Source organism: Heterocephalus glaber, unplaced genomic scaffold, assembly GCF_053883595.1.
Source record: "Heterocephalus glaber isolate CG9 unplaced genomic scaffold, H.glaber_assembly_v1.0 deba00001538, whole genome shotgun sequence".
NCBI classification, from domain to species: Eukaryota; Metazoa; Chordata; class Mammalia; order Rodentia; family Bathyergidae; genus Heterocephalus; species Heterocephalus glaber.
The window spans coordinates 3,054,809-3,126,897 of record NW_028258333.1 but is presented as its reverse complement, the minus strand read 5'-3'; the positions used below and the strand labels follow the sequence as shown (position 1 = coordinate 3,126,897).

Below are 72,089 nucleotides of genomic sequence, written 5' to 3'. Positions count from 1 at the left end.
ATCTTCTGAACTGCATAATGACAGTGCTTGGATGTGTATTCACAAAGCTCATCATTCAACCTGGACATCTTGTGACTCTAATTTGTCTGCAAAATACAAACATTTCACTTGACTTGAATGTTTTTAAATTTTAGTTAATCAGGGTACTACCATTATTAATTGGTTCAATTATGAACAATTTGAGCACAATAGAAGATATTTGTATAACAAATTAGTGGAGTGAATGTCTTATTTTATAATTGTTAATTCAACTTGTTTCATTGTCTGGAAGAGTTAATATTTGGTATGTTGGCTTATTGGCATCTTCTTCTAAAGAGATTCCCTTCAGGACATACTATTCTCCTTTATTATGTTAAATTAATTTTGCTACACTTGAATTCCCTTAATTACCTTGGTCAAAGTATTTTTTAACTTTGTGGATAAAAATGTTATAAAAGTTTCTCTTAGAAAAGTTGTTATATAATTTTTTTCTCTCACTAAAATTGATTAAATAAAGAATGCTAGAATAAATGCTGAATAAAGGCAGAGTGGTGAAAGTTAAGGAAGCAGAGAAGTAAGAATATTTTCATTGAATTGCCAAACTCTAAATTTGTAGCATGGGAGCATGTTGTTATTGGATTTCAATGGAATTTCCTTTTTGCTTTTTCTGAGCTACTCTAAAGAGAACCATTCTTCCATGTTATCACTTATTTCTGTATGTTAAATAGATATCTTGATTTTTCTCAGTATTTTAGAGGAAAGAAATTCTGGATAGGGAAGTCAGGATAGCCATTGGACCACTAGGTTTGCTGGTGCATAAAAGAGAAGATCCTGTCTTTTGAATGCTGTATTTAAGAACATCCCATACTTTTACAATCAAGTAGCTAGACATTGACTCCCTCAAGTGTCTGAAATTGAGGCCTTTTCATGAAATAAGCTTGTTATGACTGAAAGTAAGTAGTCTAAATAAAATGTAGAAATTCGTTCTTTCTTCATAGCATTTGAACTCCTACTGTGAAGGCTAAAACGATATACCCAATTAATACAAAAAACTTTAAATTACAGTGCTATATAACTAATGTTTCCATTCCATGCCCTGTGTGATGTAATAATGTGTAAAATAAGTACAACTAATTTGCTTCCAGAGGAGCATTCTACAAACCTTTGAAGACAGGTGTCCCATCTGCACTTCATAGATATGCAGTAATTTATTCCAGGATTGTGTTCATGAAAACAAATATAAATATCTATTTCACAGTGCATTTTATTTTATTTTTTTTATTTTTAATTTTTTTTTCAAATTATTCAACTGTTTATAATACATAAGACTGCATGACTATAATACAAAGGGGGATTTCTTTTTTCATTTAATGTTACAATATACACAGCAAGTCCGGACTAGATCTTAAAATCTGAACACAGGTATTTAACCTTTTCCATGCTGTTTATGTTTACAATGCACAGAAGCCCTGTAACCAAACTGTGTAGTAAAGCACACAAAACTGGACTGTAACATAACATAGTATGCAGAAGCATTGGATTTTATGGTTTTCTTTATGTAAATATCAGTTTAAAAACTGCTTTCATTTTTTGGTGCTTGCTAAGATGTGGCAACCAGCACAGAAAAAATGACCTGACCCATATAGTGTCTTAATCTTATGTTCATGTTCCATATTTCTAAACAGCAGTAACTACTAAATCCCTTTTGATATTACTATACTCAAGATGATAGCCTTTTATTCACTATAAACCTTTTATGAACTACCAAGTTCAAAAAATCATCCACAGGCTTGACATTTAATTACAAAATAAATATGGATCTCCTGATTAACAACAAAAAATTTTTGTGGTTTATAAAAACGGTTATTTCCAAGTTTCCATTCACATTTACACAGTCTTAAGCCTTCCTTTTATCACTGTTTACATATAAAAACCTGCTTTTGTTCACAAAAAATTGACCTAGTCAACCACATGGAGTTGACCAATGAAAAGTAACATGGTGTCCTGCTGTTGTTTCTAACAGGGTTTTATCGGCAGAGGTAGATCACTACTTCTTTTCTAGGCTTCTTTTGATCCTGGACAGGTAAATTATGCTGTTTACATTCTCCCAATTCAACCTCTCGAAAGTATAACACCCTAAAATTGGTCAGTTTAAAAGGGGAACACAAATTTAGCAACTGCCAGGCTGTGTTACATTAAGACAGCATAATCTTAAAACGAGGCACCCGCTAAACACACCAGCCTGTTCACTTCAGGCCATGCTGAGAGCTCTGCTTACTCCTGCTCCTAGTTTGGTCCTGGTGGTGCAATCAAGGTATCAAGGTCTTGTGTTCAAGTTTACAAGTATGCTAAATGGGAGTACAAGAATCAACTGCTGGCTCCATAGCTTCTGGATCCAGTGCCCCTTTCCCTTCAGAAGCCTGAACACACCGAAACTGTGACAGATGTTGTAATCTGGAGTTAGGTGTTAGTCTATTATGTTCAGTACACAGACTGCTGTAAATGTATTGGTTATGGATTCAACAACAGTTCCAGTTTTGTTTAAGTAATAGTACAGCCATAATTTTCAAGTGACATTTAAAAATGGTCTAGTTACACCTTGTGTCAAAGCGCAGAACTGCTACAATATTGGTTACAGACATCTATGTGCTATAAAAACAGCTTTGGTACAATAAATTATCAAAAAAGAAAATAAATTTTTGTAAAATTTACAGCATAATTGTGAGGCAAAAAAGCAGTCACATAAAATTCTGCATTTTTAAAAAATGTTCGGGATGAACAGAAGACATCTTTGTGCAGAAGAAATGGTGGAGATACCATGTGCCGAGAAGAAAAGCAAAAGAAAAAGTAAAAAGCAGGAAGGGACACAGTTGTAGCTATTTCCATCAAAGCAAACCACTACTTCTGTGACCTTCAACCAATAAAAAGTCAACTTTATGACACACGCAAAGTGACCTTGCAATACCTTACAATTAGTGGGTCACGAAAGTCTACTGTAAAAGAAAGGCCTCTTGAATTACCCATTCTCTGTTTTCAGCATTAAGGACCATCTGCAAAAGCATGTCCACAAGTGATTGCAACTGAAATGGTAGGCTCTTCTAATTTCGAGTCCAAATCCATAAGGCCAAAGGTTATCCCAAGACCACCACTCAGCCCTCCCCAGGACTGGGCTCAACTGACCTGTTGATTGCGTCTCAGTGCCAACTCAGTTAGAAGACCAGTCGCGTTCTATTCTCTCCTCCTGCGGCCTCTCCAACAGGAACCCGCAGGATCCCATGCAATCACTGCTGTGCTCCTCAGTAGGTTCAAACAGGAGAGTCCTGATCCCTGCCACTCAGCATGCTGTGTGCCTTACAACGCCGACACAACTGTCCCTCTCCCACAGCTGAAGATGGTGTCTGTACGCTGGTGGTCCCTCTTCCTTACGGTACTCACAGTGCATTTTAACCTTGCAACAAAAGAAATAAAATACTTTGGCTCATCAAGAGCCATAGAATTTGCTAGCTTTAGCAAAGTACATTATGTCAAATAACGAGGCTGACTTTTAAATACTTTAAAAAGTTTTTGAGCACAGAAATCAGGAAGCAATAGTGGATTTGTAGAATTGCTGCAAAATGTGAGGAATCCTGAAGGAATAATTATGTAGCTCTTAAATCAGGACTGTCTTCTTTTCCAACGAATTACATTTCTGAAGCCAAGGCTAGCTAGTGTCAATTGTATTATTTCCAGAACAATTCTAAACCCTCCAAATATAACAAACAATAGTCAGAATGAAGATTCCAAGGGGAGAGACACTCCGCTAGTATAAGTGAGGTCTTGGAGACAATAATATCTCGCCAGTGCATTTGGCCTGGTTTCCTGACTGTTGTGCATGACGACCCAGCTCTTTCCATCTGCCAAAGCTCTCTGTATCATACCTTATCTCGCAGAAGTTGAACACTCACTTCAAAGAGCCAAATAAGCAATGAACTAAGAATTTTACCAAAACTATCAGGTGTATAAGTACACGACTTGAATTTGACTACTCAAGTAGCTCAAGGCTACTGCTCTTGTTAAAAGAGTAAGAAATTATAAAGGGGGTTTATATACTATGTAGTGAGTGATATGGGTGTTGATAGTCAGTGAATTGCAAGATAAATAAATAAAAGAACCTCCTTATTTTGCATAGCCGGTTTTGCAGAGCCTTGAACAAATGCAATTACTCAGCTTCATTAAAAGTCACAGATTATTAATGACCCAATCTCTGCATGTCCCAAGTTTTACCTGCAGCATTTACAGGGAAAAATTTAATTGAAGAACAGAACAATAGACTAAGGACAAAACCATATTGAAGAAGAGTTTTCTTATCTTGTATTGAGGAAACTGAATCCTCTCCAGGGTGACTCTGGAAAGACTGGATCCTTCCAGCATCTGTCAGAAGTAAGACGGCTTCACCCCTTTAGAGAAAATGGCTGGTTTGCCATGCCTATCTTGTCTGCTGGTCCAACAACAGAAGAATCATTTCTTTAGTTAAAATTTTGCAGAAAAGCAAGACCATTCACTAAATATTTACATTTTAAGGCATGAATGCAAAAAAAACACACAAAAAAACGCTTTAGTGGGATAGAGTGAAGTTGAGGTTACCCAGTGGGATCTCAGTACTATGAGTAGTACTTTCGGTGAGTTTGTCCCTGTAGCTTGAAAGTATATGAAGAACATATTCTATTTTTATCAGAAGATAATTTAAATTGAGCTTGAAATGTTATGGAATAAATTCTTGAAACTGGTTGCTCTTGTTGGAGTAAAAATGAATTTATGACATACACAGACACACAGTTTATTTTGGAGGTAAGTTAAATATGAATAATTTGAGCTCACTGAAATTAATTTAAAATTTTTTCCTACTTTTCTCTTTAATATATTTCCATGTGACTCAATTATCTAGGGTCATTTTTTAACAGAAACCAAAGAAAACAAGCAAAAACACCATTAAATTTATTCCTTCACTCATATCTTCTGGTAAATTATGTTTACATAATGACAAAGTGTTATGTGTAACAGCAATTCTATTAGCTGTGTATATATACACTTTAAATTAGTACAGTTTATATTATGTAAATTATTTCTCTTTATGTGCTGTATATTTATCTTGTATTTATTTATATCTACTAAAACTAATCTTAAAATATTTAGAACTATTATGTGTATGTTTTCTTTTTCTTTTAAATAATAATTTATATGTACTGTATTCTGTATTTTACAAAAATATTGGTTCACAATAAATTTCTTTTTATAAAAGCATGTTAGATACTTCTACAAACACTCTGATAGTTGAATATGCAGAATGACCTTATTTTTGGCAATTGACTGGATAGCCACCAACAAAAATTTCACATCTCTAATTCCATGGCTTATTTGTGTGGCCTCAATTATTACAAATTTTATTGAACCAAAACATTTCCAGTGATCTCATCTTCTACTATATCTGCTTAGCCAAATCATACCTTGAGGGGATTAATTATCTTGTTTCACTGACATTCTGATATATTGAAAAAAATTTAACATTTGTGAGTCATCAGCCTAGTGGGATTTCAAAAGCTTTTATACGCCATAGAGATTAAGTACTTTTTGTAATGGGATTTTGCTTGTAGGAAACTAAATTATTCAGAGATGGGTTAAACCTTTTGTTTATTTAATGCTCCACTCAGTGCATAAGAACCAACATATTTTTCTGTGCACAGGCAAAGATTGGCTGCAGGAGTCCAGTGAATTAACTATTACTCCAAGCCTCTATTCACCACCAGCTCAACTTTTCAACTACACATATCATTCTTCCGAGTCATAGCGTTTCCTCCACATGGTCATCTTTTCTGTGTGTACTGTTTGAAAGTAGTAAATACTCAAAAATTTCAGTGAATCAAAGCTGAATTGTTATTCTAAAAAAGAAGAAACAAATGTTGAGGCAATGCCATTAAAAAGGAGTTTTTAAATTGAGAATTATGTTATAAAACCTGGAGCATGGGTTATGTCTTGAGAACAATAAATTATATCTTTTGTAAATTATGAAAGAAGCAGAAGAGGGTGCACATAATAGAGAAGTTGAAAATGGGACTGTAGTGTTTACAGTCTACCATCTTCCTATTGCTGCCGCCTAGTCTCACTAAGGCCATATTGCCTCAATTGGAAAAAACAGGCAAATTGTATGTGCCCAAGGGTTACAAGGAAATGATAGAATTCATATTGCCTTAGTTACTTTTATTATTATTAAGAGAAAATATATGACACCCAAAGTTAAAGGAGGAAAGACTTATTTTAGCTTATGGTTTGTAGACATTTCTGTCCATAATTGGCTGGCTCCAAGACTGGGTGGCATGGCCAAGGGGTATCACAGCGGGGAAAAAACAGTTCATGGCTAGGAAAGTAGAGGGCAGGAGGCAGCAAAAGCAGCAAGCAGAAAGTGAGAGCAGCATCCTTCTTTCTTATATTCTATCTAGGCTATATGTTCTTAGGGGGAGTAGCTCTCACACCCAGTGTGGACCTTCCCACTGTCCCCACCCAAAACTATGCCAAACCAATCAGTGGACTCATTTCACAATCACACACCCTTAATCCCAGCATCACACACTCTAGACTCAACCTGCTCTGAAAAGCCCCGCCTATGACCATATCAGGCTCTGGGGGGACATCTAGACATCAGCCATAACACATATGCATGATACGATAAGTGTTCCATGAACATGCTTACTATTATCACACACCTTATTGCCGATTTGCTCGGGACAGATGTGGTGCTTGTTTATCTATGTATCACTTCCTCATGCCTGGCCATGACTCAGGCGTGCTTCTAGTTGCAAGTAACAGCAAACCCCTAAGAATAAGGGTCTGTTTTATATAACATTAAATCTAGAGATAGTTTCTCATATTAATTCAGATGTTTACTGATTCAGTGAGATAGTAAAATTCTTTTTATTTTTTCTTTCTTCTATCTACCTTAGTATATCAACTTTTATCAACATACTCCTTGTTTCTTCATCAGCAAATATATTTGCACCCCAAGGATAGAAATACAAGAATGAAAGAAAAGGAAAGATAAAAAAGGCCTTCATCTTGGAACCCTATATCTTTTTATGTAGGTTGGAAAGCTGTTAAGTGAATTCTCCATAAATACTTCTCTTTTGCAATGTTAGTTTTCCTGAGTAAAGGATGTGTTTGAAGAGGAAAGATCTTGATTGAGACTCCTTCTTTCTTTCATCTGGATACATTTGTCAAAGGGGAGATTGCCAACTGTCCTATATAAGTTCCAACTCCGAAGTTTCCTCTCTTGTGGTGCAAACAAATTAACATACATGCAAACATCTGGCCCCTACTGTATTGCACTGTTAGAAATGAAATCTGGAGAACTAGTGCAAAGTATTTCTCTGGTTGCTGAATTTTGACATGAGTAATAAATAATATATTTCCTTGACCTAGAGGTCTTGTATTTTTCTGTCAGAAAAAAAATATCAAATGTGGGAGGATAATTTGTTAACTTGAATGTAGACAGAATCTCAGACTCTTCATAGTTTCTGACTTAAGGGAAACAAGTTTCTTCAGTAGAGTTTCCTCTTCTATTTTATTAGGAAGCACAGAAACACATGTCTAATCTTACACGAGACAATGGCAATGAAATATTAGAATACAACTAATTTGGACTAACTAAAGTACATACTAATCTTTGAATATCACTTTCTCTTCTCATCAAGGTAACTCTACCTATTTTAATTATATTTTTAAAGAAGTACTTGTGTCTAGAATTATGTGCTTAAGGAGATATTTGTGTGTGGCTAACCAGTGAGAGCAATGGATAGTGTATCTGCCAACTTGTGTGAATTCAAAAGTCCATCCAGAGTGCCTGTGTTAGCCAATATTGGGTACTGACCTCCTTCAGGTCAAGGAACTGTGTCTAATTTATGACTGAATATATTGAAGAGCAATGCTATGGAGCATATTGCTATGGAGCCTTACATGTAGTTGTTCAATACAGGTTAATTTAATGAATGGATTTATATTAGTCAATGGTATAGCCTACTTCCTAAAAAGTACTGTTAATTGAAATGTCAACAGCATGTAACAAGAAATGTACAAACTCACTGAATGAGAACAAGTTCTGCTTCCTGACTGATCGATTCTTATAGTTTTCTATACAAAATTTTCCACTAAATTACAACAGAATTTTATATATTATCATTCTATAGGTCCAAGGCTGGCTTAGATGTTCCATTTCTATATCGTCAACTATATGGTAACTCTGTCAAATTTCTACTTGATTTACAAATTGGAAGCTAAATCATCAAGGATGGTGTCAAGGAAAATGTTCTATTCTTTTAAAATGTATTTATAGTCAGAGTAGAATAAACATGTATTTATTCTTAGTGACTTTCTTGTCAAAATATAATGGGCTTACCTGTCAAGTAAGTGATAATTGTATTGTCGGTGCTATAAAATCATCCTGCATTGGAACACCAAGTTCTGAGATTTATGTTATTATTGATAATATTGAACTTTAAAATAGAAAAGTATGGACAAAATTATTAATGAAGTAAATTATATAACATAAGAACTCAACTATAATCTGTCTGCAAGTCTAAACTAATGCTTAGATTATTAAGTGTTGTTAACAACAGACATATAATAGAACATGAAGCAGAATTATAATGATCTCTTTCTCACTAATAATAGCAAATATTCAGATAGCTTTGTAGGTAATTGGCATTCTGCACATTACCTTTAATCAAGTATGTCAGTAACAACACATTAAGTGTCTCATGGAGGCTGTGCATTAGGATATCACTATCTCTGAGATACCAACAAAGTATCTACCAGATACCTGCTGCCCTTGAGTACTTGTTCTTTTTCTGTCTAGACACTTAATCAATTATTACTAAAATTTTTTCCCTTTATGCAGATGGTTATTGACAAAATGAATAACTTGGCATGAGTGTATAATATAAAGCTTAAGGTTTTATTACAAGCTTGTCAATCAGTAGTCTCAGCTACTTTTCCAAGATTTCTACCTGTGTTCCATTCAGCCTTTCTATTTGTGACCTCAGAGAGAAGATGTTTTCCTCCCCTTGACAAAATCTGCCCTTTCTGGAAAAGTGTGCATTACTGTGAGAAAGGTCTCAGGCTCATGAGCGCATTGACCTACACAATTAACTGGATAAATAGGTGATCAAGATACAAAAAGTTAATTATTTCTACATTTATTAATGGAAGAAAAATTGGTATTTATTGTCTTATGATTTATGAGTTTTTAAAATGCAAACTTTATTGCATACCTTTGGAATTTGCTACAAGTTATGGGATACCTTTAGATAGTAAAATGGTTACCGTGATGAAAAAAATTAACTTAGCCATAATCTCACAATGTAACTTACAGTTTTGTGACAAAAGCAGCTCAAATTGATCTTTTCAGATCAGATTTTTGTAAATACTTTTTTATTAAATTTTATTAAATTTTATTAAATTTTTACAATAGCTTTTTAAGGTGGAAATTTTCGTAACCAGGTGTTAAATAAAGAGAACTGAGATTTGGAAAAGTCAGATCATTTTTATGTTTCTACACAAAACAAATAGTAGACATTAAATGAGTAGACATTAAAATTTTTGGCTATCTTCAATGTACATTTTATGAAATAATGTCCATCTCTTACCATCAAAATATGATGTACATTTTCCTGAAGTGTGCTGTTCCTTTAATCAGTAATTACAGGAGTGCCAAGATTATATAAATCTTCCATATGTATGAGCAGTATTATGGTTTAGATTTAGAATGTCCTCCCGAAGTCTCCTGTGCTCAGAGGTGGTTTTTGGAAAGTGACTGGTTGAAGGGGGCACTGTCGTTTTCAGTGCCCCCACCACCAAAGGTTCAGTGGCTGACTGTGCCATCAGGAGGTGGGGGATCCTTAAAAAAGGACGTGGGTATAACCCAAAAGGGTGCATCTCCCTACCTCCCTGGTTCCTCCTTTGCTTCCTGCTTCCTGACCACTATGATATGATCAACATTCCTCTGCCAGGCTCTTCCACTGTACTGCTTCTTCCGTGGAGCCAGCTGATCATGCACACCTGGCCTTTGAAACTGTGAGACAAAATAAAGTTTTCCTCCTTTGAATTGTGGGTGTCTGCTATTGTGTCTCAGGGACAAGAAAGTGACTGAGGCAGGGAGACTGTTGTAAAAGAGTCAGCCTCCTTTCCTTAGGACATGAGTTTGGGAGGGCTGGAATGATTCCTGATAGGATCGTATGGAGGGATGAAGATATTGTATCTCAGTAGCTCCAAAACATGGACACATATCAACACATGTTTGGGCAATTATTATACTGTATTAATTCTCAAATATTTACAAGATATGATGAAAAGTTTGGCAGCAATGTCTCTACTAAGTGGACACATTTGACTGTTCCCTGCTGGACTATACCCATTTGAGTCTCTTTATCCAGTGACACCCTGGTCACTTGTGGCAGGTGCCCCTCTCAGGTAGGCATTTGTTTTTCGTTTTTTAAATTGATTTTATCGGTACATTTTAGGTATACAATAAAATGACATTCATCATTGGAAATTTGCACCTTTACATAATCTGTCTTGGCTCTTATTTTTTGCCCATTCCCCTGGCCTCCCCTCAACCCCTCCATCCCTCCCTATCTACAAAGACTTTGTTTCCATTTTTTCTTTTTCTCATATTAATTCCATTCCCTTCTTTCCTTTCCCCTACCCCACCCACTTCCCATTCCCCTTTGCCCCTTTCTTTCTATTTCACATTATCTATTATAGCTTTTAGTCTTTATTTACACTTTAAGTTTCTCACACTAGAGAAACTATTCAGTATTTACACATGTTTCCTATTTATTTCACTTAAGAGTATTGCCTCAATGTTCATCTGTGTAGCTATAGATGTCTCTAGTTTCTCTTTCTTTACGGCTAAGTAATACTCAATTAAACAAAAACACATTTTCTCCAGTTGATGGGCAATTGGGATGCTTCCAAGTTTTAGCTATTACAAATTGTGCTGCTATGAACATGGGTATACATATATCACTGTGGTTTGGTGCTTTTAATTCTTTGGGGAAGATACCCAGCAGGGGAATAGCTGGGTCAAATAGGACTTCCAGTCCTAGTTCTTTGAGGTATCTCCATTCTGATTTCCACAGTGCTTGCACCAGTCTACACTCCCACCAGCAGTGGAGCAGGGTTCCTCTTTCCCCACAGCCCCGCCAGGATTTGTTATTGCTTGATTTCATGATAACAGCCATTCTTTTTGGGGTGAGGTGGAATCTCAGCATTGTTTTCATTTGCATCTCTCCAATGATCAGTGATGTTGAACATTTTTTCATATGTTTATTTGCTATTTCTATTTCTTTGTCTGAGAAATGTCTGTTCATTTCGGATCTGCATTATTGGATTGGGTCTTTAAATTTGGGAGGTCTGATTTTTTAAAAGTTCTTTATAGATTCGAGATAGTAGACCTTTGTCTGAGGAAGAGCAGATGAAAATTTTTTCTCACATTGTGGGTTGTCTCTTCACACTGCTGGTGGTTTCTCTTGCTGTGCAGAAGCTTTTTAATAGGAAGAAGTCTCACTTGTTGATTGTTTATGCTAGTTCATTGGCAGCTGAGGTTTTGTTCATAAAATCTTTCCCTACACCAAGGTCTTCAAGAGTTCTACCTAACTTCTGTTCCAGTTGGTTCAGTGTTTCTGTTTTAATATTTAGATCTTTAATCCATTTTGATTTTAGTTTAGTGCATGGTGAGAGATATAGGTCTAGTTTTAGTCTTTGGCAAGTTGAAACCCAATTTTTCCAGGACCATTTATTAAAGAGGCTATCTTTACTCAGGTGAGGGTGTTTGGCTCCTTTGTCAAAGATGAGATGGCTCAGTGTGTCTGGTGTTCTTTCTGCACCTTCTAATCTGTTCCACTGTTTCTCAGGCCTGTTCTTTTGGCAGTACCATGCTGTTTTAACCACAGTAGCTTTGTGGTATCTTTTCAATTTGGGGGTTGTGATAGCCCCTGCCATAACTCTGTGGCCCAGAATTGCTTTTGCTATTCTAGGTCTCTTCTTGTTCCAACTGGATTTTTGGATTATTTCCTCAAGGTCCATGAAGTATGCTGCTGGGATTTCAATTGGGATTGCATTGAATCTATATAGCAGTTTTGGAAGTATGGTCATTTTCATTAGGTTGATTCTTCCTAACAAGGAGCAAGGAATTTCTTTGCATTTTCTAATATCATCTTCAATCTCTCTTTTCAGAGTGCTATAGTTTTCAGAGAAGAGGTCTTTGATTTCTTTTGTTAGGTTGATTTCTAGGTATTTCAGTTTTTTGGATGCTATTGTGAAAGGAATTGTTTGCCCTATTTCTCTCTCAGTGAGGCTATTGTTTGAGTAGACTAAAGCTATTGATTTTTGTGTGTTGACCTTGTATCCATCTACTTTACTGAAATTGCTTATTAATTCTAGAAGACTTTTGGTGGAGTTCTTGGGGTCTTCTATATAGAGTATCATGTCATCTGCAAATAATGACAATTTGACTTCTGCATTTCCTATCTTTATTCCTTTTATTTCTTTCTCTTGTCTAATTGCCATAGCTAATGTTTCCAGAACTATATTGAACAAGAGTGGTGATAGTGGACATCCCTTTCTTGTTCCTGATTTTAGTGTGAAGGATTTCAGTTTTTGACCATTTAGTATGACATTGGCTGTTGGTTTTTTTATAGATGGATTTTATCAGATTGAGGTAGAGACCATCTATTCCAATTTTTTTGTAGGGTTTTTATCATAAATGTGCATTGGATTTTGTCACATGTTTTTTCTGCATCTATTGAGATGATCATATGGTTTTTGTCCTTGGTTCTATTGATATAATGTATTACATTTATTGATTTGCATATGTTGAACCATCCCTTCTTTCCTGGGATGAATCCCACTTGGTCAGGGTGTATGATCCTCTCGATGATGTTCTGTGTTCTATTTGAGAGTATCTTATTAAGGATTTTTGCATCTACATTCATTAGTGAGATTGACTTATAGTTCTCTTTTTTGGTTGGTCCTTTCTCTGCTTCGGGGATCAAGGTGATGTTTGCTTCCAGGAATGAATTCAGGAGTATTAATTCCCTTTCAATTTCACTGAAGCGTTTAAACAGTAGTGGCAGTAGTTCCTCTTTAAATGTCCTATAGAATTCAGCAGTGAAGCCATTAGGGCCCAGGATTTTCTTAGTTGGTAAGATTTTAATTACATTTTCAATTTTATTAATTGATTGATATTGGGTTGTTTAGGGTTAGGGTTTAGGTCTTCTTTGTTCAACTTTGGTAATTCATATGTATCTAGGAATCTGTCTGTTTCTTGTGTTTTCCATCTCATTGGTGTATATGTTCTCAAAGTAGGTATTGATGATCCTCTGAATTTCTTCTGGGTCCATTGTAATCTCATCCTTTTCATACCTAATTGCATGGATTTTGGCCTTTTCTTGCCTTTTCTTGATAAGGTTGGCTAAAGGTTTGTCAATTTTGTTTATTCTTTCAAAGAACCAACTCTTGGTTTCATTGATTTCTTTGTATCGCCCTCTTTGTCCCCTTGCATTGATTTCTGCTCTGATCTTTATAATTCCCTCCCTTGTATGAGCTTTGGGTTTGTCCTGCTCTTCTTTTTCTAAAAGTTTGAGGTTCAGCATCAGGTTGTTTAATTGGGCTCACTCTGTTTTCCTCATGTGAGTATTCACTGCTATTAATTTCCCTCATAAGACTGCTTTCATTGTGTCCCATAGATTAAGAAATGTTGTATTGTAATTGTCATTTAATTGTAAGAATTGTCTGATTTCTTCTTTAATTTCCTCTGTGACCCATTGGTTATTCAGAAGTGTGTTTTTCAATTTCCATGTGTTTATGAAACTCTTGCAGTTTCTTTTGTATTTGATCTCCAATTTCATTGCACTGTGGTCTGATAATATTCATGGTATAAGTTCAACTCCTTTGCACTTATTTAAACATGTTCTGTGAGCGAGTATGTGGTCTGTTTTGGAGAATGACCCATGTGCACCTGAGAAGAATGTGGATTCTGATTTTGTGGGGAAGAATACTCTGTAAACATCTGTTAAGTTCATTTGTTCATGAGTTTGATTGAGTTCTAGTATTTTGTTGCTTATTTTTTGTCTAGTTGATCTATTTGTGACAGTGGAGTATTGAGATCCCCCTCTATTATTGTACTAGTGCTTATTTGATTTTTCATGTCCCTTAGTGTTTGTTTTATACAGTTGGTTGCACTAGTGTTTTGTGCATATATATTTATGATTGTCATCACTTCCTCTTGGATTGTTCCCTTTACACAGATGTAGTGTTCTTCTTTGCCTCTCTTAATCAGTCTAGGTTTGAAATCCACTTGATCTGCAAAGAGAATAGCTACTCCTGCATTTTTTCAGGTTCCTGTCATATGAATTATTGTTTTCCACCCTTTAACTTTCAGTCTATTATTTTCTTTTTGAATTAAGTATATTTCTTATATGCAGCATATTGTTGCATCTTGCTTCTTGACCCATTCTGCCAGTCTATATTTTGTGATTGGTAAATTGAGGGGATTAACATTGATGGTTATAACTGATACATATTGACTTATCATTGTCATGACTTTTTCTTTTTGTTGGATTCTCCCCCTTTGTGTTTAATTTCTCGTCATGCCACATGGATTCATTCTTCTGGGCTTCTGGGGTTGTGGTCCTCCTTGTCTTTTCCTAGGATATTGTCTAAAATTTTTTGGAGTACTGGTTTGGTGTTCATGAAATTCCTCAGGTGCTCTTTATCATGAAAGTATCTTATTTCTCCATCAATTTTGAAAGATAGTTTTTCAGGGTACATCAATCTGGGTTGGAGGCTGTTTTCCTTTTGGGCTTGGAATATAGCACTCCAAGCTCTTCTTGCCTTGAGGGTTTGCATTGAGAAGTCTGCTGTGATTTTGATGGGCTTTCCTTTGTATGTGATTTGTTTCTTTTCTCTAACTGCTTGTAGAACTTTATTCTTCTGTTGGGTTTCTGGAATCTTAACAATTATATGCCTATGTGTAGATTTTTTTTGATCAAGGCTAGTTGGAGTCCTATATGCCTCACTTATCTGTATGTCAAGTTCTTTCCCCCTGCTTGGGAAGTTGTCTGCTATCTCTTCTGTAAACAGTTTTTTCATGTCATCTGCACTCTCTCCTGTTTCTTCATTGACTCCGATCAGTCTTATGTTATTCTTCTTTGCATCATCTAGCAACTACTGGATTGATTTCTCATAGTCTCTTACTATTTTAAAGCAATTTTTCTTTTCCTGGTCACTAATTGCAATCTTATCTTTTCTAACTGAAATTCTCTCCTCACATTGACTCATTCTGCTGTTTAAACTTTCAATGAAGTTTTTAATCTCCTGGAAATCTATTTGCATCTGTTTTATGGATTCCATTTTTTTCCTATGTTGGGATGCCATCATGTTCCTTAGCTCCTCTATTTTTTTGTCTGTGTCCACTCTAGATTTATTAATCATGACTTGCACTATAGGCACAATCTCTTCTGTTATCTGAGAAATTATTTCTAATTTCATTTTTTCCAGATCTACTTTTTGGCCAGTTCAGGGAGTCCAGGTGGTTAAGTATCAGATTGTTCCATCTTGTTTCACTTTGGGGTTGCTTTAGGTGATCTGGATGTCTGGTTTTGAGACTTGTCTACAGGTCTTCTCATTTCCAGGAGGGTTGTGTGTGTGTGCTGCTGATGCCCATAAAGCTCACCTCCTTGGCACTGGGAAGTTCTGCTCCTTGGCCTGGGGGAAGTGGTATGGTGCCCCAGAAAGCTCATCTTGTTGGCCCTGGGAGCACTCTGCTTCAGGCAGGTATTTGTGTGGACTGTCTTCACCTGATGGTAGCTGGCAGCTGCCAATGTTGAAAAGATGTCTGTTCTTCCATGTCCATTGATTTGTGGCTTCCATTCTGAGATTGTCCTTTTTGGAGAACTTTTTCACACATAAACTCTCTAGTCTCCAGAAACCAGAAAAAAGATCGTAAGTACCTCACACCTTTGCTCAGTGTTGGCTTCACATATATTGGAATTAGTGACCTAAAGCTAAAAGGCTTGGGCTTCCCTCACCAATTATCCCCCTGAGCCAACCACTTTCCCAAATGCCTATGATTGCTGGTGTTCTTTCACTCACTAGGGTTCTGACTCCGAAAGAAGGTTAAAGAGTTTGTTTTCCAACTATGGAATATTATGCTATAAAACATTTCATCCATGAAGGGCAATCACAGTTGCACTCATTGGAGAAAAACCAGAGCACTGGTGCCACTTCACATAAAGAATGCTTGTTGCATTTTTGACGAAGAGTTATATTCACCCTCTGGGTTTAGAGACACCAACACATAACTGCAAGTCACATTTAGACACTATTGAGTCTGGCTGTTAATTGACTGGACAGTCAAAATTGCGTGCAGCCAGGGAAAATGTCAACTTTAATCTTCCCAGAACTACTTCCGAAGAGAATTAAGTGGAAAGCAATTTTTATCAGAATTAAGCCAATAGTGTAGGTTTAAAATGGAAAAAGTTAAGGAGACAGGAGAAATGATGAGGTATGTAAATGAACTTTAAAATGTGTATCACATGCAAGGCACTCATATAGTTCTTTGTATTTTAACTTTTGCAACAAATGAATTAATTTTTCTAACTTACAGCTTTGTTTGGTCTTGACTTATTTTTTTTATTTTATGGATTATGAAATTAAGTATCAGAAGGTGCAATAAATTGTCTCAGTGCTAATAATTAGAATACGGCTCTTGAGGGTTAAGCCCAGATCTCTTTGCCACTAAATTTTATAATGTTTCAGTTTTCTATCTTGTTTCATCTATTATAGAACCTTTGTGATGTTAAAATTGTATCAGAGAGACTGTAGTGGTCAGAGTGGAGGGTTAGCTGTGGGATTTACTTGGAGCACTGGCAGCATGTGCTTCTGGGTGTGTCTGGGTAGGTCACTGAGATGTGGCTTTGAGGTCTATGTCTGGTCCCTTGATTCTTCCTGTCTGGCAATGTTCCTCTCCTCTGCCTCTGGCTGCCATGAACTAAGCATAGTTGTTTTGCCTCACTTTTTCACCATAAGATTTCTGTCTTAGAGCTATTTTATCATGGATGGAAACCCCTGGAACTGTGAGCCAAATTAAACCTCTCCTCCTTTAAATTGGAAGGTGTTGGGTATTTTGTCCTAGTACTGGGAAAGTGACTGTTACAGTGACTTCACACAATTCTTCACCCAGTTTCAACTCTTATTCAAAGACAGGAGAACTACCATTCTCAAGTAGCTTTCTTCAGAGACTTGCATGGCCACAGCACTAGAAGCATGTAGCATTTGCATCAGAAACTTCCTGGAAGTAATTAAGGATGTGTATTCTTCAGCTGCATACCAGACTTCTAAATCAAATTCTCTGGAAATGAAGTCCTGACTCTGCTTGTTTAGTAAGACTCCCAGGTAATGCCTAGGAAAATAAGCTTGAGGAGAACCTTCCTATGGCAAGAATGTATCTATGAATATTACGCAAAATGTTACAAAATTTCTTTAAAATATGCTTATCTGAAAATGTTGAAACATCTTATTCTCTAACAATAAAATTCTCACATTAGAGAGTTATTGTTACTGCTTTTGCAGTTAATCTTGAAGGTTTTATTTCAAACCTGCTTTCTGTTCCAATAGATTTGTTTGTGGAGCACTTTAAAGCAGAGAACTCTTTGGTTATGTGTTTAAAACAAATATGTCCCCTCTTACAACATGATGCATAATCAGCCAATTTGTGGAAATCACACAAGCTATGTCACAAAATACATGGTCTAATTGTCCAAAACATAGGTGGATCACAAGAAATCTAAAAATAAAAGGGAAGGGAAAAAGAAATATTTCACAGGGGTAGGGAATGAAAATTGGCAATAAGCATACATCAAAGCCAAGTTTTGCTTTCTGCATGGTTTTTCCTGGAGAGGCTCCTGCTTGCAACTTGTTACCCACAAGAGTCCTGCTCTCTGACATAGAATGTATCTGAGAACATATCTGAGAATATTTTCTGCTCACAAAAATCGATGCACATGCCAAAGACTGATCTTGTTTAAAAAGTTCTACAAGAAAGTCATGTTTCCTTCACACAAAGAAAAAGGAAATTACATGCAGCATAATAACTGGACTCTTGTTTTAACACCAGCTAAAATGGAACCTAAATGGAACCTAAAAGGAACCTAAATGATTTCAGCAAAGAATCAAGGCTTTTAATTTTTTAGCAATAGCAACAATAACAATACTGTATATTCTATGTATAAGTGATGGATTGGTATCAGTATATGCATCTTTATAGATTTTATTTCAGTTTATATAAATAGATGTTTTTGCACTAATGCAACGAAAGTATTTGCACAATTATTGCTTAAGTATGTTATCTAAATAATGTAGGCATTTTCAGTGTTTCTCATTGATATTCATACCACCAAGATTAAATATTACTGTCCTAAAACAATCTTATTTATTCTAAGTAAAATATAGAAAATAATGAAGTATTTAACTAAGAAATTACTTTAAAGTTTTAGGATATGGTAAATTATTGTGGGATTTCGCTTCTTTTTTTTCTGAATGACTTTATGTCACTAAACAAAATTATGCTAAAATGAGCACCATTTTCTTGTGAACTGCATTCACTGTTCATTGGGTCTGACAGACATTTTCAAAGTTAGTTTGCACTATGTAAATTTTATATGAACATTAAATATAGGTTGAAATGCACTTCCATATGAAATATGTTTGATGGATAAACTGAGAGTGTTTTAGATCGGAGGATATAGGGAAAGAATTTGGATCATTAAGAAGCTATCCTGGATATTAATACAGAGAGTAACAGACAGTAAAGACAAGCATACAGTTCTTTCAAATCTTTTTGATAAGAGTATTCTTGCATTGATTAAAAAATGAGTGTGTTTCTTATTTTTCTTTAACAGGTGCCCAAGGGTCAAGAAAACCAGTATTTTTCATCCTAAGACATTGACCGCATCACGTGGCTGGGCTAAACTCTTGTGAAGTAGTGTAGAGCCCCCAACCCTCCATGGGCTACAAGACCCATCTTATTTCTCATTCACTCCTTCTGAGTAGGTCCTGCTGGTGTATGCCCCTTGCATGCACATTTAGGGACCCTTTATGATCTGGCCCTTTGCCAGGTTCTCCAGCACAGGGAACTTGAGAGTCGAGCTACAACCTGCTTTGCCCAAAAGTTATGCAAGATTTTTCCCTCACAAATCTTTGGCCAGAAGTTGTACTGTAGCCTTGCCCCCCAATACATGAGCCAGGAATAGAAATGCTGCTGTGTGCTTGAAAGAGAGAAATGAAATATTTTGCAATGCCTGTGTTTGCTACAAGATCTAACCCATTGTTACTGCTTTCTAAGAACAGAGAACCATTAAATCACAATGAGATTATTAGGGGAAGCAAATATTCTTTGGTCGATTAAACATTTTTACAAAATTGAATTCCTGGATGCCAGTTTTAGAATTAGTTTTCTATACTGAAAACTAAAAGAAAGAAAGAATAACAGAAAAAAAAGAAGAAAGGAAAGCTTAGTTTGAACAAATAGCAAGGTAACACATAGTTAAAGCAAATGGGGGAATTTGAGAATACCTGAATCAAGTTGAAACACAGAAGTCTATGGAAATTAGATGCCCTTGGGTATGTACCTGTGTCCATGCAGAAGATGGGACAGCTTTTCACGAGAGACCCAAGCCCACATGACTTGGGCTTCATTGCTAAGAACTTATTCTAAAAGAATTTTAAGGAGGAAGTATGGTTTTTCTACAATAGTGGATTAAGGGATTTTGTTAAAGTTATTTATCCTCCACAAATATCACTGTACAATTTATGCAATAAGAATCATGTTTACTTGTCTAAATCAGAGACTCAGTGTAACAATGAGACTTTCAATGTTATGGCACTGTGAAAAGTTCCTGTCTTGGAAAATATGTAATTGGAAACAAAGATTATTATATAATTTTCATCTTCAGGAATTTTCCTGATTTTATTTGTGCATTTTAACTGAAAAATGCACTCACATAGAACACAAACGTATATCTGTATCTTTAATATTGTTGCAATGTCACTATCTGTATATTTGTATACTGTAAAAAAGAATGAGATTAGAAAAAGGAAAAGAAGATGAGAAGGAAACATCGAATAATAGACTGAGATAGTAATGTAGCACAGATGGCAGTTCACAATTCCTCACTAGTATACACAACACATTTTCTAAACCTCTGTGTTGTCCTCTGTAGAATGGATGATTGTGGGACAAAAGCAAGACACAATGCACGGAGGGGTTGCTAATGCCAAAGCTAATACATAAGTCAGCTTAGCAACTGTCAGAAAATACAGGAATTAAAGAAAAACCTCAGACTGGATGATTAGACAAAGATCAATCAGCTGTATTTACCTTTGACATGAAACAGAAATGTCAAATGAGAGTGTAAGATGTCAGAAATTATATCCCATCGACAAAATACTTATTTTCTGAGTGAGAAGAAAACAGACGGTTGTAGCATCAGATTTGTTAACTATTAGTCTTCATTTTCATATGTTAGTGTTTATGACAAGTAAATCAACTAGGAATATTGGTCTTTTAAAAAAAAATCACACACAGCTTTCTGTTGTAAAAATAGACAAGTGTTTCAGTTGTTTTTTTACCTTCCCAATCTGATTTTTAAAATCACTTACACTTAGAATTATATTCTGAAGTTTCATCATCAATTTAAAATCAACATGCAGCTAGTACTAAAATATCACATAGTCACATCATGAATTAATACCTCCATCTATACCAGTTTACTTTTAAATAAGACAATCTTTCCTAGAAATGGTGATATTTGATAAGAGCTTTGAACACAGAATATGAACACAATTTCTATATACAAAGTGTCCCAATGTTGATAGAGCTGGGAACATTTCACAAATTACTTATAAATTACTGATTGCAACATTGAGATAGGAAAATAGAAAAGAACTACAATAAAGACATTGTTGAATATTCTGGGGATATGGTTGCTGTGAGAGGGGTAATAGGGAGCCACAGATTTCAGAGAGAGATTAAACTTAATGAAACTTAGTGCTTTTTGTCTTCCTAAACCATCAAATTTTTAGCCTAAAGACATAAATGATTATGTGATTTTTGTTTATAGGTTTATACCTGTGGCATCCCATGAGACTTGTCATATATTAGGCCCTCAATTAACACTTGTTGAATCCTGAATAAAGAAGAATACTCTAATGATTATTTGGAAGATGAATTAACACAAGAAATACAGAAATTGAGGAAAAATTTTATAATACATTAGATAGAGATGTTTTGGATAGAAAAGATATAGTGAAATAGAGAAAACTCTTTGTCTAAAACTGTGTTAACTGCAGTAGGTACTCAGCATAAGGTTAAGTTTAAATTAAATAAAATTAAACAATATTGGAAATTCTACTCAGTCACACAAAACATTTTTAAGTACTCAATGGGCATATGTGGTTGGTAGTTATCATAGTGGATAGCACAGGGGGAATATTTATATCAACCCAGTTATCTCTTTTGGCCAATGCTGCTCTAGAAACATTGGAATGAATCAGCTCTTTTCTAAGATAGGACATTACTTTTAATAGCTTTTTGCTGAATATGTCATGCTTTTAGAAACATAATTTCTAAGTTTCTAGACAAAGCTATCTTAGACAAAATGAAGCCCTGTTATATATCCATAAAAGACAGAGAATAATAAAAATAGGGAAGGGTAGCAGGGGTGAAGGGAGGGCAGGGGAATGAGGAAAAAATAAGAACCAAGATACATCATGGAAAGGTACAAGATCTCAGTGATGAATGTAACTGTATTGTACACCTAAAATGTACCAATAAACTTATTGGAAAAAAATTCTCAGTTTTGAAATGATGTTTAGAAAATATGGCAACCAAATGATGGTGATTGAATTTGGATTGAGGATGAAGTTTTAAGTAGACATACTATATGTGAATACATCATCTTAAATTCCTATTGTGGTACATGAGATTGCACCTATTCAGATGTTGACTATTAAGAAGATACATTATTTTTTATTTTTTGGAGAAACTGGAAACATAGCTTTTATTCTTTATGTATTTAACATAAATATTTTGCTAAAAATTTTACATGTTCTAGGATAATAATATGATGATTTGATATTCATACACATTATATACTGATTAACAGTCAAATGAATTAACTCATTAATCATCACCATCATTATGATTTTTCTTTTTTCCTTATTTTGTGAGCATATGTGTTTGTGTATATAATGAATATATTCATCACAAAGAGCTGGTAAACATACATATCACATCTTGAGCCTTTTCAGTTCCCTTGTCTTCCTCCTTTCTTTCTTCATTGCTATGTCCCCATTGTCTTGTTACTTTTCTCATTGCTGAGACAAAATACCCAACATCCAAAATTAAAGGAGAAAAGGTTATTTGGGTCATAGTTTGTAGAGGTTTTGATCCATAGTTGGCTGACTCCAAGGCAGGGCAGCATGGCAGAGGGACACTGCAGAGGAGAAACAGTCCATGGTGGGCAGAAGCCAGGCACCTCTGAAAAAGCCCCACCTATGACCACATGAGGCATTGGGAGGACATCTAGACATGAGCAATCAGACCCATTTTTAGATGACATCAGAAAGTTGTGGAAAAAGAAGAAATGGTATACTGATAGGTATTGATAGAAATAAACTAGACAATAGCAAATATTGAGTGATAACCCAATGCTATGGTTAAGTTTTTGACTTTAAGTGTTCTCCTTCAATTTTTAGAAAAGCAGTTCCCTAGAAAAGAAGAACAATAGACACACATTTATGTGTGTAATCTTTGTTTTGTCAATAATTTGACCTGAGGTAGAGTGAGAGTAGAAATCTCATTCTCCTCAGGGATTTGGATACTGAAATAAAGTCACTCCCTGCCTGTGTCCACATTTCACCAACATTACATTTTGTCCACTATCAGGTGGAAGGTGGGAACTCAATACTCTATTTATAAGGTTTGATGAGGGAATGAAAATGTGTAAGGCAAGGTGAAGTCAGGTGTGTTAATTCTAAACAAGTGTCATCCCATTTTTATGGTCATTTCTAGTGCATGTGAAGAGATTCAAAGTTAGAATGCTATTTCCAAATTATTTTTTCCACACTATTTGCTTCCAGACCAAATCTTCCACCTGCCATAATCACCCTCCAATTAATTTGCTAACAAATATCTTTTACTTATGTTTAATGAGGAAATAAAAGGAAGACCAAGTTGTTTTGCCAAGAGATGTAATTGAAGAAGCTATTTTGAAATAAAAAATTCTAAGCAGGTTAAAAGTGATATATTTTGGCTAAAGGATAACCAGAGGAATTTCCTAGCTTTCTGGATTGTCAAGATTGCATTTCTCTCATTAACTTTTGAAGACAAATGTGTTCACTGCTATTTGGGACTTTGGAAGCTACAATCGAATTCTGATGCACAACAGATCATAATATAGTACCTGTATATATTTCTTTATTAAATGAACATTTATGTGGCTCCTGTGTGTGATGTAGTGGGATGATCCAAAATTCCCACTGGTGGTAATTGGTAGAGCTGACATATGAATCCTGAGCCTGAGCTTACAGTCCCCAAGCTATGCCTCATGGTGTTTTCATCAAGATGCTGAAGTGTCAGAGAAATTTCATTATCATGGAAAAAATTTGCTGTTCCCTGGCTTTGGAGTCTTAGATAATTTACATTACTGTGGTAAGATGCAGATAATTGAGCAGTTAATATACCTTTTGTAAAAAAATAATAAAGGAGTAGTCTATCTCTCTCTTGCTTAGAGCTGCTAAGGGTGAGGTTCTATGAATGAGCACTGTATCAGTAATTTGTATTACTCCCTGAAGATGGTGAGGATTCAGAATTAATTCGAAAAGCACTATGAAACAGAAAAAAAGAAAAGAGAAGATCCTAATGGTATTGGATTCTACTTTCAGTTTTTAAAGCCATGTGTAGTGTAGTTTTCATCACAAGTATATGAACTAATAAATTTTCTTTTAAGCTTAAGATATTGTAAGTTCCTATACTTGCAAATGAAATAGCTCAATCAATAAGAATACTGATGTGAATAATGATCTTTACAAGTGGGATAATCCTAACGAGCGGAGCTCTTTTAATAGTAGTGTCAGGTAGAATCTTTTGCTGTTGGGACTTTCTGCAATCTTTGTTAAATAAGAGCAGAGGTAAAATGTCACATCCTTGAGCTTGAAAAAAATAATATCCAAAGTTGAAACTTGAGTGTATTTGGCTAAAAATCAGTCAGGATAATTGTATTTTCCTAACAGTTATCAGTGTTAGCAAGAACTTGGATAAGGGACCATGATTTTGTACCTTCCCAGCTATTTGATAACATACAAGAAATGGTATGGAGCCCTGATACAGAGACTCTTCACAAAACCATCCCAAATGGCTGGAGGCCAGACTATTCATGCAACTGTCATGATTATAAGGTTTGAATATCATGTCCAAGAGAAAACTAGTGGAATCAGAGGCACAGAAATGAGAAAACGAAAAATAGGGAGACAGAGAAGATGTGTGAAATGTGATTCTACAGACCCTTCACGAACACTGTCTACTTAACATGACATACCATTCTCAAGATGAATGCGGCCACTGTGAGGCACCTGGAAGAGCTGATTTAGCCTTGCTACTTTACCCTTTTCTTTGCTTTACTTAGATTGAGATGGGAGCATTTGTGAAGTTTACAATTACAGGTTCTACAGGATGGAACAATTATGGAATAATCAGAATATTATGTAGCACAATGAACTCAGGAAATATTAGATATCATAATTATTTGTATTACCACATTGTCATGGTCTCTTGTTAAGGAACAAAATGTAAAATGTGTGTGTATTTTCCTCCTGGTAACCTTTTCCTTGGGAAATTTATGAGTCTGATGAAACTCATTCCTGAAACTGAACTCACTTGTGTAATAAACAGGCAACATCCCCTGTCCCCAGTGATGGCTATGGTCCCAGGCATATCCTGAAATCAAAAGATTATTTCCTTAGCTGTTGGAAAATCTGTCATATGAATGATTGTTTCTCTTTCTGCTAGATGGAGAAAGCTCCTCTGTAAAATTAATTCAAGTGGTGGAAGCCATGCTCTGGGTTCAAGACAGATAGCACATTTGGGGACAATGAGTCCCCACTTTGTTCCTTATAATGTGATTCTTGCAAGTCACCCTTTAATCATATGACTTATATGATGTTTTTCCAGAAAGAATTCCCCACTTTTGTTATTAATGCAAATATTTATGTAAATGTAAATAACATTTGCTGAGTTACTATTACTTGCTACCTTAATATGCCAATAAATATGAATATAAAATATTCTCATGTAAAAACTACCATACAATATAAAGAAGAACATAAATAGAAGTAATATGTAGCATTGTCTTACAGGATTTCAGAAGTAGGAGGGAGCCCTATGGATGAAATAATGCACGAAGGTCGAGGAGGATGAGAAATGAAAGCTTGCCTCGGGGAGTTTAAATAAGGAGAGAGGACCAAACAGCATCTTGATTTATATATGCAAAGTAAGAATAAACTATGAGGTTATTTTTGTTCAAAGAGCTGCCTCTGATAAGGTCTTATCTTCTGCTTATCCTTACCAATGTTAAGAATTATTTTCTGGTGTCAAGTCTCTGAGAAAAATAAAGAGAGAAGCCATCCAACATTTTAACCATCAAACTCCGAATGCTGCTACTCTTTGTATTCACACGTGGTAGAACTGGTCTCAGTAGACAGTGCTCTGATTACTGTACCTTCATCATCCTTGTTTAGGAGATGAGCATTTGAGAGAAGTTCATGACACTTTAATTCTTCATCTGAGTTAAGTGACTTGACAAAATGTCATATTTCTTTTAATGCATGAAAGAGCTACAAGGGCATTTAGCCAACAAAAGTGACATCAAAGATTGTAGGCAGTACCTTCTCTAAAATAAGTCAATTCATGTACCAAAATGAAATAGAATGACCTCACTGATGATAGATATTTCATGAGGATTTGGGATGTATAAATAATTTCACACAAAATTTCTATTTACATTTCTATCACACAACACCACAATTACAAATAGAGGTCTTTGAGTTTGTGTTATTAACATCTTACAGCATATTATTAATTAAAATTCCTACCCACAAATTTGTCAATGAGATCATAACTTTGGAAAAATTGGCGGAAGGAAGAAAAAAAGAGAAGAATGATAATCACAAATGGTAGCCATTTTTAGGAGCCTTTCTAGATTATTTGCCTTCTTTTACAAGCTGAATATCTCCAAGTAATCTGTATAAAAGGAGGTTCCCAAAGAAGGCAGCAGAGCAAAATAGATTGGATGTGGTGAAGATTATATTTCCTGAATGTTCAATTTGGCAGCAGACAAGTTCCAGAGTCATGGGCATGATTCAAGTCTACTGCTGTATATACATTTAAGTCTGGCTGTTGCCGTGTCTGAGTTAAAATGAGCCATGCATCAACTTCAGGAAGACAGGGTTGAGAGTGTGCATTGTACAATAAACACAATTTATGTTCAACTATTTCAGGTTTAACTGCTGATCAAAGTTTCTTGTAGAAAATACAAAGGAAAAGGAAAAAGCTAAATCTACTACACTCTTGATGAACTTGATACCATTTCTCAACTGGGAGGAATATTTAAAGTAGGGATTATAATTATGCTTGCCATTTATTAAGTGACTGCTACATGTCATGCACGGTGTGTGCCATAAATCCTCTGTGAAGTAGATACATTTAATATTTATTTCTGATAAAGGCAAATATAATATTTAAGACAATTATGAAAGTCCACACCATTATAAACACAGAATAGGAATGTGTAGTTTTCTGTCACTGTGACAAAATAGCTGAGGTGATCATTTTAAAAGGAGGAAGGTTTATTTTGGTTCACAATTTCAGTCCATGGTCACTTGGCCTTGTTGCTTTGGGCTTGTGAAAGCTCTGTAAATCTTGGTGGGACTGTGTAGCCTGGGAAGCCTGTTCACCTATGGTAGCTGAGCATCAAAGAAAGGAAGAGAGGACGGGGTGAGGTTCTGATGTCATCTTTCAGGATGCACTCAGTTATCTGACTTGCTCACAGTAAGTCTCACTTCTTAAATGTGTCATCACTTCTCAATAGTGCCACAGGCTGGCCGCCATGCTTTTAACACAGTATTTTGGAGACTATTTCAGCTTCAAAATATAGCAGAGTCCAACCCTTTTCCCTTTGGCTTCAGGTAAGATTTAAGATACATTTTGAATTGGAAAAGGTTGTCTGAGGAGCTGGATTTGAGATATGAAAAGATAAGTATGAAAATGAGAAGGAAATCCTTCGGGTGAGAGCTGCATGCTTTAGTTACTACTTCCTGAGTTGTGAAAAGTGGGAAGGTGCACCTTAAAGGAAATGAAGAATTCATATTGTTTATTACATTTCTGATGCCTACCTAGTATTGAATTGGGCTGGTATAGACAGTAGGAATTTAGCTACAGGACTTGTGAATTTGAGGAAAGTTTCAAAGTCTGGAGTATAAATTTGAGTGTTTTCAATTTAAACAATAATCACTTGTATCCAGAAGACTGCATGCAGTGATGGAGGCAATAAATGCTGATAGAGAAGGGACAAAGGACTATTTTTTTGAGGTCAAGATGTGTAATTACCTGAGGTTTGCTGTCCCCCCCAAATTCTTACTTTGGAAGCCCTATGACCCGACATGATTGCATTTGGAGATTCATTTTTTTTTCCTATTTCCAATATATTTTTTGAAAGGTGATAACTTCTATAATTGGAAGCAAGCAAGCAAACAGAGTCTAGGAGATACAGGGGGAAATACAAGACGTGAACCATGCATCTTAGGATCCTTTCCAAAAGAGCTAAGTCACCCATTATCACGGTCTGCCAGGTCCCATGCAGGGCAGGATCTACCCACCATCCCAGCCTCATCCCACATGCTGCCCATGGATCCTTGACTCCAGTCTTCAAAACTCTTTCAGTTCCTGGAATTCTCAATGATTCCTCCTGCACAAGCCATTCCCTCTGTCCCTTTGCCAGCAATGTCCCTACTCCTCAGCCTTCATAGTGATTCTCACAGAGTGGCCTTCTCTTGTGCACTTTCAATCATGCTTTCCAAGAACTGTTCGTGTGCTGTGTGGCACTTATTTCAGGAAGCCCGATCTCGTCTGTGTGATTTCATCAATAGGTACATTGGCTTACAGGGCTGAGAACTCCATGTGTGCATTTGCTCGCTATGTATCCAACGGGCCTAGCACAGTGGGTGCATAGTATCTTAGGACATGCAGGGTTTCTTGCCATTTCAATCATTAGTGCAGATCCCATTCTATCCTGAAGAATCTTTTCCTGTGTTTGACCGTCATAAAATGCATGGCTTCAACTCATTTTGGCTGGGCCAACAATGACGTTCTGTGAAAATACATATGATCCTAATTTTCAATAAAGTTCCTCACATTCATCCAATGGCATATGAAACAGTTCCAACATGAAAGCTCATAAGGCACCTGTGCTTACACCACAAATGTAGTCGAAAAGCTGATGAACTGGCTTCTGAGTTAGTTCAACTGATTTCCGTAGTGTCTGAAGAGCAACCACACCCCTTGTTCCTCCACCGTCAATTGTGAGGATCCGGATTCCTCTCCCTTTCACTGGGTCGACATAGCCAATTAAGGCCAAAATTTCTCTAATGGCAGCCTGTAGAGTTTCATCTTTAACTTGTCTCAATCGTAATAAATAGGGTATAATTCTTTCCTTGACCACTACTCCTTTTCCTTCAGGAAATTCTAGAAGATGAAAAGTCAATTCTTCAACCCTAGTAATGCAGAGCTTTGGGTCTGCTGTTCTTAAAGCCTGAACTAACACCCGGGTTCTATTATCAGTACTCACTCTTGCAATAATCTTTTCTCTTTGAAGAGGTAAAAGCTTTTTCTCTTCTGCACTTTTGTCCTTGCTGACAGCCTGCTTGGTTTGAGCAGGCTCTTCCTGGTCTTCTGACTGACTCTCGGAGTCACACTTTGATTTGGGACTAGTCCACCAATATAGCCACCTACTAAGGCCTGAGCGCCTTCCGTGAGCCGAGAAAGAAAGTCAGCGACGCTCTGTTTAGTGGACACTAGGGGAACCTCCGGCACCCCACTTGGACTTGCCGGCGTGGCCACGGTTCCTATAGAAGACTGCGAGCCCGGCTCATTAGTCTGGGGGCCAGGACCTTGAGAACCAGGTTTCCCTTCTTCAACCTTCTCACTTTTGAGTTCTGCTTTGTCCTAAAAATATTTATTTTTCTGTTTTTGAGACATTTTTTCCTCACGTTTGAAGTATGAATTAATATGATTTGATAAAAAGTAGAATGGTTCTCCAAATTTTGTGGTTATACTACTTGTGTATTGAAAAAGGCTTTGTTTACCTGTATCTTCTTTATCTACTGTGTGACTTTTGTCTTCTGCAAAAGGACTCTTTTCTGCTGATTTGTCACTATATTTTTTCAGAAATTTGATGGCTTGTTTAGTATTTTTCTGTTTCAACCATCCACTATCTGATACTTTTCTTAATATTTGAAAATTTGGCTTAAATTGAGCTAAATGTGAAATCTTTTCATTTTGACTGCCAAAAACAGCCTTTGAAACAGAATTCAAAGTACTTTTAATGTGGGACAAATGAGTGGTCACTTTTGTAAGTCCCTTGGGAGCAGAAGTGCTAAGTTTCCAAATGCTAATATGTACACCATGGTTGCTTGGAGAATAACAGTGCTTACTGCAAGAATTTGCTTCACTTCTGGTCCATTTACATTTTATTCTGCTTGTATGAAAACCTCTTTGTAGACTGATATGGCTTATCCTCCAGTAATGCCTAGGTGAACACACAAAATTCAGCTGTTTGGTTCTCTGCTTTCCACAAAGACTTCTTGCATTACGGGATGCAGTCCACAATCACATCAGGGGCAGAGTTGAATTGCCTGGCCTGGTCACTGACGTCCACACCTTCCAGGAGATTCAGTTTTAAAGAGCTAATTAAGCTTAAGAGAGTTCATCAGGGTGGAGCCTTAATCCAGTAGGTCTGGTGTCCTCATAAGAAGAGGAAGAGACACCTCCTCACAGAAGATGGAGCAGGAAGTCAACCCTTATATGCCGAAGAGTGAGGAGTGAGAAGAAATCACATGTGTCAATATCTCTATCTTGGACTTTCTATCTCCAGAACTGTGAGGAATAAGTTTCCGTTATTTCAGCCACACAGTCTGTGTTATTTTGTTTCACAATCCTAGAAAATTGATTTATAAATACAGACTTTGGTCCAGCAAGAATGAACCTGGGTTACCTGCCAGTGAGACAGAGGAAAGATGGGCTATGGGAGATGTTGCTGAAATCAAGTAAAGGCAATATTTCAAGGACAGACTGACTTCACTGTGCCAGAAGCTGCCCAGGGACTGACCAAGGGAGTCTGCCAGTTCCTTGCTGCTTGGCTAAAGTTTAGATAGGCTTCTTCCCAACTCGAGGGTGTTGTGCTCTCAGTTCATAAAGCACTAATTGGGAAAACTTACAAATGCTTTCTCTGTCCCCTCAACATGTTTTCCCATTTTATAACCTAGGAGCAAATACCTAGCTCAAGGCCATCAGAGCCACTCCTATGAAATGCAGTCATCAAGGAAGATGGCTGTCTTACCTAACCCCCATGTTTCTTTGGAAGGATGGAAGCCTAACATTGATTGGCACCAACGAGCAACTGCACAAGGTCTAATAGAGTAAAATATTTGTAAAGTAAAAAAATAACTCAGTGTGCTCAACCCATCCCATCAGTTAGCTTACCTTGGACATCAACCACTCTGTTCGCACTAGTTCACCCCAGTGATGAAAAGTTCTGCATTTTATGTCAGTAGAGTTTATTCTTTAGTTTTGGCCCCTCTTCTCGATTGAAATATTTTTGAATAAAGTCATCCTTGCTTGTTTAATTTCTCCTGGTGCAGTTTTTGCTTTGAGAGAACCAGTAAAGCACAGACACCAAACTAATCATTGTGGTAGCCAACATGGATGCCATTGGTCATCAGTTAACTGTAGGATTATAAAATGTATGAATAAAATATTTTCAGAATCCTGGCTGTTGGCTGATGTGAGGAAATTAACTCACTAGTTTTCATGTCAGCATCTAGCTTATTCTGAGTTTAATGACGCATGCTACACATTGCCTTTGTACCTTAATTCACTTATAGGTTTTAGCTATTTGATGATGCCAAAGATGATAACATTATCAGTTTAAATATTTAAACATACAGATTGCTGTATTTTATATTTATATTTTTGTCCCCTCCAAATGTTATGTTGAAATTTAATCACCCATGCAAAAGTATTGAGAGATGTAGCCTCTGGGAGCTGATTGAGTCATGGACTTGAGTACCCTGTAAAGGAGTTTAGTTTGACAGAGGGAACCTGCTGCTTTGCTCCCTTTTGCCTTCTGCCTTGTGAGGACATAGAGCCTTCCTCCCCTCTGAAGGGTGCTGTGTTCAAGGCAACAACTTGAAAGCTAAGAATAACCCTCATCAGACACTAAATCTGCCAGCATTTTGACCATGGATTTCCCAGACTCTGGAATTGTGATGGATTTTTGTTCTTTATAAATAGACCAGTCTCTGTTATTCCATAATAACCATACAAAAAGGATCAAAACACATTATAAATGGAATAACTAAAATTTAATTTGTGAAGTTGTGGGGCAAAGACTCACCGGACTGTGGGTGGCCATCCTACAGGACTGTGGCCTGGATGGAATACAAGGGAAAGGAGGAAGGTGGTGTGCATTTGAAGAGCTATATTTTGCTTTAGCGGGTGCATATTTTTGCCCCTGTGGCCTGTGACATTGATCTTAGTTTTGTCAGCCTTCCATTGCAAATTCATACCAGCAGCACTCCTCAAAGCTTGCAGATCTTGGGTCCCAGACTTGTGCTGTGTCCCTCATCCTTCTTGTTCCCCAGCTCCAGCTTCTACTGAGAAGCGAGTACATAGCCACTGTGGACTCTTCCACTCTGATCTCGTAAGCTTACCTAATAAATTCCCCTTAGAAAATTATAAATATTTCATTGTCCTCCCTTAGAGAACCCTAACCAATACAAAAGTTAAGGGTAAAAATCTATTTGAAGCAAAATAAAAAAGATTCCAGACCCAGGTATCTAATACATTGTACAATATATAACTAGTTTTATGACATTTGGAAAGCTTCTCTCCAATACCTTTCGTTTTCCTAAAATTGTGAGGAAATTTTTATTTTTTCTTCCTTTTCTTGTTAGTGCTTTTCCCCCATGTAGTTTCTTTATGCAAATATACCTGGTTGGGATTTTGGACAATTAAGGCCAAACTTACACACTGATTTCAGAGAAGTATTGAAGATTTTCAAAACTCGATCCTTAGCTTGGGGATTTGCAAATAAATCATCAAGCAGTATCTAAAATTACCATTGCTGTCTGGAAAATGACTGTTAATTTGTCCTATCGACAGAAGTAACAATTGGTAATTATAGTTGGTAGTAACAATTGGAAACATTTCAGCTTAATGAAATTAAGAATTGAGTTGGCTTTCTTAATATTATCCCCCACCATGGCTGGTTTGATATCTTATTCTACTTAAATTTTTTCCTCTTGTTTCTAGACAGAAATAGTCCCATGAATGAATATTTATTAGAAAAATCACCAAAATGTGAATATATTATACATTTGCAAGCTACATTTCACTGAAGGTAAAGATCTTAAACCCATTCTTTCTTCTTTCTCTTTTTAGAAGAAGTATACCATCATTGAAGAAAGGTCAGAGAAAACAAAAGTGTAAGGAAGCAAGCAGTGAGGATGGAAGCAGCCAGAGCCACAGCTGAGCACATGAGATTCTAGATATTTTGGGTGTCTTCTGGCTCCAAAAGAATAAAAATAATGGTTAAAAAGGGCATCAGGAGATGGGTGGAGATGGGAGGCTGGGAAGGGAAAAGGGATGAAAGAAGGCAAGAAAATGTGTTATGTACATGTACCAACTTTCCAAAAGAAGTATAACCATTATGCACAGCACACATGTATTAACAAATTTAAATGAAGAAAGAGCACCTTGAACACATCTGTATACCATCAATCAATACAACCTCTTTGTGTAACAGAAATAAACAAGGAAAACTTTATACAAAGATTATGCCCTGAGGCTACAGAGACTAGAATGACAGCAGCAACTGCATTGCTCATCTTCTTGGAAAAGGAGAAAGGAATGAGGATTTCACATAGGAAGCAGCAGAGCAGAGCATGGTGGTAGAAGCTTGTAACCCCAGCACTCTGGCAGTCTGAGGCAGGATGGTCACAAGTCCAAGCATAACCTCTGCAACTGAGAGAATTAGTGAGATCCTGTTTCAAAATAAAATAAAAATGGGCTGGGGATAAAGCACATTGTGAAGGTCATGGATTCAATACCCATTACTGCCGAAGAAAAAGACAAAAGAAAAGGAGGGGGGGAGGAGTAGGGTAGCGGGTAGTGGGGATGAAGAAGAAGGAGGAGAAGGAGAAGAAGAAGAGGATGAAGGGGAAGAGAAAGAGGAAGGAGAGGGTGAAGGAGAAGAAGGAGGGAGAGGAAGTGGAGGAGAAGGAGAGTAGAGGCAAAAGAGAAAAGAGGAGGGAGAGGAGGAAGAGGAGGAGGAGAGAAAGGAGAAGGAGAAGGAGGGAGAGGCAGGGGAGGAAAGAAGGAGGAAGAGGAGACAGACAGGGAAGGAGGAGAAGTGGCAGAGAAAGGAGCGGGGAGGAGGATGGGACAGAAGAGAGGAAAGAAAGTAGAGGGAGGAGAGAAAAAAGAGAAAGGAGAAGAGGGGGGAGAAGGGAAAAAGGCAGCTTTCTGGATCTTGATGAAAAGCAGGAGAGAAGAAGTAACAAAACATCATCCATTTAAGTGATTTGCTCTCTGGCTTAGTCCTGTCTGTCCAGTTTTCAGGGGCCAGAGCCACTATGACTCAGAGATTTGGCTCTGAATGGGGTCCATGAGGAGTGGAGTTGGGAGAGGAAGGGCACAGAGGCTGAAGGGGGAGAGTCTGAAGGGGGCAGGGGCAAGGAAGACAGAGAGAGATGTCCTCTCACACGGCATCTGTAAAAATCAGGAATCGATGAAGGACATAACAGACTAACACTATCCTAGGTGAATACCAAAGTGACCAGTAAGCAATATGGGAAAGGAGAAATGCATTCATTTGTATCAAGTTTAATAGCCTGGAAAACACTAAGCTGGATAAAAGTCAGTGATGAAGGAAATAAAATAATAGGAATTAGTCTAGACTCTAGCAAAACTATGTGTGTATATAAGCACACAGCTGTGCACACTTATATCCATACACACATGCACATAGACATAAAAACACACCAGAAAAGGGGCTGGGGATTTAGCTCAGTGCTACCATCGTCTTTGCAAAAGCAGGGTCCTGAGTTTGATCCCTAGTAGAAAAAAACACACAAAAAACCAACCAACCAAACACACACACACACACACACACACACACACACACACACACACACCAGAAAAGATGCAATTAAATAAAGGAAATCGAAAAATAAGCTAGAATTCTCAAAGAGGGAAAGAAGTGCCATAGCATCCATGTTTATTCCAACTGTTGAAGTATCTGCTTAAAACATGATATGAGCTGCTTGTCTCCATGCAAACAGTTTTGCCTCTCCAAGAAATCGCATATGACAGTAAAAGTGTTGTCATCTTTCTTCTGTATTTTTTCAATATATGTAATACATACAACATGCAAAATATTTGTAACTGTTCTGGCTCATAGCATGCTATCAGTAGTTAAATATTCATACGGTCTCAAATGACTCACAAAGTTTTGACTGCATAGGTGATCAGTTTCCCTAATCCCTGTGTGGGTCAAGGATTAGTTGTACCTTACAAGGTAAGTCTTCTTAGATCAACTATATAAAGTATGCATGGAGTGATCTATTCAGACAATGGAATATTATTTTCTCCTCAAAAGAAATGAGCTGCCAAGCCATGCAAGTGCATGGAGGAAATTTCAATGCATATCACTAAGTAAAAGAAGCTCAATCTGAAAAGGATATATATTCTATGATTCCAACTACATGAAATTTTGGAAAAAGGAAAACTATGGGCATAGTAAAAAGATCATTGGTAGAGTGGAGAGGGAGAAATAAATAGGCCAAACATAGAGGATTTTTGATGCATTGATAATACTCTGTCTGCCACTATAATTATGGACATATGTTCCTATACATTTGTCCATTTTTATACAATGTGCACCAAGAGTGAACCTGAATGCAAATTTTGAATGAAAATAAAGGGTTATCAATTGTAATAAATGTATCATTTCAATGGTATATTTATTGATGTACCAAAAATCAATAATCACTGATTGATAAAGATTGGAATGGACCATTCCAATGAGGGAAGTTGTGCATTTGTGGGGAAAGAGGTTGAAGAAACCTCTGCACTTTGCTTTTAATTTTGTTTTAGACTTTCCTGAAATTATTTAAGTAAGTGAGATTTCAATGTTCACAAGTTATTTTTTATTACTTACATTTCTGCAATTTTCATTTTCATCTACTTGTTTAATTAAGATAATAAAGTTTTATTTTCTATTGCCAATTACTTGTATTGAAGTCTATTATATTCTTTGTGATGGAATGAGTGATAATCCAGATTTAATGCAGTATGTGACTGTTGAATGTCTGTGTCATAAATTACTCTATATCGTAACCAGTGGGATTAATGTCTAAGATAACCCTAATATTCAGTCACTGTTAGCCACAAGGAGACTTATTTTAATTTGCCTCCCTCAGAAAGGAATTTTTTTTCTCATAGAGCACTTAGGGAAGGCAGCTGGAGGTTGGCCCTGTTATATTCAACATTTACTTGTAAGTCTGTAGTATGATTAGGAATTTTTTATTGAGTTAACTGGTACATTTTAGGTACACAATACAGTTACATTCATCACTCAGAACTTGTACCTTTACATAATCTCTCTTGGTTCTTATTTTTTTCCCCACTCTCTTGCCCTCCCTTCACCCCCTCCACCCTTTCCTATTTATAAAGACTTTGTTTCCATTTTTTCCCCTTCTCATATTTTTTTCTTTCCCTTCTTTCCCCTACCCCTCCCACTTCCTCTTCCCCTTTAGACCTTTTCTTCCTATTTCACATGATCAATTATACATTTTGATCCTTATTTAGTACTACTCAACCATAAAGAACAAGAAATTAGAGACATTTATGGCTAAATGGATGCACATTGAGGCCATACTCAAGTGAAATAAACAACATGCATGTGTAAATACTGAATAGTTTCTCTGGTATGATTAGAAATATTTGACATTCTTTTTTAGAAAAAAAACCTTTACTATCTCTAAAAAGAGGAGCCTACTAATCAGTATACTTAGATAAGCAAAATACCTTAAAATTCAGTTAAGGAAAAAAATCACTATTTCAGAAATGTTTAAAAACATTTTTCTTTCTAGTATAGGAAAAAATACCAATCCTGACATAGCTGATAACTAAGTAAGATTATGCCAAATTACACTGAAAATTGTTTTTAAGTTGAAACAGTTTGCTTTTAAGAGATATGGGAATCTGTTAATGTAAGTATTAAATGAGAAATAGGTTGAAAAGATCTTATATATTCATAATTATGTTGTATCACAAGCATGTTTCAAAATATCAAAATAAATTTTGTTGAAAGTCCATACTTTTGTTTGTTATATAAAATATTTCTGTTTTGTGTCTATTGTAAAGGAAGCAAATTTTGTTTTGTGAATAGATAAATTTTTGAACCTGCTATCTTAAATATTTAACTTAATTCATTATAGGTAGTTTATAATTGTCTTTTAGAAGAAGAAAAGGCATAAATAATTATTCATTAAACATCAAATACTAAAACATGTTAAATACATACAAAATAGAAAACTAGATAATATATACATATATATTCACACAAATTCTTTTGTTTGATTCTCTATTCAGGTATTTTCATTTCATTTTAAAAGATTCTTTTAAAATACGGTGTTAATGGTAGCAGAGGGAAGGTCCAGCCACTTTCTGCAGTTCAAAGGAACCATCGCAAACTGCTCCTACCTAGCACACTATCAGGCACATTGTTCTCTTGCTGCTCTCCTCTCAGAGGTGTTGCTTCCACAGACTGTCATTTCTGCTTGTTCCTCATTTTCTTATGCTATACTCTATATGCCTAGGATCCCTTTTTTCACTGTCTTCTTGATGTAAACATCCCTTCAACCACTGTCAGCAGTCAACAAATTTTGGTTTTTCTTCCAAATGGTAGCTCCTTTAAATTTGCCAGCTTCCCCTTCCACCATAGAGTTATATTTCTTCTTTTATGTGTGCATATATGCATAAAATATATGTATATATGTGTGTATAATTCTTATTTATATTTTTGTATTCTCCTGTGATTTTGTGTTTGTTTCCTGAGTGACATTACTATAAACATAACTAGTTAATGGTACTTCAGAAGTCTGCTCAGTGGGATACTTTTAAGATTTCAGAAGGCAGAAATCAAGGTGATAGCCAGGCTAGACTCTTATCTGGAGATTCTGGGGAAGATCCACTTCTCCTAGCTTATTCAGATTGTTGGCAGAATTCAGTTCCTTGTGGCCCTTGTATCTCCAAAGCCAACCATAATATCTCTAGGCCTCCTTGGATTTCAAATCTGATTTTTCTGCTACCAGTGGAAGAAAGTACTTCACTTTTAAAGGACCCATTAAATGAAAGATGCTCATCAGGATGATCTCCATTTTGATTAACTCAACATCCAGTAATTAGTAGCATTAGTTACATCTGGAAAGTCTCTGCACATGATATAATCCCATATGTGATACCATATTTATAGAGTAGGAAATCTTGAAATGCCTTTTTAGAATTCTTCCCACCATTCCCTGTTAGGCAAGGACCTTGTTTATTGAACTTTGAACCCTATCATAGTGTATTATAATGACAGTATGGATTGCTGAATATTTATTATGTGTATATACATAAGGTATTATGCTAAATATTTGAAATGAATGAACTTTTCATTTTATTTAAATAAAAATGTTAAAGTCTTGATACAGGTTGCCTTTTCCAGGAAATCTGAGATTTTGCTTTCAGAGCCTATAACTTATTTGGATGAAATCCAGCATGAATTTCTTGATTTAAATCCATCAGATTGTTCATGTTAATCATATCTACAACATCGAATCACAATGACATCTATACTGGTATTTGGTTAACCTGGGCACTGTCACCTAGCCAAGCTGACATAAAGAAAATAATGATCACAAAGGGCTCCTTAAATTAGGGAGAACTTACTCAGAAGGCAAGAAACTTGTCATATATGACTAGGGACAACACAAAATTGTCTGTCAATGCTGAGAATAATGTTATTAATAATTATGTTAAGATACAGGCCTAACTTGGATGTGTTCTATTAAACTGCAATGTTTGTTCACCTACATTATATTCCAGTAAAGGTCAGGCTGTCTTAATCCCACCCATCAGTAGTCATTTTACCACTTATCTGTAGGTGCACAGAAAAGGAGTTGTAAGAAGGGAATAAATTTTTCTCAGCCTATCTAACTGAGGGTGGAATTTCAGGTTGAAGGTTTATTCTCTGTGGTTTGAGGGATGGGGGTTGTGGAGAAGTGAACAAAACATTCCACCAGCACATACCGATAGATTGGCAGCAAATGCTTCAGTGAGCTGATGATTGGCATAGCCTGTATTTAGTGTTCCAAAAAAATAATTCTTTCTTACATGTCTGAAAGTTTAAATTGCCCCAGTTAGCAAAGGCGAGGGACTGCAGGAAACACTGTGGGAGTAGCAGCTCTCCTCAGAACATGGATATCCTGAAAATCATCTCCAGTGTTGCCTTGGGCAGTTCTTCATATCACTAGTAGTGATTTCATCACATCTTGACATTCTAGTCTAATTATTCTCAAGCAAGTAGATTCATATATATATATATATATATATATTAATACACACATGCACACACACATATATCTGTAGATAAAATGGTGTGGATAAAATAAGCAAACCTTAGTGTATCTGATACTGATGCTTCTCTATTTGTTATAAAAACCTTTAAGGGAGTGTGGTATGCTAAATTATTCCCATTCTTCCCCTCTCTAGGTGGGTATCAGGAAACACTTGTTCATGTCCTTGATATAAACTGGGGCCATGTAAGTTATGCTAGTCAATTGTGTGTCCTTTTAAAACTAATATTTAATGTAACAAGGCATGATCATTCAAAAAATAAAAAGAAGTCTTGGTTCTGTGGTGTCAAATTATTTGGTGAAACTGTAGCCTGAATAATTTTGGAAATCACATAAGCTACCTAGTGACCATGGAGCATTGGGGAACAGAATGTTTCCAGTTGTGTTCGTCACTCTATTTGAGAAGGTACTAAAAGCAAAAGAACAGAATTTGCAATCAGGAATCAAGAAAACAGACAGTGCAGATATTAAGGTACTTGTAATTTTGGAAGAAGTAATTGCTTCTCAAGCCCAAACAGTAAAAGACAAATAAATTTGAGCAACAAAATCACATTGAACCTTTGCCTAGAAGCAAGAATAAAATTAAGGGTACAACTTTTAAATACATTGCTCCTTCTTTGAGTGGCTTAAATGCAGCCCTATTAATCATTTTAGTTGGACAAACTTAAAAGAGAGTCTAGACTGTGAGTCTCTCACAGAAATTGTGTGGATTCCAGGTCCCAGAAATTATATCTGGAGAACAGTTAAAATCTTGGAAAGAACTATAAATGAGACTATTGGGATGTGCTTCTGATTGAAATGAAGTAGATTAAACTTATTAAAAGTCTATTTTGTGAAAGGGAAAGTTCCTGGTTTCACTCCTACAGCATGGCACATCGAACATCCTTGAACTCTCACATGTTGGCAGGAAATATTCCCAATCCCCAGGAGGCCTCACAGGTGTGTTGCTCAGCTTGTCTTATGTAGAGGATATATGATTGGGGCTCAGCTGCTGCCTTCTGAACTCATCACCTTTCCCCAGGCCCCACTCAGTGAATGAAAGTCAGAGACACCAAGGCCTGCCCATCCTTGGAGATGAGAACTTCTTTGACACCTGATGTTGCTCCAAGGTTTCCCAGAAGTGCTTGCCTTAGAGCTGCTTTGCAAAGATGCTAAAGCCCTCCCTTATATCTCTCCTTGCTCTTTCCCTCTCTTCCCCTTAAGATCAGTTCTGTATCGTGATCTGTTTTCCAGCCTCCTTGTTTTTTTCTTACAGACTTTGCTCCTGATGATTTAATTCTCTTTTGAGATCTGCTTCTCAGAGGACTTGGACAATCAGAGAGGGAATGTTCTCCACTGTTCTATTCAGAAATGCCCTACAAAGATAATGGAAAATGCGTAAGATTCCGAGCTCAGAAAGAAAGGACCAAAGGTAACAACGGACAGGGGATCTCTCTTATTCTGGAGCACATTTCTTCCCAGTTGTTTAATGTTTTGCATTCTCTCGACCATCTAAGTAGAAGCATTTGCTACAGATATCCTTTCTCTGACCTGACATTTTATAGGCTGGTTTGGGGACAAACACCTTGTCTTTTGAGTGTACAACTCTTTGGGTCAAGAGGAGCTGGTTCAAATCAGAAATATAGATTAACTCAGGAGATAAAACACATAACAGTTATTTTAACAAATAATTTAATAGAAAATATTATTGACTAGATTTTAAGGAAGTTAAAAGACAAAAGGTAGATACTAAAGTGTCTTCAGAGGGCATGTGAAGGAAGTAGAGACTTCTGAGGGTTTGGGATTTGAGGGAAAAATTGGAATTACTGCAGAAATGGGATGTGACTCTGTGAATAATGAATTTGGAGGGAGAATTCTCTGGTAATAGGATGCAAACTTTGGAGTGGATGCCAGAAAGTTGGTGCTGCTGCTTGGAAGGGTCAAAATGAGGTATTTTGGGGAGGAAAAATTACAAACTCTAGTCAGCTGTTCTTAATAGAATAAATGCCCCTGATAGACTAAAGAGGTATTATTGGAATGATTTGGGTTGGTCAAAAGCCAAATATGTATTTTCCTTTTTTCTAGTCTTTCAGTCTTCTTCTAGTACCCCTGAGAGCAAAACTTAAGAGGAAGCCAGCTGGTAGATGGCAGAACATGGTTTCCAGAATGTCAGTGTTATGAAGCTGAGAGGTCATTGCATATTAATCGACACATTTGTGATACAGATGCTACTGTGACTCATGGAGACACTTCAGCCTGGGTGCTGAGGGACAGAGGCCAGCAGTGTCATCAGGAGCCACAGAGCCATGGGGAAGAAACGGAACTTTGCTGTACTCACACTACTGAAGTGTAGGGATGCCTGTTAGTGCAGCACATCTGCCTATTCTAACTGATAATCTCTCATGCTTCCTTCAAAACAGCGCATTAATGATATACTCTTGCCTTGCAATGTAGTAATTTGCTAAATCTTCTCGTGTTTCTTTTGAAAATTGTGTGCATCTATTCTAATTATTTTCCCAGTAAGATTTGGGAGACTGATGAAGATCCAATTTTTTTAAAAAAAGTTAACCAATGTCTTTTATTTATTTATTTTTTGGTATGGGGGATCGAACTCAGGTCCTTGCACTTGTGCAGCAGGAGGCAAAACCACTGAGCTAAATCCCTGGCCTCAATGTCTTCTTCAGGGATATAATAAATAGCAGAGGTGTTAAATGTCAGAAGCCTCCCCTCACTTTGAATTTATTTAAAAAATGAAATATTTTTATGTGGCAAAAAAGAAATATTCTAGAAGTTTAAAGAAATAAAAGTGAATGCAATACAGAGTACAGATGTAATACTGGTAGTTTATTGTTAATGTGGTCTTAATACCTTGTCAAAACCCAAAAGATTTAACAGTGCTAAGCATAAACAACTGAATAACTTATCACTGAAAACAAACTGATCTTCTCTTTAAAAATGTAAAGTATAAACATTAAAACAGGAATACATGGTTATGGTTTAAAATGTGTTTTTAATGCAGTACAGAGTAGAATAGAAGCTTTGCCATAGGTCATCTTACAAACTATCAAATGGTGCTTCGAATGTTTATTTTCATAATGTTATACTGGGTATTTTTCATAGCATAACCTTTAAAAAAACTTTAAATTTTTAGGATAAATTTTAGACCTTGCTTTATTCTATTACTTTATACTTGTGAAGTTTTATAATCAATTTCAAAAGGTGTATAACTGGCCTTTTAAAATATATGTGAAGAAGTGAAGGAAGGGTCTTTCAGGTAGTAATAAAAGTCAGATTTGTTTTTAATTTCTGTGTAAATTGTAGTCTCTAAGTCCTTGGACTCTGTATTGTAAAATTAAATAATAGCTAAATACTTATTTTCCATGCATCCACTCCCTTACCTTTTTAAGTTCAGCCTTTTGAAAGCCCAGGTGTGACAGTTCAAATGTGACACTATTTAAATATCAACCTTACAGCGCACAGCATGTCAACTCATTTCCCTTAATCCAGTGTTTACTTCCCTTGTGCGACTTGGATCATAAGCCAGCAAAGAAACCAACCTGGATTGGCAAGAAGCAGAATTTAGCTGACTGTGGTGGTCTGAGGAATTACTTTGCCAACACCATGTTAGGGAAAGGAGATACAAGGGAAGTAAGTGAGATGTTGCTTCTCACTGCAATGATGGTTGCAGTGTAGCCTGAAATAAGGGCACTCCTCCAGGGAAAGCATCAGCAAAATGATGGCAGAGACAGAATCACTTTCTAGCTCTTCACCTCCATAGTTGTTTGAGGCTATATTCTCTAAAGTTTTATGTTTGCACTTTGAAAAATATTGGGTGACACTGAGATAAATTACTAATGGCAAATAATCAGAGGGCAGTTTGTGGAAACGGCCCCTGAGTTAAAGGCAAGGTTTAATTTGTTGATGATGTTGCTTTGCATTTGTAGAGGTCTGTTAGACCTTTAAAACATTTCCAGTAGATTTTTCTTTTTTTCTTCTTCAGAACAAACAATGCATTGTAGCTATTTCAGAACACAGGTTACTCAAACTCATAGATTTGTCAGTGAAAAAGTGAAAACCAAGGAAAACAATCAAGTAAGCAGGCAAACAAATAAACAGAAAACAACTAATTCAGTCTTTTAGCCAAGAGTCCAGCTTCCAAATATGTTACCTTATTTAGGTTATCAGATACTGTGAACATGGGGGTACAGTTAATTATAAGAGCATCTTTATTAACTAATCATCTCTGCAACTACTGTTTCAGACAATGATGGTAAACTCTTTTGTTCTTATTTCCAATGAAGTCATTTTCTATACTGATATCCTTTTGTGTATATTTTATCTCCTTATATATGATTTTACTATATTTTTTTCCCTATTTTGCCTCATCCTTAAGTCCTGGCTTAATCTTGGCAGGGAAGCACAAAACTCTGATTGTTCCATGATTTCTATGCTGAGACAGGGACTAGAAGTGTTTTATGCTCTTTAGGCTTTTGGTCATTCACACTTTTTCCTAGTGCAGCACAGGCAATTGACAGTCTCTACTGTAGTAAAAAAAAGGCTGGTGTATTACTAAGTTAACAAAGATTCTCCTTATTTTTTTGTTTCAACAAAGCCCATTTTACTATTAGAAACAAAAGAGAAAGAAAATCCTGCCCTGCTATAAGTGCCTTGCAATCTTTGCTACGTGCCCTGGTCCCACTCATCATTTCTTATTCCTCACTTCCATTGCTGGTCCCTTAGAAAACAGAGACTTATAGCACGGGCAGCTAATGATAGTGCTATTGAATGCAAGAACTTTATGCTGATGTGTACCTCTAATGGCAAGGGGAATATGGTCAGATGAGATGGGTGAGTTGAACATCGAACAGCTCCAAATCTCTGCCCTATTTCTACCAGTCCCAGAGGTTAAGCACTACTGTCTGACAGAGAAGTAGAGCATATTATCATATCTAAACTTGCTGCCAGTACAGTATGTTTAAGGAGAGGAAGGCATTGTGGGTAATCACCTTCTAGCTGCATAATACATATAAATCAGCAAAACATCCCTCAAGGAGATGAAGCTGCTGTAAAATCAGGATAAAGATCCAGTACTTTGTCTGATGATCTGAACATCATGTCTGTGAACATGGTGAATGATGGTGTACATAAAGTCAAGGGAGAATTGGAATATAATTTGAGCACTAACAGTATTAGCATGTTAGTAACGAATACCATGCAGGGAAGGCTGGTTTGGAAAGATACACTTCAGGGCTTCAGAGAACTCCTACTGTGACCTCATTGGTATGATCTTCCTTTCAAATGCCATCCTAGCCTTTGATTGCCAACTTCACTTTGACTGAGCCATATCAGTCTATAAAGCATAAAGGTTAGCTTTCCATTGCAGAAGTGCATAAGGCAAGTACAAGAGCAAAGCTGAAATTATAAAAGGCAAGAATGCCAACATGTCATGGGATTGCTGAAACTTGAAGGCACAAAATTAATCAGAGAACCCCCTGCTCCCTCTCCAAAAGGTGGCAACAAATAAGAGACAAAGGAAGGATTGCCTTTCTTTTCCCCTATTGCTTGCCCTTTCTGAGCACCACAGTCAGAGTTCTTTAAATGCCACTGACAGAAGGCTAAGGAGGCCTCTTGTTAAAATGCAAATGAACTCTTACCCCAGAGGTATTCTGTGGAGAAAAGATTGAAATCAAGTCATGAAGACGTAAATCTTAAAAATCTTTTCTGTACAAGGCAAGAGAGAAATCTTGGTCCATTTTATGTTTTTCTTTTCAACAGAGAGTAGTGAAATTCAATTACAGAATTCTAAATTGCAGGATTTGTTTTGAAGATTTAAGATTTGATCTCTCAGGGTTCTATAGTGTGAAGTGGCATTTGATGAAGGTAGCTTATTGGTAATATCATATCTCCCACCCAAGTCAAGTATAGATGAAAAATAATCATTAAATTATTTTAAAATAAGTCTTAATTTTCCATATGCTAATACTGCAGATTTTTTATTGAGTGTCCTTTAATTAAGTGAAATAACAGGTCTGTTTAGTTTTAAGAAACACAAAAATAGACCTCTGGCTAATAATGGAGTTTGTAAATTAATAACAAAAGCTTATATTATTTTTTGTTTATTATGTACCACCTCTAGAGGGTTTGCTTTTTTCTGAATTCCTTTCATCTACCTTCCAACTACCTTTCAAGGTCAGTCACTTTTTAGCCCTTAATTAAAGATACAAGACTGAAGCAGAGAAATTAGTTTTCTTTCCCAAGACACACAAATGACAGAGGTATAACTGAACACAATGGATGGGTCTTAGCAGGTACAGTAAAGCAGCCAAAAACAACTTGACCTGCTTTCCTCTAAAATACCAAGTGGAAGGCATGTAGACAGTGGGAACAAGATAATATAGCAAAATGTAAATAATTATATCTGTACTTAAATGTAAATTTGAATACAACCCCTTTCAGTTTATTATTTACATTTGGAGATTTTGAGGGGAAAATCTACAAATTGTCAGATTTTTTGCATAGAGAGAAACCTGCATAATCATGTTTATTGTGGCAGAATTCATCATAGCCAAAGTATAGAATCAGCATAAACAGTGAATGGATAAAATATATGTGTGTGTGTGTGTGTGTGTGTGTGTGTGTGTGTGTGTGTGTGTCATATTGGGTAAGCAGTGGCCTGGAAAACAAAAATCAACTTTACTAGCAATTCAGATGCTGGCACAGGACACAGTCATCAGACTCACCTGGAATATGTAGTAAGTTTCAGAGTTCCTAGTTTTCACACCTGGGTTCTTGGAAGAGGGTGGGCTAGAATAGTAATTTTTATAAGATACTCATTGAAGTCTAAGTACATTGGCTAATACACTTATAAAATAAAAATATGAGTAATTTGTGTTTTATCCAATATGCTCTGAACAACAACAGCATTTGAGAAAAATAATGAGAAAAAATATATGGTATCCTCTACCTCGGCCTTTGGCTTCCTAAATCCACCCTTGGATTTTCCCCTTGTGAGATGCCAGGGGGTGGGTGTGAGTCTCATGTAAGTCAGCATCCTGGTCCACAGTGGATCTGACTGCAACATGGGCCTCGCTAGGCACGGGACCGAGAGAGGGACTATTCCCATGGACAGGGTTTTGACGAACTGCGAGGAGGAAAAGAGGAAAAGTAAAGCAAGTATGACATTCTAAACTGACACTCTGAAACAGTTATAAACACTGTGAATCATGGAGGAAATGGAAATGTCCTCACCCTTACTGCTGCTCCTGTTATACAAGTAACCATTGGGTAGAGGGAGGGCATTTGCTTAATGGGCAAAGACACAAGTTCATATTTCCTCATTGTATGGCTCATTTCAGCGATTTTTGAGTACTAAAAAGGAAAAGCAGTCTTCATGGTAAGAATGGTAATAATGAGAAAAGCATCTGCACTGTAACCAGAGATGCTATCTGAACTCCTGCCGTATCTGACTCCTGCTTGACTTAGAGAGCCTTATTCTTCCCTCCCTGCCCAAGGAAGCCCACAAAACTGTGCTCTGTGGGGCCCAGTAAGTAGGCCAGGGGTGGGTACTTCGAGGGTCTGGACTCAGGACCAGAGCAGTTTGTGGTGTATCTTGGTGTGAGAAGAGGAAACGGCCATCATGACTCTGAACAGAAAGCAAAGAGATAGAGTTAAATGGGCATTAGGCAACTTGAGCATGAACCTCAGAGTCGTAACATTCAATAGTAGTCATAGTTTATAGACCTGCTCTTTCTCAGGCCAGATGTTCATTTTCTTTTAGGCTTCTTTAATAGAAAGTCCCATTTGGTTTGTTTGTTGTTTGTTTGTTGCTTTGCTTTGGTTTTGTAGTTGGACTGGAGTTGGAGCCCCAGGTGTTCTACCACTGAGCTACATCACCAGTTCCCTTTTCAAATTCTTATTTAGAGAGGGGATCTCACTGAGTTGCCCAGGATGGCCCTGAACTTGAGATCCTCCTGTCTTCATCTCTTAAATTTTTGATATTGCTTATCTCAATCTCTGTTCCTTTTGCCCAGGAGAGACTGCAGTCCCAAGAGTCTAAAATAGGAATGCTTACTGTTTGAGTCTTGGATAATGGGGAATGATGCAAAAATGGGGGTTTAGAAGTGAGAGAGGACTTGCAAGACAGATCGTGTGCATTAGGAGCCCCAGGACATTTTCCTCTCTGAGGTCACTTCCTTTGCTGCTTGACTTTGCTTTGTGCCTCACTAAAAGGGTAGAGACTATTTCTAATCTCCTGAGCTTGAGCTAGCCTTGCAAAGTGATTTGCTTGGTAACATATAGGTCAGAGGAATATAAATTTCAAAGTTAAGGAGTGTATTTAGTCAGCTTTGCAGTATGGCATCAAAATACTGGAGCCATCAGTCATAAACAGACAAGTCTGACATAGTTCTGAGATTTGGAGGGCCAAAGCCCAAGAACTGGCTGCTCCACTTATCTGGATTCTGAGCAGTTCAACAGATCATGGTAGGAACCCAGTTACCTCTAAAATAGAGTAGGGAAAGAAGTGGGAGAGAGCTAGGTTTGGTCCTCTTGTAACAATCCTCTAGCAAGAACTAAGTGGTTTACACAGGTAGTAACAGGAGAGTGAACATAAATTATCTCATGTCACCAAGTGACCTAAAGACCTCCCACTGGGCACCACCTCCCAAGGGTTCCCCTACATCTCCACGGCACCACCCATCAGCACCATGGCTTTAACTGAAGTGGACCCTTTGAGGACACTGAGACTATAGTCAAATTTAGCAAGGTCTCAATGGCCCTCTTGTGCTGCCACTGCTGTGCCTCCATTTCTTCCATTACTCCGAGACCTTGCTGTGGGTAGCCTGATAGAGCACTGGAGGTCAAGGAAAGTAAATCTGAATCATCCAACATTTATCCAGCCACTATGCATGCAAATCCATACAACATTAGCTCAGCCACTGGTTCTAGACACAGCCAGCTCCATACACACGAGAACAAACATTCATTGCTTAAATCAGTGATGTTTTGTATTGCCAGTTATATATCATTAGAGTGTCAATAGATTAATGATGCAGAATGAGATGGATGGGGATTATAATGAGGGGAGTAGTGAAAAATGTTTGCCTGCTTAGGGTGAAATAGAGGAATAATTAATTGTATTACTCATCTGGTATAAATGTGTATAGTTAGCTGGTTTAACAACTTCAGTGAAAGATTACATCTATCTTTGATATAGTATTCTTGGAGCTTCCAATCTTAAAACCTTTCTTGCAAGAGATTACATATTATCAGTTAATTATATCTTTTGGGATTTATCGCTTGCCCAGGTTCTCACTTCAGTATCAACAAAACATTTTTACAAGAAATTTTTATCCATTTGTTCAGTCACTTGAAAAGAACCACTTGGTTTCTATTTTTTTCACTTTCATTAAAAATTTCCTCCCTGCATTTTTTATCATATGCTATTTTAGTCAGAGTACCTGTATTCAAAAAATAGAATATTCAAGAAAAGATAGTTTGGAGGTTTAAGAAGTGCATGACTTATGTAGATTCATGTGAGAGAAATGGCAAAATATCATACAAGACCTAATATTAAAAATATTGAACTGTTGCTTCTCTAGGCTCATGGTTGGTTTCTGCAATCTGAAAAAGGAGAGCCATTTACAGAGATTCTTGTAGGGAGGAAGCTGTTAAAATCCCAAGCTCTCCTCCCTTTTCTAAACCCCTGTTTAGAAACTCCACTAAACAAAGCCAACACATGGGAAAGGAGTCCACTGAGGTGGTTGGTTAAAGAATCTTCACTTCTTTTTGTGAAACAAAGGGAGTCCTTGATGCCATGCATACCCATCCACAGTATACAGATGCCCTAGGTTGGAAGTCATCACATATTTGCACAAATATTAACACTATACACTTCAAAACTCATGCTTTGCCTTTTGTTGTCAAAGCACTCCTGATCTTCCTAGGAAGATATGTGGATTCGAGAAACAGAAAAGGCGAAGAAATAATTCTCTCCATTAGAGCTCCGGGAGAAACTGTCTCTGCGAGCTCCTTGACCATAGCCAGGTGAAGTTGATTTCTCTATTCTCATTTCCATATCTATAAAAGAATACTTGTTTTATTTCATGCCAACAGGTTTGTGGCTTATGTTTTTATAATGGCAAGAGGAAATTAATACGCTAAGTTAGATTGTGACAGATTGTAGAAGTCTATGGAATGCTGTGAAGATAAGACATTTTAGTTTTACTTGAAAGGAGCTGAGAAATTCCCACAAGGTCTGAAGAGAAACGTGATGTGATTTGTTCTACTTTTTGTAATAAAACATGGGTTGTTTTGATGATAATTGCCTCAACAGAGTAGTCTAAACAGCCATTTGAATGGTTAAGTATGTATATGACATACAACATATGATATATATATATGTTCTATTATATATCAACTATGTACTATTATATAATATATATGTAATATTTTATATTATATATGCACTATTATATGTGAAAGAGAGAGAGAGCACAAGGTGGAGTAATGATGGCTTGGAATGTAAGTAGCAAGGCATATGAACAGGTGAGGTGAGTGATAGGCAGGCTGTGGATGTAGTTGGATATATAGGATATGGTGGCAGATTACTTGTGGAACACAAGAAAAAGAAAACAACTGTAGCCTATTTTTTTGGTTTCAGCAACTGGGAAAATAGGATTGTCATTGAGGTGGGAAAATCAAGAGCTTAAATTTGGCCAATGAATTTTGGAGTACCTACTGGAAACACAAATGGAGATACCACAAATGTTATTGTGTATTTGTCCCTAGAGGTCAGGAGGCAAAACTGAGATGGGGATAAAAATTTGTGAGGTAGTAAGATCCAGGTGTTAGGAAAGGTGAAAACTATTAAAGAGTCACCAAATGAAGTAGAATAGACAAAAGTGAGAAGGATTTCAGAATCTAAAGTGATTCAAATAAATCTCATCAAGGAGATGAGAAAAAAGAGGAAAAGAGTGAGGTGTTCTAGAAACCAAGTGAAGAGAGGATGGGGAGGGGAGAGAACGGGGAGGGAATCACCTACCTTTGGTTGAGGGTGAACTAAGATGAGGAACATTGACCACTGGATTTAGAAATGTGGAGGTCTTAGGGGACCTTGTACATTCATCTGGATGTTGTACATTCATCCGTGGAAAGGAGAATTATTGGGATGAGTTTAAAGATAATAGAAGAGAGGGGCTGGGGATTTAGCTCAGTGGTTTCGCTGCTTGCTGTGCAAGCACAAGGACCCGAGTTTGATCCCCAGCACCAAAAAAAAAAAAAAAAAAAAAAAAAAAAGATAATAGAAGAGAAACTAGAAATAGAGAAAATAGTTATTTCAAGAAGTTTTATAGAAGTTGTAAACATTAATAATACAAAAGAGAACACAGACTGCAGGAGTAAAGCTTTTGAGTAGGAGTGGATGGGAATTAAATTTATTCCTGCTAGAATTGATCAGGGAGTCTTACTATCGGAACTGAAATGGGACCTTTGCTCAAACTTATTTACACTTGATCTTAGCCAAAAGGCCAAGAAGCGATTCAAACTTATTTACAAATCCTACAGTTCTTTTCAAAGTATGTTTGTTCAACAGATGATTGATAATTTTTGAGTAGATTGATTTAATAAATGTAGTACCATACAATACTTACAACATTTTATAAATATCATAGCTTTTAAAAGATTGTCATTTTGATTTAATTTGATCCTCCTGCCTTATATGGTTATAGGAGGGAGAGTGCACACTTAGTCTATCTGCTAGTTACCAGTGTCTTGCCCTTCACCCCAAAACCACCCTTACTTGCCTTACTGTGTGAAATTGGAGCTGGATCTTGTAAACATTTCTCCTTTTGCAGTTGTCCAAATGTACAGCTTTGAGACTATGTGACAGAGGAAGGACAGGGAACGAAGGGGAAGGAGATTCTCTTCTCTGTTGCTGTGTGCTACCTCTTTCTCCTCTACATGCTGCTGCTAGAAGCATGTGGGGCATCTGGAGGTGCTTGGCCTTCAGCAGGCTTCCTGCACACAGGTGGGTCATGCAGTCCTAATGGGCAACTTTCCCGAAAGTCTTCTAAGCATCTCAGTGTTCAGTTTCCTAGGGAATTTCACTGGTGCCTCAGTAGGGGAATTTTTCTGCTTGTGCAGTTGCCTACAGCACCACCACCACACCACCATTGTGTGGGCCCACATCCTCCAACAAGACTTGAACCTTAGCCCAGTGTGTCCTCTCCCGTGTGTGGTTGTGTCTGTGTGTTCTTTTGTGCTTGCACTATGTTATCTCTCGAGTGAGCAGCAGCTTCCTGTATTTGTGAGTCTATCTTTAGCACTGTTTTTACTGCTTATTGGTTATTATGAGCTAGTATTTCTTTATATTACATTTCCTGTGAGCTAACAGAGCTTTATATTACATTTTCTATGTTTTAATTATTGGTGTAATTATTTCCACTTGACTTGATTTCATCTTTTATATTCACTATGATAATAAGAAGGTATGACTCCCACTAGAGATATTTTTAGGACACTTCTAGACACTGTTATTGAACAACATATTGAGAACTACATAGCTTGATGCTGACTGAAGAAGTAGAGAAAAATCTCTTCAGGTCTGATTAGGTTAAAGTTCTTTTTATTGCTTTTTCTTTCCAAGCAGTTACAGTGTATTAATAAGATGTGGCAGGTTGCAGTAGAAAGATAGCAGAATAGAGAGCAAGTATGTCCCAGCCTTTTTATGAACTTAGTTAATAATCCATGACAAAGCACTTTTATGTATTTAGACTTCTTTTCTACACTAATGTGAGGGGGAATTTGATTAGGCAACTTTTAATTCACTTAAAAATTTTTATGGAAGAGCTCTTATTGATGTTAGATATAGCTTTGCCTACATAAGGAGGGTGATATGATATGTCTCATCCTCTATTTCTCATTCAAAATTAGAAAACACACACACTAAACAACACTGTCAATAAAAGGTTTTCAAAATTGTAAATAAACAAACATCTTATAATCTCGCATTAGTAGACACTCTATGGTTAAGTTCATAATTCTGAAAGTTGCAAATGAATAGAGAAACATACCATAATCTTGCATTAGTAGACATGATATGGTGAAGTTCACCAATTTTCTCCAAAATAATTTATAGACACAATGTGATTCCAAATGAAAACTGCAACAGGCATTTTTGTAAAATGGAAAAGCTAAATATTTATGGAAATTAGAATGTTCTTGAAGGTTGAAAATAATCATGAAAGGAAAAAATCAAGTTGGAGAAACTATACTGCCTGATTTTAAGAGCTTATATAAGTGATAGTCAAAATAATGTGACATAAACAATTATTTTAAGGCATGTATTTTCATAAGATGAATGAATAGGTCAGAACAAAGTAAAATCCCAATACAGATACATAGTCAGTTGATTTTCAACAAAGGAGCCATATTAATTCCATGAAGAAAAAATTTATATCTACAAATAATGGTAGGACAACTGGTAATTTCTATGGAAAAAATGAGAACTGACCATTACCTTACTCCATATATAAAAGCTAATCTTTATTACCCTAAAATCTAATAATGAAAGCTTCTAGAAGAATCTGTTAAAATAGAGAATAATTTCTTAACAGTTAAAAAGTAGATAGAAATGAGAACTGAAAAAAATGATTTGAATGTCATAGAAATTAAAAATGAAAAAGAAATGAAACTAGGTCAAGCTACAGAATGAGAGGAAATACTGGCAAAAGTATGAGTGACAATCACATTCAGAATGTGAAAAACAAAATGAAAAAGACAATTCAAAAAATAATGGACAAATAATTTGAACAATTAAAAGATAAGAATGTTTGGGAACATGTACAGTAGGGATGGTTATCACCAGTTATTAGAATGCAGTCCATAAATTCACTGAGGAAGATGGGATCTTCCAGTGGTTAAGTGAACTATTGCACTTACTTTCAAGAGACAAAGAGGATGTGGTTTCTCTAATGGCTGTTAAAATCAGGATTCACCCAGTGGGGGATCGCTGGTACAAATTAATTGGTAATCCTGCCTCTAGGACTAACATAGACAGGTAGTCTGCTAAATTTTCACATGATCTGTATGAGAAAATATTTCTTTTTGTGGTCATATAGCATTAAATTATGTATATATCATGTTTTTTTATTCAAATACTAAACATGAAGACATGATAAAAGTTTACCTTTAGCTGATCATTACACCACATATGCACGAATCATTAACTAGTCCAAAAAGACTTTGATTGCACCTTAATTCTGTGCAATATCATCCCAGTCCATTATATTCATAACATCAGGTGATTTGATCTGGTTATCAGGATTAGATAGATCTTCAAGTTCCTAAGCATGGCTATCCACACATACATGTTTTGATACTTTATAAGATAGTGTATCATTTCTGAGAAAAACCAAGACATTTGACATCATATCCTTCAGATACCATTTGAATTCCCAAGACTCTTGCCAACTAAAGGGATATTTTAAGTGTGCCCAGGTAAAACTGGCCAGCTAAGTATTATAGGATGCACATGGAGAACAGAGTAAACTAGTACAATCTATAAAAAGGGCTCCCCTGCATGCATGGGTGCTAAATTAGCTGGTCCTTGGAATTCTGGTCATAAACGGAATGCTATAAGCTAAAGATGCCTCTGCTTATGCAGTTTAAAGTACTAACACCCCTACCCATGTGATCACCGGATGCAGAAGAGCACCATGGAAAGGATAAGTACTATTACTGATGAAGTCACTTTGGTAAAAACTCATGAGGGAGAGAGGTTCTACTTATTCAGCCTATTGCCACTAGATTTGCAAAACACCTTTCCAGCTTAACACCACTGGACCTGCCAGGTAGCACTGCTGTTGGACCTGTGTGTTCATGACCCTTCCCTTTTAGTAAGTTCTAATGAACCCAATCTCTAGGAAGCCATGTCTGCGTACTTTCTTGAATCTCCACAATCTGCTCCATCCACTGTCCCAGATCAGTTGTGAATAAGACAGACACACACAGGCCAGTGGGCAGGAAATACACCCTGTGAGATACCTTTTTGCTATACACATATAGATGCTAGGCCAGAAAGAGTCTGCTGTCTTTCTCCTCTGTCCCTGACACCAAACTCATATATACAACAACCTTGTAAGACAACATTCAATGAAGTAGTTTTGGTATTTCTGCACCATAGGATTTATTTACTACAATTCAAGTATTTACATGTAAGTTGAAAGATTTTAAGCAATAAATATCACATCATCAGTCCACTGGAATAGTGTCAAGTTGACATGTACTAGCTGTTGCTTCAATGTTTGGTGTGAAGATAGTAGTGTTTAGTATTTAAGACTCCTATCCACGCATGTGGAAAATATGCAAGCAGTTTGAAAGGATTCTTTCTAAAAATACTCCATTATCTCAATTTAGAAGCAAATTCTGCTTATAACATCTCAGGTATCTTTCCAAATATTTTGCTATATTTTATTTAATTAAATAATAATTAGCACTTATACTATGCTTAAATCAATATTACCCAATGCAGAGTGAAGTGTATAGTATAATTTTCCTTAGTTTTCTTGTTCATTTTTTTCTTTGACATTAAGTTTTCTATTTTAAACTTACATAATTTCTACTTACCTAGAAAACATAAAATTTGTCATGTAGCTTCTTATGCTTTGCTCGTCATGCACTCAAACATAGCAGATAACTAGCAAAGTCATTTCCCCTGGAGACCTTATACCTAAAGCACTTTACCCTCCCAGTCACATTTAGACTGGTTGCATCTTAAGAATGTTGTGAAATTGTTATGTTTATCTTCCTTGTCATATTTCTTTGTTAAATTTGTTGTTTGCTAGATGGTTAATTTACTATTTTCTTAGTTTGCCACATTTCAATTGATTTGCAGTCTAGCATTCATGGAAAGTAATACTTTACATCCTTGAATAACTTAATTTCTATCATTTTTTCAACTTCCAGGGTATAATCTCTAGAAAGGATGCAGACGTGCATCAGCTTTATTTAAAAGTTTGTTATCAACTCTCCTATTTTCACACTCCCAGCTCGTTTACACTGTTCTTAAAACTCAGCACTTCCAGAAGGCATGTCAGATTTCTTTTCCTCAGTACTGGCTTGTGAGTGCCCTTCGGGCATCTTTCTGAAAGGTGTTCCATTTTTATAAGTTTACTGTCTTCCAAATATTTGCTGAAATCTCTATTCACTATGTTTTTGCTCCTATTATTATTGTTTGCGACCATTTGTTTTTATTATTGCTTGTGGAAGTTTTCACTGTTATTTTAGAAGGGTTTTGAGAGTTAGAAAACATTACCTTGTTTAAACAGAAATGATTTTTAATTTCTTCTACTAGACTCCATATAATTATCAAGATATACAAAAGTAAATATTTAAATTTTAAGAAATGTGTTTCAGTAAAAGACAACATCATTTTTAATCCCAATCAAAACTACTTCTCTTTCCTTCAAATACACTTATCCTATAGTTATTGTCACTTCCTGAAGCAATTCTGGAAGTCTTATTTCATGTCTTCATGAGGTGTGATAAAAAACGTGGTGAATGCTGCTGCTGAGAGTCATCCAGTTATCTACCAGAAAGGTAGGTTTGTAAAAGCATCACTCTGTGTCCTCATCTACCTTGTCCAGATCTGGCACTGTGTGACTTCTGGCTCTTCTCCAAAGTCAAGATGACCATGCAAGATAAACGTTTGGAATTCATTCAGAACAGCCAGGCAGCAAGGACAGCACAACAAAGACTAACAAAAGAGGATTTCCAGACTGCTTCAGAAAGGGTAAATATAATGGGATAAGTGTGTTCAGAGCAAGAGGAGGGTGGCTTGAGGGGGATTAATGGCAATTTGTCTTTAATGTAGCATTTAAAAAAAATTTAAACACACAAAAGAATCAAGAACTCAGGATCATAAATTTAAATCATAATTATAAACTCATAGAATACAAGTGGTAAAAGGGATCTTACAGATTACTATTCCAGTCCACTAATTTTTCAAATAGCAGCTAGACTAATTTCAGGCAGATGATCAAAAGCAAACATAGGAATAAAATATCATCTAACTTTTTTCTTCTTTATAGCTTCTTCTATGATCAAACTTTTTTGAGAATAAAATTTTATGAATAAAAGAATTTAGATAAGAAATTATATTTGCTTAGAGAGTGCAAAGTCTCTTGGGCAGTCAATAATAAAAAGAGCCATTTGGAAGTCCAAAGGTGTATAAATATCATTACATATCTAGAAAATGTAAAATAAATACTTTTCATAATGCATACAACTGATAGTAAAACTTGATAGAATGTTATTGCCTGGGTGGAAGCCATAAAGTAGTAATTTGTAAGTGAAGCCTTTATTATAGTTATCCATGCATTGTTAGAAAAGAGGTAAGATGTTTGTTACAAAGCAGGTAGATGTAAATGTTGAGAAACAATTGCATATATATATATATATAAAATATGTGGGTTTTAATAAATCATTCTTTTGTTCTTCACTATAAAGAGCTTTTGAGGATGCTTAATGGCCTTTGCTTGGCAAAGAGTTCTTGATCTGTTATCTCAAGATGGCTACAGTATAATGTCTGCTTCATGCCACAGAGCTCTTACTGCCAATTACAGACTTTTGGTTTTGGATGCTAACTCTTGAACCATAACTTAACACTGTCATTTCTGTTACAGTAACACTGATGACTGACCTTTTCATTCTTTTGGGGAGTTGCATTTTTCTGCCAAATCGGTGTTCTCTGCGGAATGTAACAATGAAAAGGCTGCTCCATTAAAAAAAAAAGTCTTCTTAAATAAAGCCCCTTTTATCTACAGCATAAATGGTTGAGGTCTGGGAGGGTTAATATTGATTATCAACCTGAGTGGATTGAGAGATGCCCAGGAAAGTTGCAAAGCACACTTCTGGGTGTGTCCAAGTGGTCATGGGGACATGATGTAGGTAATTAATTTAGTCCCTGGCCTCTCTTTTTGGATTTTCCCCTGATAACTGCTTCCTGGGTATCATTATTTGAAATTTCCTTTGCCATGTCCTTCTGCCAAGATATTTTCTCTCTTGGAAAGAGCTGTTCATGGACTGAAGCCATGAGTGAAATAATCTTTCATATAAGTTGTTTATGAAAGGTACTTGGTGACAGCAAAGGAAAGCTTACTGATACAGAAATATTAGTACCAGGGAAGTACTGTCCTTCCTTCGACTACACTTGATCATGTGATTCAGAAACTTTTTGAACTATTTTGAAAGAGGAGTGTGGAAAAGTTTGGAGATGGAGTTTAGAGAAGCCCTAGAATGCTGCAAGCAGTGATTGATGAGTAATTCTTGTGGGAACTTAGAAGACCAGAATGCTGATAGGAATATAGGCAGTAAAGGCCAGGGTCAGGTGGTTTCAGATAGGAATGAAGACTCTACTGGGAACTGGACTGGAGGCTAAACGTATTAGATTCAGGCAAATAATTTGTCTATATTTTGTCCATACTCTAAAACTTTGTGTGAGGCTGAGTTTAAAGGCAGTGAACTAATTAATGGTGGAGAAAATGAACTAGTTAGTGATGGAGAAAATTTCAAGGAATCTGGATGTTCAGATTGTGGCATGGGTACTTGCTGACTTCTTTCAGACAGATTAATAGTGAAAACTGGGAACAAACTTTGGAGAAAAAAAATATGAACAACTTATAATTTGGCCAGGAAAGAAACACTTGTAAAGCTGAAGCCAAGGGAGGTGTAATTGCTGAAGAAATTGGTGCTGGTAAAAAGAAGCCACGTACTATGCACTGGGACGTTAGGAATATGCCTTTTGGGCATCTCAAGAATTAGCAATACTCCATCCTCTACAGGTGCCTGTGTATAAAAGTGTAAGCTTCTTTGAAAGACTTAGGAAGGCATTGAGGATCCCTGCTTTAGCAGGTCCACCAAAAGAATTATTTCCCAAGGATTCATTTCACTGTGTTGAGCCATCCAGGCACTTTGAGATATTCCAGCCATGGTAAGTGGGCTGAGCTACTTCTGGTATTGTTGGAGAACTTTCACATTTTCCATGTGCTGGTTTTGCAGACATGCAGAATGTAAGAGCTATGGATTTATGGAAGCTTCTGCTAAGATTATACATGTAAAAAAACAAACTCAGGAGCCCAGGAAATGTGTAAAATAGTTTTGGGAGTTCCTGCCAAGAAACCCTGAAAGTGCAGCACATGAAGATGTGGGAGTGAAGCCATAGCTGTAATAAAGAATTCAGGAATCTAGAGATGCCAGGCATGTGGAAAATGTGCTGAGAAAATCATGTAATGAGTAGGACTTTTGATCAATGCTGAGCACTTTGAGACTATTCAGAAGGAATTAGTGTGGTTTTGGTTGTACATAAGATAGTTATTGTGTTTATTTGGAGATTAATTATGTTTTATGCAGATGTAGTTAATTTCAAACTTACAAAGCGTGAATTTGCAATGGTTAATTTTGATTGTCTATATTATTGGCTTGAAAGACCCCTAGGAGATTAGTGAAGCACACTTCTCTATATATCTGGGTGGAACATGTGGGCACGACCCTTGGAATACATCTAATCCATGGCCTCTTCCTTCTGGGCTCTTCCTCTGTTCTCTGCTCCCTGAATGCCATAAATGGGGCAGTTTTCCTCTGCGAAGCCCTTCCACCATGATGTTTCTGCCTTAGAGTCAGCTGACCATGGGCTGAACCTTTGAAATTATGAGAAAAAAATCAAGCTTTTATCATTTAAGTTGTTTTTTAAAGGCAACTGGATATAACTATGGGAAGCTAACATACTGTCTAAGTCTACTTAATATTTTTCATAGTCTATGATTCTAGAATTATAAAGAAAATAAGAATAGCTTATCTCTAATCACACATTCCTGTTTTAATGATTCATAGAAAAATCTTCTGTGATTTATAATTTATGCTGTCATACTAATTGATTTTTCTTACAAAGTCATAAGAAATACGGCTTGTTAGAACTTTTTCTAATTTTAAGACTTGTGTACATAAAATATTAAAACTTTCTTTTAGGAGGTTAATCCAATAACTGATGCCAACGAAGAAATAAAACAGTTGAGTACAAATCTTTATCTGGAAGTATGCTACCAATAATATATATTGTCTATCAATCAAATAGTTCTAAACCATATAATGTACATGTGAATATTAAGAAAAATGTAAGTGAAATTTTGTCTTTCCGTGTTATATTTTGTTACCAAGTGAAAAACAATTACTCAGTAGTTTTAAAAATTATCCTTTAATCAACTGGGTTTTATAAGGATTCATGCTTTAAGGAAGTGTTTAAAAATATTGAAAATAAGCTTAAAATGAAAAAAATGGTATGGTAATATTCTCTATGCTCTTTTATAAGACAAAATTTTCTGAATATGTGGAGCCAAAACAATGAAGCTGGATTAATCCCATCATTTAGTGATATCAGAGAGCCTGTGAAAGCAGGACCTGCAGGTCAGCTGCTGGCAGCACCCTGGCGGGTCTGGGTGTCAGAGACTAGTTAATGGACATGTCAAGGTGATTTATGAAGTTCCCATTGTTTTAGCAGAAATCAGTTTTCTGGTCAAGATAGTTGTCAGATGATAAAAGCTGTGATTTCAGCATGTTTTTTTATATGACTGAATAATGCCAGTAAATCTTCAATGATATAAACTTTTGAAAATGAATTATTTTAAATCAGAAAATAATTCATATTTTAATCATCAATTCAATACTATTTAATCAAATTTCTTTATGAATTAAGTTTTTCCTTAAAAATTTGTGAAAACAACGGAGCAATGCTTTTCCCCCAATTTTCATTTTAATAACCTTATGGATTGTTAGAAGCATAGTAAGCTCAAGGAGTATATAGGACAGATGGAAACAAAGCTTTCAGTTTTCCATAAAGAATATGAGTTTTTTGGCTATTGAAGAATTAGCTATCTTTTGTCCACTAGCTGCAAACTTGTTACTTTTGTCTTTCTTTCAATTTTTGGGAAAAAATCTAGGCATTCCATCATAGGGACTCATCAGTTGGTTTCCGGTGTTGCCAAGTGGCAGCTACAGCAGAAGAATGGCAGAGGGGGAAAGAGTACATTTCATTCCTCTGTGATTAGTAGCAAAGGTGACAGCATCAGGAACCATAGCACAGCTTCCCAGCCTGGAAGAAATGTCTTATTTTCTAAGCCAAATTTTCAAACATCTTTTTGAAAAGTGTTCATAGCTACGGTTTCTTGTAGAAACAAAGTTTGTCTTTGTCAAGGGCCATCTTATCAAAGAGTGCCCTTAAAAATAACAAACATCAAAACCCCAAGAAGATCCCTTCCTTTTAATTTCTCATAGCACTTGTAAAGATGGGGAACATTGATTGAAACAGAAGAGGATTGTCAGTGGATTATTTTTTACAGTGTTAAATTATCTTTATGTCTCCATGAAAGTGTAGCTTAGCATTTCTCCATCTAGCTCTTTTAGTTTTCTTCTTTGAATGGTAAAATCACAGGAAACATATACACCTTGGACAGAGTAGTAAGACATTTTTTGAGATGAGCGGAAATCTGGTTCTTCATCACATCATAAGATATGTACAAGAACGAAAGTTTCCCTAGTACCTTACTACGATGTCATTTGAGGGAATTTGAAGTGAAAATTACTAAAATATTTTAATATATATAGAATAGGTTGAAAAATCAATCTATCAAGGAAAACAGGAAATACTATGTAACATTTTTAGACTGAAAGCAATATAAATAAAAATAAAGACTAAAATCTCTGCAGTGGTGCCGTGGTACAGTATTTACCATTAATTGGTTCAGGGAGGCATGAGAAGTTCTGAAAACAGTGAACACCAGCAAATTGCTTTGACTGGAAAGCGTAGGGCATTTCAAGGTAATTGGCATGAACAAATGCTAGATTGGGAGTGAACCCAGTACCAAAAACCATGGTCCTGGGACAAAATTTTCACATGAAGATATGTTCAGTGTCAAATTCAACAAGCTTCACAGCAGTTGAGTAGCAAGATATGAATGCATATTTTTTTTCTGTTGTTGCTGTGCAAAATCTCTACAAACCTTGTGGTTTAAACCAGCACATATGAATTAATTTATAGTCCTAGAGGTCAGAATTCAGTTGGCTTCCTTGGGTTAAAACCAAGTGTTGGCAGGCTTGCCTCCTTCTGTATGTGGTGGGGAGAAGATAATTTATTGCCCCTTATAGCTTCCAAGGCTCCTTATTCTGTGGCTTGTGGCTCCTTCCACATTCGAAGCCAGTGGTCTAGTTCTTCTCTCTTGTCCTACCTTCTGGCACACACAGCTTTTAAGGACCTTCATAATTACAGGATTATATGGGGCCCACTTACACAATCCAGGATAATCTTCCCATCTCAGGTTTATTGTTTATGTGCTTGTATGCTTTTGGGGACAGGTTCTCATTGTGATCCAGGCTGGCCATTATATAGCTCAGGCTATGCTCAAACTTGCCATCCTCCTCTTCAGCTTCTCAAAGGCTGGGATTACAGGCCTGCCCCAAGGAGCACAGATCCTATTTCAGGATTTTCAATCACATCTACAATGTCCCGTTTGCCTCATAAATCAACATATTAATGAGTCTGGAGATTAAAATAAGAAAGTGTTTCTTTCTCAGCTTTTCCCGAAGCACATTAGGTTAAAAAAAAGTTAAAGTAATTCATAGTAAAAGTTTTAAAACATTAAATTTTTGGCTTCCTCATAATACCCAGTTATTTAGTTCTATTTAAAACATTTCCTTATTTTATTTTAATTATTGTGTTTTGTTTTAATATAATTAGTTTGGCCAGGAATTTTTTTTTTTTTTTTTGCATTTTATAAATGTTTGGCTTAGTATTGGATCGGAAGAACATTCCTGGTCACATGATGGTGTTTTATTTGGCCCACACATGCCATTGATAGTAAATAGTGAATGGTTATTTTTAATACCTAAAGGAATTTTAATCTGCACATCCTTACAGTGATAACCCAAGGAACTTATCTTGTGGAACTGCTTTTTAAATTAGAAGCAGAGTTCTTAATAAAAATAACAATTTTACAATGTCTAGTCAGGTCATATTGTGGTAACAGGCATAAAATCTGTATAGTTTTGCACAACAGAGATTTTTATCTTGCTTATACAAGCTTGTCAATGAGAGATGTTCTAAGGCTGCTGTCTGTGACTGTGAGCTAGTTCCACTTCCATCCCAACATTTGTCTTCCTAGTGCTACAGACTGACAGCATCCCCGTAAAATTCATGTTGAAACCCTGACAAAAGTGTAGTCCTTACACCAAGCACCTGACCAGGATGGGACAGCAGTCTTAAGTTTCCCAGCTACCAAAACTGGGGCAAATACACACCTGCCCTGTAAGCCTCCCGGATAACAGCATTTTGTCAAAGCAGCCTAAGCAGGCTTAGTTAGGTATTAGGACAAATGCAGCAATGGAAAAGAGCACAGAGAATCGCAAGCTGGCATTCCCTTTAGTTTGGATTAAGTTCATTAGACAAATACAAATGGCCATACCTTGCTTAGTGTGGGCAGAGAAGTGAAAGATTTCATGTACTGAGAATTCAAAAAAATATAACTATAGGGAACACTGGTCATGTGACCATATTTGCTCAACTGAAAAGGTCAAAGCTGGCATCACAGTGAAGACCTTCTGTAGCTTTTCAAGTGATATGAAAATGGAAAAATCCTTTCAAAAGGTCACTTGCAAGATGGAAAATTGTTTTCACAGAAGAGATGATACCTGTATTAGCTTCCTGTGAGTGCCAAACCAAATGAACACAAACTAGGGGGCTTAGCACAGCAAGAATTTATTTTCCCACAGATCAGAAGTCTCCAAGTCTGAAACCACAGTATGAGAAGAGCATAATTGCCCCAAAGGCTCCAGGGAGACTTGTCCCTTATCTCTTTGAGCTTTTTGTGGTGCTAGGTGTTCTGCAGCACTGTGGATGCACCACTCCAATTGCTTCCTCCCTCTTCATATGGTCTTCTCTTCTGTGTGTGTCTCCTCTTCTGGGCTCTCCTATAAGGACACTCGCTATTGAAATCAGGACCCCTCAAAATGATCTCATCTGGAGATCATTAACTAAGTTACACCTACAGGAGTACTTAATTACCTTACTTTCTTCTGGCTGCTGCAGTGAAATACCTTTATTGGTTAATTTATATGTGACAGAAAATTTGAAAGCAGGTACCAGATTTAGTGTCTGATGAGGGCATATATTTTACAGACGGCATCTTTTAGGTACTCATGCAGCAGACATTTCCTCAAGTGCCTCTTTTCTATGCCCATCAGAGTAGAGGCCTCAGAATTCCCAAAGCCCCCCCCCCCAATTTTAACACTATTCCATTAGGTTCCACATGCAGACAGTAGCAATTTTTTCCCCCAATAAAATCACATTCACAAGTTTTGGAAACACACACACACACACACACACGCACACACACACAGAGCACTTGTGCCATTTTCTAGCTTGCCAGCCCTGTGTTACATGAGAGTTGCAGAGCAATCTCCCCTCCTTCAATTATACTTGCAGAAATGTTACCTGGGCTGCCTGGGGCTGAGCTTCACTGCCAGTCATCCCTTAGATATGCGCAAGCCCATGGGAGTCTGTGTTAGTTGCTTTTCTCTTCTTGCTGAGACAAAATAATCGACACCCAGAGTTAGAGGGGAAGGGGTTTATTTGGCTTACAGTTCATAGAGGTTTCAGTCCATAATCTGCTGGCTCCAAGGCTGGTGTGGCAAACAAGCATCACACAAAAGAAACAACATGGTGCGCACAAAGCAGCAAATGTGACAAGAGGGCCTTAACAGCATCTCCCCACCCCTTTTACCTTATTCAGACTACTTAGAGCGGGTAGCACTCACACCCTTAACCCTTGTGCGCTTGAGCTTAGCATTGCATTATGAATCAATTCCAGCTTCACACACTATAGATCAAGCCTATGACCACACAAGGCTTTGGGGGAACATCTAGACCCAAACCATAACAGATTCCAAATTGAGAAAAAAGTTGAGAATATTAACATCATTTTAATGAAATTTTTTGAGCTTCTATTATTCACATGCTCTAAGCTGGGCACTGAGGACATAGATTCAAATTATAAGTTACTCTCATTTTAAATCCATCCATTTAAAAGCATATTATAGATATTGCCTTCTTATGTAATTACATGGGCTGGGGAATATGTAAGACAGTGGTAGAGTTTTTAGTTATAGGAATCATCCTGCTTCTTCCTTAGCACATGGGGTCTTCAGGGTTCTGGGCACAAATCCTGTGGATTAGAAATTTGAAGAAATTGTATTCCATGGAAATTAAGCTATGAAGTAGCGAAAAGCTAGAGTAAGAACTAAAAAGAAGTATAAAGTGGCATATTAGTAAGCTTTCTTTTTGCTGGTTATGATATCTGGCAGCCATGATTTAAAAATCAGAGAGGTTTAATGTGGCTCATGTTTAGGGAGATCCAGTCCATGGTTAGGTGGCTGTAAGGCAAGAACATCAGGGTGGAAGGGCAAGACACAACAAAGCTGTGCATGGGAAGCAGAGCAGGGGATCAGTGGCCGAGTGGAGGAGTTGAGGGACCAGACATAAGACCCACGCCCCTTACTCCATGACCCACTGAGACAAACCCAGAACTGTGCTCCATCAATCTAAAGACAATCAAATTTACACTGTGTTTTAGTAACCACCACATCACCACATGGGTATATATTGTTTCTTCTCAAAAGTTTTCTAGTGTCTTTAAAGTGAAGGTGTATGTATGTAGGTACATTTGTAATGTTTCAAGATTGGACTTCAAAAACTCCAAAACTTTTACCAATTTATTCCTCTGAGCACCAGATACCCTTGTCTAATGACTACCTTTAAAAGCTCATTGGATACCTTCATGTCATGTGCAACCTTTTGTTGGTCCAGCCCTACTCCCCTTGGTTTCTCTAACACCAAGGGTCAGTACTTCTTTGTGGTGCATCTTCTACGTGATGGGTGGAGGATATGATCTGCAGAGATTCCTCCTTGGAAGGCTGACAGCTTCTTTTACTCTACATCCTCCCACAACCCCTCACCCCCCAACCAGAAGAGATCTCTTAGCCAGATCTTAGGGAAGTAGTTTGGTTGAGAAAAATGGCTTGGAAAATTTTCTTACATCTGTACTGGGGGAGAAGGTATGCATTTTCACTTGAATTACGTTTATGGGATTGGTACTGAGACAGGCTAAGAGAGATTATGGAGAATTTGGTGCTTTCCCTCTGTGTTTTCTGAGCTCCAGGGAGAACCTGCTACCACTGCATTGTTTTGATCATGACTTTTTAAACTCTCTCTCTCTCTCTTTCTCTCTCTCATTCTGTATCTGTCTAACTGCTGTCCCGCTGCTTCTGTCTAGATAAGGCTTCTAAGAAGCCTCCTGATAGGTACACTTGCTTCCTCTCTTATCTCTTCCAATAAATTCTGTACATAGCAGCCCCAATAATGTCATTGAATGTTATGATATTTTTTGTTCAACCTATCAATTTCTGCATAAGAGGCCAAACTTGGGCTGGGGATTTAGCTCAGTGGTTTTGCTGCCTGCTGCACAAGCACAAGGACCCGAATTCGATTCCCCGGTACCAAAAAAAAAAAAAAAAAAAAGAAGTCAAACAGTCAAACTTCTTAGCATGGGGATTGGGGTGGGGTGGTGGTGATGGTGGGTTTTTTCCCTCCATTTTCTTTCTTTGATAGATTCTACAGTATATGTATAATGGATTAAATGATTTCAAAGAGATGGACAAATACTGATTATAAGAGAGATCTCATGAAGAAGGCTAGACACAGAACACAAGTGGACAAAGCTAGGAAATGTGGTTTAACTCAACAGGGATGAAGGCAGTGAATAAAGATGTCTGGGCAAAAGACACAGGTGATAGGACTTGGAGTATAGAAATTCTTGCTCACCGATGGAATTTTGTACCACTATTCCAAATGCCTGCGAAATCATCCACGCTTGCTTTACCCAGAGAATTTCAAAGGATTTTTTTCTGATTTCATTGTTGAATATACCTCTTCCAGGCAACATGTGAGCCATAAACTTGTATGGTGCCAGACATGGTGCGCACCTATAGCACAGCCTTCTGGGAGGCTGAGAGAGGAGGGCCACAGGTTTTGTTCAGTCTGAGCAACTTGCCAATTTAGTGAGACTCTCAATATAAAAAATTTTAAAAGGGCTGGGAACATAGTTCAGTGAGAAGGCACTGGGTTCATTCCCAATTACCCAAATAAATAAATAAATAAGTAAATAAATAAATAAATACAATGGACCCTTTACTTACAAACAATTCTTTCTCAAGGATGGTTGCAACTCAAGTTGGTCAATTGAACATGTAGGCTCCTCTACACAGCCTTCAAAGTCTCCCTCCTGTATACAGGCAGATCTCAGTGTTCTTATAGAGACATTAGCCCAGGATTTCTCAATTAACCCCACATAGGAAAAGATGTTGTAATGCTCCTTCCATAAGTCTTTAAGGATTAAATCTGTATCTGAGACCATCTGGAAGCACAAGTGGCTGGCATTCAGGTTGTAACCCAAGACTCAGTTTTCTTGTTCTTAAGTTAAAACTAAAATTCTGGTCATAACTTAAGTTGTTCATGTGTCAAGCTGGTTGTAACTTGAGGTTACAACCAAAAAACCAAACAACTTGTATACTACATGTATTTCTACCAAATGTATGAAATTGTGATTTTTTTCTGACTTCTGTCTCTCCTAACGTGAGGTTCAGTCCTGTTTAAGAGGACCACACCTTTCTCACCATTTTCTCACTATCATTTGTCAATGAAGGGTACATAGTCAATGCTGTCACTGACTGAATCAATTCATCGGCCAATAAAAGAGATATCTGTATTCATGGTGATGAGCACTTGTTGTAAATTTTGATTGCAAGAGAAAAATCAATAAATGGTAGAATAAGGAGAAAGGAACACATCTTTTGAAAAGCAACAATAGCTTTCCTAATATAACTGAATTCCCGATATGTTCCAGGTCATGTTGCTGACATCTTGTCTCTGTTCCAAGAAAATCCTATTATACAAAATTTTGACTGTAGCAGAATGGACCTTGGGGGTATAGGAAGTTCTTTTTAAAATTACACTGTTTGAAGCTTAATTATAGAAAATAATTATGTTCAGGAAATGCAGCTGAGCTAATTCAGCTGTCCTAACATGGTCTTTTGACCTCAGATTTCATGCAATAGCTTTGGACTGTGTTGATTTTAAATTATGAGGCATAGAAAACATGTATTAGATGTCCATGAGATTTGCCAAGGATAGCATGAAGCAACAGAAACCCAGATCTTCAACAGTTCGAAGCAGTTTAGCTCCATTTTTCTATTGCAAGTTAGTAATGCCTGCAATCCATGGTCCAGCCATGATTCTATATGTGATTCATCTTCTCTATGAGAATCTTTTTACAGCAACCATCAGAGCTCTCAAGTTTGTAAATTTGTGAGCATTTTTATTTGTTTTATTTCAAAATGGCAGGAATTATAAAAGCACTTCAAAGTCTTTCTGGTTATTTTCCCTTCCCTGTCTTCAGTTTCCCTAACTTGCAGTTTATCATGATTGTTTCTGTCAAAGAACCTCTGTCATGTTTCAATATTTTTTAAATGGATGATACCTATTATGAAAATATACTTTCATATTTTGCCTTATATATTGACTTGCCATTTATTTCCTTCATTTATACTAGAAATAGCTTCTTGTCTACCTGGTAAGCTGTCTGATTATTTTGAGAAAGAAAATATGACCACTGCTTTATGTTTTACCATAAAAGCAAGAGATGGAAATGACCTTTCAGGTCACTCTATCCTCTTGGAAAGTTACAAAACAGTACCCAGAGAAATGATGCACTAAATATGTCATAGTTTCTTACATAGTGACAAATTAGAATGTCTCAAGCACTAGACATTAGAAACTTCCCAAAGGACTCTGACAGATGGAGAACATTCTACACATAGTAGGTTATAAATATATGCTTCAAAGATAAAGAAGGTAAAATAGAGAAAGAAAATGTGAGTTGATGGAATTTTAATAAGGCAGCTATAGTGTGGTATTAGTTTCTTAAACTACATTTTCCATATGATAAATTCTTTATTTCTTCTTTTTCTTAAATCTACTTTTCTTCATAAAATATATTTAGACTGAGCTAGTGTCAGATTTCTCTATGGGTTAGTTCTTCGGAAAATAATTCCAGCAGTGCTACAGAAGGACTACTGAGTGGTGCTTCCCTCAGGATATTTCACTGCAAAATCTATAGATTCATCTACTTTCCTGTTTTTTTTATGTTTATTCTGGATGGGAAATATAAACAAAACATTCAATAATTAAAATTGTAACAGAAATAAAGGATTGATGGCATGGCAAAGAAGTTTTCCATAAAGTAAAATGAACAATGTGAAATGAGGCTCATTATTAAATATGAAGAATAAAGCTTTTGGGTAAGACAATAGCTCTTTTGTTTAGAAAGAGATGCATAGGAAGTATGTCAGTTTCAGGCACTTTAAAGGAAAAATATCAAATTAGACTTAGTTATCTAAGTATTTAGTAAAAAATATTTTTCATTAAATAAATTTACAACCTGTTTTTAATAATGAAAATAGTGTTTTGCTTCATAATTTTTGTGTAAATTGGTTTTTCTCCAGAAGGTTAGCCTACAGAATTTTGTCATTTTGTGTGTTTTGTGATATAAATCTTATACTGTAAGTAATGGAGAGGACAACTTTAAATGGAATTAGAGAGGAGTTAAGGAAGACACAAAATATTGTTCTCTGAGTTCTGACAGATTAGAGATACTTGCTCCATTCAGGAAGCACAAGAATAATTTTCTAACATAGAACATATTATACATATTTTTTAATTGGGAGAATCATGCAAAGCATAACATTGAGTTCCACAAACACATCCCTTATTTTTCTATTGCAATTTTTTACTTTAGTATAATAGCTGCATGTCTCAGTACTTTTGCCTGAGGCATACAGGAACCAAACTTTGTGTTTACCCACTTGGTACAATGAACAACAAGGTGTGTGGACATGTGTAAAAGTGTCAAATCAAGATTTGTACCCACATGATGCTCCATCTAACAGGTTTTGCATGTGTTTACCTGAGTATCAGAGGGTATTATACACCCATACTACTCTAGGATTTATTTTTTTTTAAGTTTTCTTTTGATTAAGGACCTGAGTTCAATCCCCTGTACCAAAAAAAAAAAAGTTTTCTTTTGAATTTTCTGGTAGAAGTTGCCCAATTCAATACAATAGCATATGAAAAACCAGATATGCAAATTTTTGGGGAGATCAAAAGTGAATCATCAGATTACTCATGCATGGATGATGATTCTTTATTAAGGTTAAATGTGTGTTGTCATAACAGGAGACTGGTGTGGGTATATGATGATGATGATGATGATGATGATGATGATGACTTTGACAATGGCCATGTCAGCCAAAGCTCCTGTGACAATGAAATGGAGCAAGAATTGGCTAATACAGACACAAGGAATGCAGAACTCCTTGGTTCAGATGATGAAGAAAAAAGTAATGTGAGTACATATTTGACTAGTTGAAATGTTTCAAAATAGTCACACAACTAAATGGAATGATTCAATGTTAGAACTAGGTCCAAAAGTATAGTGAGGCCTTTGGGAAGGGTGAAGCATTTTGGACAAAATGCCAGTACTACCATTTAATGTTGGAAACTGCAACAGATGAAATGCTAAAAGATGCTGTGAATTACACAAAGCCTGAAATACAATTAAAACATTAGTATGCACCAATAGCCATACTAAAAATGTATTTATTAGGACACCTTACTAGATGAACTAAAAGCATTCATGTCTTTTGTACTTAGCAGGGATTTCTCATGGTAATCAGAAGAATGTAAGAGACTTTTGGAAAAGTGATGGGTCAAAATATGGCATAAAAATGTATGCTCTTGTAGATGCAAATATTTATTATCCTTTAAATTTAGACATTTACCCTGGAACTCAGCTATCAGATCCTTATTGTGATAGTAGTAAACTGAATGATATTGTGAACAGACTTTTTGCCTCCATCTCCCAAACTAATTGGAATATGATATTTGAAAATTGGTTTACCAGTTTCCAATGGATGTTACATTTGCTACCAGAGCACAAGTTGACCAGCAGAGGAACTGTACACAGGAACAAAGCAAAAATTCCAAATGAAATGTTGCAATTTCAAAACATAGTTACGGAGTACAATCTTTGGATTTCAGAAAGATTTACATTGGCCTTGTAAATGGTAAAGAAAAACAAACTGTTACTGCTTATGTCAACATTGTACCATGATGGTAATATTCATAGGTAAACTTTGACAAAAGAAAAGCCTGAGATGCAAACATTCTAGAATAAAACTAAAGGTGGGGTATATGTTGTTGATGAGTTATACAGCAGCTGTGATGTAATTTGAAACACAAAGCATTGGCCAATGGTTGTGTTTTACTACATGCTAAATATGTGTGGCATAAATAGTTTGATAGTTCTGAAAGAAAATATGAAGTCCATAATACCACTGAGAAATTTTCTTAGAGGACTGAGATTGGGATTCATGAAAGATCATTTACAGAAGAATAAAAATAAAATGTTTCTGCCCAGGAAACTATGCAAAAAAATTGTGGAGTACACTAAAGTAAAACCAAAAAGATGTGAACTGTGACCTACAAGAAAGGACTAGAAAACAAAACATGTGCTATCAGTGTAAGCAATACTTGTGTATGGGAAGACTGCCTTGGATGTGACAATTGGATGTGAAGAGTGCTTTGGATGTGACAATTAAAGCAAAGATTATTTTTGCTGTAGAGTTCTATTGATATTTTCATTGTGGTTGACATAGTTTATTTCTGATGTTGTCTTTTAGGTTTTGTAAGCAAGTAAACAGCTGATGTGAAAATGTTGATGTCTATTCTAAGCACTCATTATTACAGTTTTGATATTTTAATTTATTGACCACTTATTTCCCTGTTAAGAGCACATTCATTGTACAACATAGTAGGAAGCTCCTGAAAAAACAGGAAATGAAGAAAATTGTCAAGAATGGCGTGCCACATAGGATAGGCAAGCTAAGCACAAGTGCTGTCAGTGTAAGCAAGACTTGTGCATGCAACATGCAGCTGTCATGTGTGAAGATTGCCTTTGGTGTGACAATGAAGCAAAGATTATTTCTGTTGTAGACTTTTCTTTGTGCACATTGTAGTTCACATAGATTTTTATTCTGATGTTATCTTTTAGGTTTTGTAAGCAAGTACACAGCTAATGTGAAAATGTTGATGTTTATTATAAATGTGCAACACATATTAATAATTTACTATTTTATTTTATTTATATTTTATGTTCCTGTTAACTACACATTGTATAATATAATCATAAAGTTCTGATAAAACTGTAAGACCAGAGTTATGTCAACTATGTCTTATAAAAATCAAGAAAGCAAAACACATATCCTGTCATTGGAAGCCATAGGTGTGTATGGAACAGGCTCTTGTCATTTGTAAAGACTGCCTTTGGTGTGATAATTGAAGTAAAGATATTTTTTATAGAGTGCTGTTGGTATTTTCTAAATTTTTTATACTCAATAAATATTAAAAATTCAATACTTAATGTTTTTCTTTTCCTGTTAAGTACTAATTGTATAATGCAATAAAACTCATAAAATTAAAATTGATAATTCATCAATTCATAATTCATCTTTAGAAATGTTCTAAAGAATAAATATGGGCATAACACACCCATGTTTATGGTTCTTTATGACACAAAATGGATTATGCTCTGCAATCAAACTGGATACAGTTGAATCTGAAAGATAAATAGGGTAAAAGAGAAGTCTCTATGAGAGAATGGATTAAAATCACATTTATAGCAGAATAAATGTTTCATAATATCAAGTACAATGTGGACATGTTAATTTTTATCCATTAGATAAGCATGACCACAACTAAAATTTTACATTAATTTTATCTTATAAGGTCTTATTTTGAAATTATTAGATTCAGAAATTAA

The 72,089-nt window shown here is 36.4% G+C and overlaps 1 pseudogene; it reads right to left on the bottom strand.

Annotated features, from left to right (window-relative positions):
- Positions 1–28,259: 28,259 nt before the first annotated feature.
- Positions 28,260–46,407, bottom strand: LOC101703940 (calcium-independent phospholipase A2-gamma-like; annotated as a pseudogene).
- Positions 46,408–72,089: the final 25,682 nt, after the last annotated feature.